This window comes from Oryctolagus cuniculus, chromosome 8 (assembly GCF_964237555.1).
Source record: "Oryctolagus cuniculus chromosome 8, mOryCun1.1, whole genome shotgun sequence".
In the NCBI taxonomy this organism is placed as follows: Eukaryota; Metazoa; Chordata; class Mammalia; order Lagomorpha; family Leporidae; genus Oryctolagus; species Oryctolagus cuniculus.
Genome location: NC_091439.1, coordinates 83,484,098 through 83,556,186, shown reverse-complemented (window position 1 = coordinate 83,556,186; position 72,089 = coordinate 83,484,098). Strand labels below are relative to the sequence as shown.

Here is a 72,089-nt window from a genome sequence, read left to right as displayed (position 1 = left end):
TTATTAATTCAAAGACTTTGCATATGGTATGTTTGTTGAAATACAATTTACTGAATCATGTCAATTCTTTCAACTACAAAGATAAAGTACTGAAACCTAGGAAAGTTAGGAAAATCCCTAAACTAACATCTCAAATTTAGTTGCAGATTTGAGCATCAAACCCGTTTTCACCAACACATAAATAATTATTTGCTGTCTTGTCAGTTGACTTCTCACTCAATTTTGTTGGTCTTTTCAAAGAAGCAATATCTAGTCTTGTTGATTTTCTCTGCTGTTTTCCTGTTGTTTTAATTATTTTCATCCTAATCATTTTTTTTCTTCCTGCTTATATTGGGTTTTAGCTTGTTAAATGGGAGACTATAGATTTTAGGTCTTCTTTTTTAACAAAGCCTTATTGAAATGCAGTTCACACACCATGCAATTCACCCATTTAAAGCACACGTGTTTCAGTGATGTTCACTACATTCACAGCTATGGTCAGCATATGATATGTCAATCACCACAGTCAATTCTGGAACATTTTTACCACCTAAAAAGGAACCTGTATCCTCTAGTCACAACTCCCCTATTCTCCTGGTCCTACTGCAGCCCTAAGCAACCACTTTTCTGCTTTCCAGCTCCATATATTTCTCTATCCTTGAATTTCACACGAATAGAGTCATATAATGTACAGATCTGATCAAGGTTCACCCAACATGTAGCATGACTCAATACTTCATTCCTTTTTGATGACTGAATAATATTCCATTGTCTGTGTATAGAACATTTTGCTTATCCACATGTCTGTTTATAGACATCTGTTTCAAATGTTGGCTATTGTGAATGGTGCAATAACAATTCACATACAGGATGGGCAATTCTCTAGCAGTTAAGATGCCACTTGGGATGCTCACACCCCACATAGGAGTCCCAGCCCTACCCCCAATTCTAGCTTCCAGATAAGCACACCCTAGGAGGCAGCAGGTGATGGCTGCTGAGAGAGTGGGGTCCTTGCACCCATATGGAAAAACTAGATTAAGTTCCCAACTCCAGTTTTGGCCCAACCCAGACCTGGCTCAGGCATTTGTGCAGTGAACCAGTGAATGGAAGATCTTTCTCTCTCTCTCTCTCCCTCTCTCCCTTTTTTTCTCAGTCTCCCTCTCTTCCTCTCCCCTTCTCCATTTCAAATAAATTGGAAAAAAAATAAAAAATTTTAAATAAAAATTTGCATACAAGGTTTTTCTTAAGATTTTATTTATTTATTTGAGAGGTAGTGTTACAGACAGTGAGAGAGACAGAGAGAAAGGCCTTTCTCTCATTGGTTCACCCCCTAAATGGCTGCAATGGCTGGAGCTGCACTGATCTAAAGCCAGAAGCCAGGTGCTTCTTCCTGGTCTCCCAAGTAGGTGCAAGGGCCCAAGCACTTGAGCCATCTTCTACTGCTCTCCCAGGCCATAGCAGAGAGCTGGACTGGAAGAGGAGCGACTGGGACTAGAACCAGCGCCCATATGGGATGCCAGCACCACAGGCAGAAGATTAACCAAATGCACCATGGCACCAGCCCCCTGCATACAAGTTTTTATGTGGCCATATTTCTCTTGAGTGTTCACAAAGAAGTGGAACTGCCAGATTATATGGTAACTATGTATAATCATTTGAGAAACTACAAAACTGTTTTCTAAAGCAACTAAACCATATTACATTCCTATCAGTGTGTAAGAGTTCTGATTTAGGGACTGACGCTGTGGTGTAGCAGGTAAAGCCACCACCTCCAGTGCCAGCATCCCATATGGGTGCTGGTTAGTTTCGACTGGTCCCCTTCCTATCCATCTCCCTGCTAATGTGTCTGGGAAAACAGTAAAAGATGGCAAAGTGCTTGGGCCCCTGTACCTGCATGGGAGACCTGGAAGAAGCTCCTGGCTCCTGCCTTCGAATTGACCCAGCTCCAGCCTTTGCAGCCATTTGGGGAGTGGACCAGTGGATATAAGACCTCTCTTTGCCTCTGCCTCTGCCTCTCTGTAACTGTGCCTTTCAAACAAATAAATAAATCCTTTTTTAAAAAGGAGAGGTGGAGGCCGGCGCCGCGGCTCACTAGGCTAATCCTCCGCCTAGCGGCGCCGGCACACCGGGTTCTAGTCCCGGTCGGGGCGCCGGATTCTGTCCCGGTTGCCCCTCTTCCAGGCCAGCCCTCTGCTGTGGCCAGGGAGTGCAGTGGAGGATGGCCCAGGTGCTTGGGCCCTGCACCCCATGGGAGACCAGGAAAAGCACCTGGCTCCTGGCTCCTGCCATCGGATCAGCGCGGTGCGCCGGCCGCAGTGCGCCAGCCGCGGCGGCCATTGGAGGGTGAACCAACGGCAAAGGAAGACCTTTCTCTCTGTCTCTCTCTCTCACTGTCCACTCTGCCTGTCAAAAAAAAAAAAAAAAGGAGAGGTGGAGATTCTAGGGGCTGGCACTGTGGCATAGCGGGTAAAACTACCACCTGCAGTGCCAGAATCCCATATGGGCACCGGTTTGAGTCCCAGCTGCTCCACTTCCAATCCAGCTCTCTGCTATGGCCCAGGAAGGCAGTAGAAGATGGCCCAAGTCCTTGGGCCCCTGCACCCACGTGGAAAACCTGGAAGAAGCTCCTGGCTTCAGATCGGCACAGCTCCAGCCATTGTGGCCATCTGAGGAGTGAACCAGTGGATGAAAGATCTCTCTCTCTCTCTCTCTCTCTCTCTCTCTGCCTCTGCCTCTCTGCAACTCTGCCTTTCAAATAAATAAAGTCTCTTTTAAAAAAATGGATCCTGATTTATCCCTCATCAACACTTGTCATTTTCTAACTTTATGATTCAACCACACTAGTGAAGTGGTATCTCACTGTGGTTTTGATTTGCATTGATCTGATGATGAATAATGTCAAGCAACTTATGTGTTTATTTGCACTAAGGTGCTCCAAAAATTTTGTGGGAAAATGGAATCTAAAAATAAGTTTATTTGGGTGCAAAAAAATTTTTTAGATCCATGCATTTTTTTTCATAATATGTACTTTACATGAACTTTTTCAAGACCCCTCATATATCTTCTTGGAGCAATGCCTATTCAGATATTTTGCCCAAGTTTTAATTGGGTAATTTGTCTTTTTATTGCTGAGTTGTAAGAGCGCTGCTATTTTTGGGTGGAGTGTTCTAGTTGTCTACTAGTCTTCATTGTTTTCTAAGTATTAATTGGCACTTTGTTTTTCCAGATGATAGTTTTCCTTCCGCTCTTAAAGACTTAGTTCCATGGGACTGTCCTGTAGGATCTAGGGAATTTGACGGCCTTCTGTCATTTTGTCCTGCTTTCTCTGACCCCTTTAGTTCAAACAGTCCATGTGTCTGTAAGAGTAATCCCACCTCTATTCCTGGCCTCCACTGAGACAGCTTATTAAGTCCACGTTCACATACACATCTTCACAACTCTCCTACCAAAAGATCTGCCACACCCTTAGCACCCTCTTCTGAACACATTTTCTCATTTTTTTTACAATGTGGATAGGCTGAGAATTCCCCAAATCCTTAACTTCTGGTTCCTTTTCACTTAACAATTCTGTCTTCAATTCACTTCTTTTACCTCACATTTACCATAAGCAGGCAGGAAGAACCAGGCCACTACTCCAACATTTTTCCTAGAAATATTCAATCTCATTGCCCAGTGTTCATCTTGCATAAGCAATATAATCAATGCCATTGCTTTTGAGTTCTACCCTCCACAAAACACAAGAACATAAACACAATTTAGCCAAGGTCTTTGCCACACTGTAGCAAGGACCACTTTTTCTCCATGGTCCAATAACATGCTCCTTGTTCCCACAGGAGACCTGAACAGAGTGACTTTTACCATCCACACTTCTACCAACATTCCATACATTATTTCCACATTCTCTAACAAGAGGCAGACGCTCTACAGCTCTCCTCTTTTATTTCTGCACCCTCACTAGAATTGCTTTTAAAAGACTCTTCGTGGAAATATTGTTCATTTTCTGCACACATGTCAAAAAACTCTTCCAGCCTCTGCCCATTACCCAGTCTCAAAGCAGCCACTTCATTTTCAGGTATTTGTTAGACTAGCACCCCATATCTCAGTGCCAATTGCTGCCTTAGTCATTTCTGCTAGAACAGAAAACCACAGACAGGTGGCTTTAAAAACAAGCATTTATCTCTCATAGTCTGGCTGCTGGGAAGTCCAAGATTAAGGTGGCAGCATGGTTGAGCCCTCCCCATGGGTGGGTGAGAGCCCCCTTCCTGGTCTGAAGACCATGGTGTACTCATTGTGCCCTCACTTGGCAGGGAGGGAGAATGGAAACAGCTCTCTTGTGTCTAAGTATCTCCCAACGGCCACTTCTCTAAATGCCGCCATATTGGAGACGAGAATGTCAACATAAGAGTTCTACTGGGTCACCTCACAGGTCCCTTTGATATTGCTTCTAGAGAAGATCCACCAGCCATGAACTCTCTGTCCTTGTTTATCTGGAAATGTGTTAATATCCCTCCCTTTCAAAGAATCACTTCCCTGGATACAGAATTCTTGGTTGGCATTTTTTTTTTCTTTCAGCACTTTCTGGTCACCATAGCTTCACTTTGGTTTGCTTGGGCTGGGGAGGGGTTAATTTTTAAAATTTATTTCTGGCCGGCGCCGCAGCTCACTAGGCTAATCCTCCGCCTTGCGGTGCCAGCACACCAGGTTCTAGTCCCGGTCAGGGTGCCGGATTCTGTCCCGGTTGCCCCTCTTCCAGGCCAGCTCTCTGCTGTGGCCAGGGAGTGCAGTGGAGGATGGCTCAAGTGCTTGGGCCCTGCACCCCATGGGAGACCAGGATAAATACCTGGCTCCTGCCATCGGATCAGTGCAGTGCGCTGGCCGCGGCGGCCATTGGAGGGTGAACCACCGGCAAAGGAAGACCTTTCTCTCTGTCTCTCTCTCTCACTGTCCACTCTGTCTGTCAAAAAAATAATAATAATACATTTATTTCTTTGAAACACAGACATAGAGAGAGCTCCCATCCATCAGTTCACTCCCCCAATACCTACAACAACTGGGTGGGGCTGCACCAATGCCAATGCCTGGAGCCCAGGAATCAATCCCAGTTTCCCAGATGGGAGTACAAACCCAACCACTTGAGTCATCACCACTACAGCTGGCATTAGGAACCAGAACTGGGCATGAGACCCAAGCACTCCAATATGAGATGCAGACATCCTAACCACTAGGCTAAATGCTCCTGCCTGGCCACCAGGGCTTTTGGTGTGAAATCAGCCATTGTGTTATTGAGAGGCTCCCATTTGTCATGAGTTGGTTTTGTCTTGCTATCTTCATAATTTACTCTCTCTCTTTTGACAGTTCATGCTATGTCTAGGTATGGATCTCTTTGAGTTTATCCTACATGGAGGTTTTTAAATGTCTTGGATATATACTGTTTTTCATCAAATTTGTGATGTTTTCAACCATTATTTCTGCCCTATTCTCTCTGCTCTTCTCTAGGACTCCCATTACACTTAGGCTGAGACCTATTCTGGTGTCCACTGGATTCAGAGGTTCCTTTCATTGTCCTTTATTTTCTTTCTGTTCCCGAGTAAGTAATATAAATACACTGTCTTCAAGTTCCTGGATTCTTTCTCTGCATGCTTCTCCAGTGATTTTTAATTTGTTTTTATGCTGTAAACTACAGAACTTTTGTTTGTTTTTCATAATTTCTATTGCTTTATGATAATCTATTTGGTGAAACATTATCTATCATATGTTAGTTCTTTAGGCATGGTTTACTTTAGCTCTATAACATATCTTAAATAACTGTTTTAAAGCCTTCATCTAAGGGCCAGCACCACAATGCAGCAGGTTAAGCCAACACCTGCAATGGTGACCTCCCATGTGAGTGCTGTTTTGAGTCCCAGATGCTCTATTTCTGATCCAGCTCTCTGATAATGCACTTGGGAAAGCAGCAGAAGATGGCCAAGTGTTTGGGCCCCTGCCACCCACATGGGAGATCTGGATGGAATTACAGGCTCCTGGCTTTGGCCATTGAGGCCATTTTGGGGAGTGAATCAGTGGATGGAAGATCTCTGTCTCTCCCTCTAACTTTGTTTTTCAAACAAACAAATAAACGCTTTTCTAAGAAAAGTTTTTTTTTTTTAAATCCTTCATTTATAAGGCCAATACCTGGGGTTTCGTATAAACAGTTTCTACTGATTTTTTTCTGTCCTTGAATGGCTCACATTTCCTATGTATGCCTCATAATGTTGGTTGAAAATTGGACATTTAAACAGCATAACACGTCTTGCAATCAGATCCCTACCCTCACGAGCAGGGTTGGTTTGTTTGCTGACTTTGTGAAGCAGTCCTGGAAAGTCTGTATTCTTTGTCACGTTCACATGTCTTCTTGGTTAGCCTATTGGCTAGATGGTGACTGGACAGATTTCCTTAAATGCCTAGAACTCATAAACCTCCCGGACTGTGATGAGTGGCTCTGGGTGGGTGTCCACGCATGCCTCAAACTCGGATCATCTGTGAGGCCAGGTCAGCCCTCACTTCCTGCGAGCACAGAATCTCAGGATAACCCAGAGGTGAGAGTTTAGGGCCTTCTCAGTTCTTTCCTGAGCTCGCTCACAGCTCTTCTGTGTGCCCGGCCTTCCAGGTTATCAGGAATGTGCCAGAGCTTCTCAAAGCCTCTAGGGACACCTCATTCACCGGCTGTTTCTTTAAAGCTTTCTGTTAATTCTGTTGTTTTCCCCGACTGTTAACCATCACCTCAGGCATCTACAAAGTTAAAACCTTGCCTTTAATTGTTTTTGACAATGCCTCCCTGGAGAAGACTGTGGCCTTGCCTGAGCTCTAACAGAACCTTGTGAGATCTGCCAGGGAACCTCCAGACGCAACAGATAAGGACAATTATTTGAGAATGAAGTTTTCAAAGAGTTAGAGATGCATTCTGCTCCCTCTGATGCTACTATGTTTTAAAACCATTGCATAGCTGGCATGTGGGAAATGGGACTAGAGCAAGTCAAAATTCTACGCAGCTCTCTGTTCATATTGAGATTCACCCATTTTTCTTGAATAAAAAATCCCGGATTACTGCAGACCTTTGGTTAGTTGGTTAGTTACTAGAGTTCTGCAGTACACAGAAAATATTTGTCAGGCTTTTTTTTTTATTATTCATTGCTCTTATGGAAGACAAAATTTAAAGCCCAAAATAATCTAAGTCAGAGTTACATATAAAAACACTCGCAGCTAGACACCAGCATCTTGGAAATGGGGAGCTGGGAGCTATGACTTAGGAAGACATCACAGAGTCCAGGCCTTCTGGAAACCGCCCCCTAAGGCCCATTCTGAGGCTACAATAGTTTCCAACACCTCTTCCTCCTCCTTTAACCAAACCTGCTCTTCCTTAAACACCAGCACCAGGATAAATGAGAATAAGCCAGTTCAGTCCTATTGATTCCCTGTTGTGTTTAATCACAAGAGCTACTGACTTGTTTAATTACTAGAGATTGTTTTCTACTATTTTGATTGCACATGTATCTTGACTCAGCTACAATATTTCTGCGGAGAAATGTGCTCTACATTCTAAACAATCAACTTATAAACTTTGAAACCCAACAAATTTGCTAACAAAAACTTGACTGAATGCAATTTATGGCTGAACCTGACAATGTAAAAAAGTAGGTGGTACAGGTTGAATTACTGGAGACTCCTGAAGACTTAAGCTGGAAACTAGAGGAATTAAAACATGGGAAACATTATGTAACCAGAAGTTTCTGACTTGGAACTGGCATAATATGACCTCAGGTGAGTTAGAAGACTCAGTTGGTGATGGTGGTGGTTAACATGGAGAATAGAGCTACAGTCAGGAGGCTGCTGGAGTTGGAAAAGACAGTGGAAAACCTGAAACGGGCAGCGAATGTTAGACTCAACTTGTAGGACTGTGGTTTACAATGGCTTTCCCTCCCCCAGTACACCTGAGTGATGCCATTATTCCCAAGTAACAGCAGCTGCTCACTATGTAGGAGACCCCCAAATAGTGGACAGAGGTAGTAAGAATGGCTTCAACATCGCCACGGAGGGAGGCAGACAGTGAGAGACAGGAGATTTCAACAGCCTCACCGCAGATTCTCAGGTGCCTGCCTTCAGCACCCACACTTCCCCCCACGTCCCCCTCAGTAGGAAGCTACGGAAAGCGGTAAGAAACACTGCCTTCTTGAGAGTGCTCCTGAATTGTAGTTCATGGATTAAGGACCTAATTTCCTAAACATTGAACAAACCTTTTTCAGCACTTTCAGAAACGTCATTCACAGAATATTTGACCTAGAAGCTGCCATCTATTAAAAAGATGCAGTACACAAAACTGTAGGAAACCCTACATCCTATATCCCCTTCTATCAGATCACATTAATTCACCTATTAAGGGATCTAAGAATTCTCACACTTGAGAAACCTCAATTTTTTAAACTTTCGACACACTTATATGATCACACAGTTTTTTTTAAAGATTTATTTATTTATTTATTTGAGTGGTAGAGTTACAGTGAGAGGGAGAGACAGAGAGAGAGGTCTTCCATCTGCTGGTTCACTCCCCAGTCGGTCGCAATGGCCGGAGCTGAGCAGATCCGAAGCCAGGAGCCAGGAGCTTCTTCTGGGTCTCCCACATGGGTGCAGGGGCCCAAGGACTTGGGCCATCTTCTACTGCTTTCCCAGGCCACAGCAGAGAGCTGGATCAGAAGTGGAGCAGCCAGGACGTGAACTGGCACCCATATGGGATGCCGGCACCTCAGGCAGAGGATTAACCTACTGTGCCACAACACCAGCCCCCACATTTTTTATTTATTATTTTGAAAAAGACAAAGACAGAAACAAACAGAAGCAGATCTCTCATCCACTGATTCACTCCCCAGATGCCACCAGGGCTCAGAAAAGCCAAAGCCAGGAACCTAGAACTCAATCTGGGTCTCCCAGATGAGTGCCAGTGACCCAAACACCTGAGCCAGCACCTGCTGCCCCCTCCCTGGATTCATAATAGCAGGAAACCGGAATCAGAAGTGGAGCTGAGGCCAGAACCCAGGCACTCCGATATGGAATCCAGGCATCCCAGGCGCCGCCTTAACTGCTGTGCCAAACACCACTCCCTTGATCGCAAGTCTTACTCTCACATAATACTGATCTACATGCTAGTATTCCGAGAAAATGTTGGGAAACACACTGGCTTCTGTGTTTGGGGACCTGTCGCGTGTGGTTCTGTGCCTGTTATAGAGCTGCCTTCAAGACAATGAGCAGGAAATGGCACCCCCTCTCCTGTCTAGAAACCCCACTCCTGATAATGCAGCTGCCTCTTTAGTTCCTCCTGCAGAGAAGAACCAACCTCAGCCCCACACACGCCTTCAGGCCCCCCAGCTGGCCTTATTCAGTGGAGATGGGTTCTTCGGTGGTTCTCTGGGCTCCTCACCAGCATCTATCGCGGGCATCTGAGCTCAGTAACTGAGCCGGCACTTGTGGGTCTTGCTGTGTAATCAACCAACGGAGAGCTAAGGGCTTGGAAAGCTGCAGAGTCAGGGACAAAGAAAAAGAGAAGCCCGGATGGGTTACAGAAATGAGCAAGGCAGCAGAGAATGAAGCGGCCCAGCGGCTTTCGGCCCAGATGGCACTTCCTTCCTCTGTGACAGCCCTGAGAGCCTGCTGCCGGCTTCCCCAGCCCAGCCACAGCCGCCTTTCCCCTTCAAAGCTGTGCTGTGTGCGCCCTCTGCTGACCCTGGCGCACAATCGGGTTTAAAGCTACGCTACCACTCCTGCATCTGGGTGGCTTTGGCAATGTTTGCCACAATTAAACTAAAAACGAACCACAATGAAGAAGAATATGGGAGAGAGACTAAGCGATGGGATGGGAGTTGGGGGTGGGAGAGTGAGTATGGGGGAAAGAACTACTATATTCCTAAAGTTGTACCTATGAAAAATGCATTCATTAAACAAAAGGTTTTTTTTTAAATGTGGCTACACTTCCTAGCAAATATGAAAATACGAGAATTTATGTAGAGTAGTAGGAAAGGTGATTAAATTATTCCATTTTATACTATGAGATGCAGTGCCCGAAGCTGTGTCCACCATCGTGTGATGTGCTGGGAACAAGAAGATTGGAAAGACTTGATCTCTGTGCTCAGGAAAGTTGTAAGCTAGAGAGGGGAGACTGACAGAGAACACAGTTCTCAAAGGAGAAATCTTAGAACATTTTTTTAACATGCTCCTTATACAATGACACAATTAAATTCAATGAATACACAGGCCAGGCCATGCTTTTGTAAATGTGCACCTTATTGGGTAGATTTGGTTACGTGACAATATGAAACCATAACGATCATAACAGTCATCCACTCTGGCACGCCTGTGGGGAGCTGACCACAAGATGTTTTATATACTTTAGCTCGTTTTATGAATTATGTTCAGGAATGAGCCTAAGGGAAACAGTGAAGAACAAGAGATGCGAAAACTACACAACTAGAAAGTGGCCAAGTCAGGACCCAAGTCCAGATCTGCCTGACTCCGAAGTCCCTGGAGTCAGCCCACTATGCTAGCCCGAGTCCCCGTCTACTTCCCACATCACTGCTGCTCACATTTCCCCACCACAATTGCAGAGACGGGCGGAGAAGCCTAGCAACACTATCCCGGAGCATCTGACCTGGCGGTCCAGCTCCTGGTTAGGACACTCCCATCCCACACCAGGGTGCCTGGATCTGAGTTCTGGCTCTGCTCCCGATTCCGAGAGCAGCAGGTGATGGCTCAGACAGTTGGGTCCCTGCACTCACACGGGAGACCTAGGCTGAGTTCCAAATCCCTGGTTTCCACCCAACCCAGTCCCAGCTGTTGCAGGCATTTGGAGGAATGAACCAATGGGTAATAGCTCATTCATTTTTTCTCTTCCTCTTTTCTCTGTTTCTGCCTTTCAAATAAATTAATTAAATTTTCAAAAAAAAAAAAAACTCACAATACCAGTACCCTAGGTCATGTTCACACACAGCAAAGCTCCATGGGCTGCTCTCCGGGAAGCCTGAGGGAAGGACACTCAACCAGAGCAGGGCTATTCCCACAATCCAATGTGCCAATCAGTTTCCTCCACGCCACAACTAGCCAGTCTGAAACATAACGGAGAGCAAACTGCACGGGCAAGAACAGCTGAACATCCCCCGGAATAAGCCTAAGAAATGTTTGTCGAGCCTTCTTGAAAACATTTATAGAGCTTTCAAGGAAGACCGTATAAAGAATAAAGAGGAAAACAACTCATGTTCTGAGGTGGGATGGCTCTCAGTATTGTAAATATACTCATTCTCTCCAATTCATTACATTTAAAGCAATTTGAGCTACATGTATCGCATTATTATGATGTTAGCCTAGAAATGGGCATATAAGTCAACTCTAATGTCCAATTAACAATGAGGGAAATTAGACTATGGTAACAGTGGCATTTTAAATTACTGTAAAAGAACTATTTAATAAGTAGTATGAAGCTGGTGCCGCAGCTCACTAGGCTAATCCTCCGCCTAGCGGCGCCGGCACACCGGGTTCTAGTCCCGGTTGGGGCGCTGGATTCTGTCCTGGTTGCCCCTCTTCCAGGCCTGATCTCTGCTGTGGCCAGGGAGTGCAGTGGAGGATGGCCCAAGTGCTTGGGCCCTGCACCCCATGGGAGACCAGGATAAGTACCTGGCTCCTGCCTTCGGCGGCCATTGGAGAGTGAACCAATGGCAAAGGAAGACCTTTCTCTCTGTCTCTCTCTCTCTCTCTCACTGTCCACTCTGCCTGTCAAAAAAAAAAAAAAAGTAGTATGAGATACCTGGCTGTCCATTTGGAAGACACAAATCCCGGGGCCGGCGCTGTGGTGCAGCGGGGTAACACCCTAGCCTAAGCGCCAGCATCCCATATGAGAGCCGGTTTGAGACCCGGATGCTCCTCTTCTGATCCAGCTCTCTGCTATGGCCTGGGAAGGCAGTGGAAGACGGCCCAAGTCCTTGGGCCCCTGCACCCATGTAGGGGACCCGGAAGAAGCTCCTGGCTCCTGGCTTCAAATCAGCGCAGCTCTGGCCGTTGCAGCCAGTTGGGGAGTGAACCAGCAGATGGAAGACCTCTCTCTCTCTCTCTCTTTCTCTCTGCCTCTCCTTTCTCTGTGTAACTCTGACTTTCAAATAAATGAATAAACCTTTGGAAAAAAAAAAAAGGACACAAATTTCTACCTCACAAGAGACCCAAAAACAAATGTCTAAGTGGATTAAAGACTCAGGTGTTAAAATAAGCAAATAAAAGTTACAGAAGAAAAATAAGGCATGCATTTTTTAATTTTTACTTATTTATTTTATTGATTTGACAGGGAGAGACAGGCAGAGAGGTTTCCTATCCACTGGTTCACTTGCAAATGCCCACACGAGCCGGAGCTGGCCAGGAGCTTGAAACTCAGTCCAGGGCTCCCACATGAAGGCGGGGTCCGATATCTGAGCCATCTCCTGCTGCCTCCCAGGGTTCACACTAGCAGGAAGCTGGATCGGAAGCAGTGTAGCCATGACTTAAGCCAGCACTCTGAAATGAGATGCAAATCATCACAAGAGTGTTTTAAGCACATGCCAAATGCCCACGGCAAGGGAAGAATTTTTATGCAGGGATAGGGAACGAAGCCTTGCCCAGTGTGACACTAAGGTCCAACAACATAAGGAAAAACACTGACATGTTTGACGGTCAGAAGCAAAATTGTCTGCAAAAGAGTAAACACCTGAAAGAAAAAGGGAACTCAAATGACAAATAAACTTCAGAGGAAATTACTTGAATTAAATATGACAAAGAAAACAGTACATTAACAATTTAAAAAAAAATTTAAAGCAGACAAGAAAAATATGGATATATCCATTAATGTCAAATGTCATTAAATCCTGGGCTGGGGCTGTGGTAAAGTGGGTAAAGCTGCTGCCTGCAACACTGGCTCCCATATGGGCACCAGTTCAAGTCCTGGCTGCTCCACCTCTGATCCAGCTCCCTGCTAATGCACCTGGGAAAGCAGCAGAACATGATCCAATTGCTTGGGCCCCTGCACTGACATGGGAGACCCAGATGAATCTCCTGGCTCCTGGCTCTGGCCTGGCCCAGTCCTGGCCATTGTAGCCATCTAGGGAGTAAGCAGGCAGATGGAAGACCTCTCTATCTCTCCCCCTCTCTGGAATTCTGCCTTTCAAACAAAATAAAATAAACATTTTTTAAAAAAATGTAATTAAATCCATAAAAAAGAAAGGACAAATATAAATTAGGTTATTACAATAGTTATGTTTATGGAATGGTAAAAACAGGCATTTGTCATTGCATTGTTTGAATTTAGACAGTGGTCACACACTATAAGGAAAAATCTATAAGAATATTTTCATTTTGAAGAATTCCAATAAGTCTAAAAGCAAGCATTTAGAGGAGAACTTCAACATTTAATAAGAAGCAGCATGCTGGGGGCAGGAGTTGGGCTTCGCTGTTGAAAACACTTGTGTCAGGGCCAGTGCTGTGGCACAGTAAGTTAAACCTCCGCCTGTGGTGCCAGCATCCCATATGGCCGACCGTTCTAGTCCCAGCTGCTCCACTTCCGATCCAGCTTTCTGTTAATGCAACTGGGAAAGCACTGCACCCGCATGGGAGACCTGGAAGAAGCTCCTGGCTCCTGGCTTCAGATCAGCCCAGCTCCAGCCATTGTGGCCATTTGGGGAGTGAGCCAGCAGATGAAACACCTCTCTTTCTCTCTCTCTCTCTCTCTCTCTCTCTCTGTAACTCTACCTCTCAAATCAATAAATTCTTTGAATAAAAAGCAAACAAACACACAGGTCCCCAGGAACAGTTGATGGCTCAAGTACTTGGGCCCCGGCCACCCAGGAGTTCCCAGCTCCTGGCCAGGCCTTACCTGTTAAGGGCATTTGAAGAGTGAATCAGCAGATGGAATAGTGAGCTCTGCATCTCTCTCTCTAAATAAGAATGAAAATAAATTTGTGAATTTTTTAAAGGCTTGGCAGTGACTGCAGTGCCAATAGTTGAGCAGGGAAAAGAAAAAGGGCTTAGAAGAAAGCCAGACTTCTGGTAGAAGCTCTTGCACTGCTGTAGCCTGAAGATGTGGATTGTGCCAAGTGAACCCAACACACCTGCTGCCCAGACTCATTTACTATCGCGTGCCCCAGACAGGGACGTCTCACACACACCTCTCCACCTAGTGGACGCTTGCGGTCATTGCTGCAGCCCGCGCGCCCTTCACCCAGGCACCGCAATGTGGCCACGTTGGTTTGGCTCGCTTTTACTGTAAGCAAGGATACGCCAAGCCTCACCTCCAAATTCCATTCTTTATTTTCCTACATAGAAGTAAAGTGACGAGTGCTTTGTCTTCTGTCACCGTGCCTGTGACAAACGCTAGCTCAGAACAGGTTAAGGCACACTGATTGGGGCTGGGGCTGGCGAGTAAAGCTAAAACCTGCAGTGCAGCATCCCATATGGGCACCGGTTCAAGTCCTGGCTGCTCCACTTCCTATCCAGCTCTCTGCTGTGGCCTGGGAAAGCAGTGGAAGATGGCCCAAGTCCTTGGGCCCCTGCGCCCACGTGGGAGACCTGAAGAAGTTCCTGGCTCCTGGCTTTGAATGGGCCCAGCTCCGGCCATTGTGGCCACTTGGGGAGTGACCCAGCAAATGGAAAACCTCTCTCTGCCTCTGCCTCTCAAATAAATAAATCTAAAAAAAAAAAAAAAAAAAAAAAGACACACACTGATTCAAAAGCCCCTTTAGGAGGGACAACAAGGCGTTTCTCCCAGGAGATAGCCCAGCCCAGTCATGCCGCTGGCTGGTCAAAGTAAACGGAACTGACCACCTGCCTGCACCTGCTGCTAGGCACCCCGGGCCCTCAGTGAGCTGTCCTTTAAGGTCATCCCACTGGGAGAAAGAAAGACATACTCATGAATACTACTACTCACAACAGAACTGCCTCGGAAAGTTTCAGTTACAGTGAAGGCCCGGAGTAAAAGGCGACGCCTAACCTTCCAGGTTTCTCCAGAGACCCCGCCCCCTGGCGTCAATCAGCCAGAGACGGCCCCGCCTCTCCCCTGCCAATCAACCGCTTCCCGCGCCTGCGCACACACCGCCTCCCCGGAGCCCCGCCCCGAGGCCTGGGCGGGCGGTTAGGTCCGGTACGCTTCTCCCCTCCACTGGCCATCCGCTATGACGATCACCTACAGCTGCATTGCTAATGGCCGAACGGTGCTAGCGGAGCTGGCCCTGACTGGCGGCTCCTATCAGGTACCTCCAGGCCGCGCCTCCGCCCCCGCAGGCTCCGCCCCTCGAGCCCGGCGCCCTCCGGGCCCAGCCCCCGAGACGCGGTGCTGTGGGGTGGCCCAGAACCTGAGGTGGGGACGCGAGGCCCCGCCCCGCGACAGGCCCCGCCCCCGCGACGGGCCTTAAGTCCCCGGCTGAAGCCGCACGAGCGCCACCCAGAGGTTAGGATTGGTGCCGCACGTGTCCTGTTTGGGTGTGAATTATAAGCACGTCCAACGTTTGAAGATTTTCCGCCTCCGCGCAGAAGTGGCCTGTAGCAGAAGTGGCCATGTTTAACAGTATACACCTGTTAAACATGTCTTAGTTGCAAAATGCTAGAGTATAGAATGTGAGGGATGCGGCAGTGAAGACGAGCCTGATGTTGTCTTTTCTGTCCTACAGTTGTCCTAGGGTGTAAAGAGTATTTCAGTGGCGGAAGACTGGTAAGGAGCCTGGCTATAAATTGTATAAGAAGTACTCCTCGCCTGGCCCGGGAAAGGAGAAATAGAACTTCTTACAAAGGCAACAGGATGGTGTGTTTGGGGATTGCCTCAGTGAGGCCAGAGCACAGAGGAGGCCAAAAAAGTGGGCAGGGAATAGTTGAAGCATCCTGTATACAGTTGTTTAACAGAGAAGCTAGGGACCGTTACAGATTCGTAAGTATGCAGAGGCTCGATCTGAAGGAACGTCTGGAAAATTAGGCCCAGTTACAAAATGGAAGGTGGATTCGAATGAAGACAGAGATGGGATGGCCATTAGAGCGTGTAGTAAAATCTCTAAGGGCCAGGCCTAAGGCAATGATGGTGCAGAAGCGAAGGAATGGGTCAGAACCTGAAGAGACTTGGTAAGAGGAGCCCTTAGGAGTTGGTCTCTGGCTGAAAATGTAGAATACTGGGCGAGGTCACGGGTAGGATGAGTCTCAAGATTCTCCTTAGGCAGCGTGAAGCAACACATAGGATATAGAAGCAGCACTGGGGCAGGGACTCGGGGTGCCGGTGAGAAGAGTGGTTTGGGACTTTCTGAATTTCATTGCATGTTGGAAATGGCCAATCGATTTGTGTGTTTATTTCCTACCTTATTTCCAAAAGGTTTTAAAATCAGAAGAACATGCGATAGGTAAGAAATATGTTGGTCTCACTTCACTTAGCGAGGTTCAGGATCATCTCTTCATAAGATCTAGAGGCATAAAGGTAGTGTCTGAGGCAGGGTTTAATTGGATATTTATAGGGGGCAGCTCTGGAATGAGGTTGGAGTGCTGCCCATTTCCTAGTCCTGTTTTAGAAATCTCAGATACTCATGGCATCAGGTGCATGATGGGAGTTGGAGTGTCAGGGTAATTTTATTATAATGACATTATGCTGAGCTAACGGTCATTGCCAGGAAGCAGCCAGCAGCCATGTTGTTTCATTTTTGGCTGGGCTCAGGTCTAAGCAGTGTTTCGGGAAAGCTGCAGTTTTCCACTGCACGTAGAGTACTACCTCCCTCCTTGCCTGTGCTGGAGTCAGAACTGATGATTGAGAATAGCAAAAAGGGGCTGGTGCTGTGGTGCAACGGGTTAACACCTGGCCTGAAGCGCCGGCATCCTCTATGGGTGCCGGTTCCGGTCCTGGCTGCTCCTCTTCTGATCCAGCTCTATGCTATGGCCTAGGATAGCAGTAGAGGATGGGCCAAGTCCTTGGGCCCCTACACCCACATGGGAGACCCAGAGGAAGCTCCTGGCTCCTGGCTTTGGATTGGCGCAGCTCCAGCTGTTGCGGCCATATGGGGAGTGAACCAGCAGATGGAAGACCTCTGTCTCTCTGCCTCTGCCTCTCTGTAACTCTGCCTTTCAAATACATAAATAAATCTTGAGAGAGAGAGAGAGAATAGCAGAAATGGGTAAGAGCACCTGTCGCTCCCCCTCTTCGTGGAGGAGCAACACAGGACCCTGCGCTGTTCTTTCGTCTGCTCGGCCCTCCCCGGGTTTGCTGCTGGTTCTTCCCGGGTTGGCTACTATCCCTTCCACCTCCGTGGAAGGGCAGTTCCCCCTGGCCGCATTCCCCACTTCCGCAGGGGAGCGGCACACCGCCGGCCGGCTTTCTCGGGGGCTGCACAGGTTCCCTTAGATGTTCCCCATAGATGTTCCTGGTGCGTGCCGTCTCTCTCCTCCTTTATAGTCCTCTTCCACCAATCCCAACTCGGCCGCCCACACGCCGAGTACGCTGCTCTCCTCCAATCAGGAGCAAGTCCTACAATTTATTAGTTGAACTGGAGGCAGCTGTGCGGAAGCTGTTTACTTCTCTCCCAGCGCCATATTGTGGGAGAGCAGATGCATAGAATAAGTCTTAATTCGAGTAACAGTCCAGTCCGGATTGCTCCCCACAAGCACCTAGGAAACAAACAGGGTGAAAAGCAGGAGGACCAAAAGGCAGAGAGAGAGGTGGGTCACCACATGGGAGCAGTGGTATCCTAAAAGCAGAGAGAAGAAGTTCCAAGAAGGTCTCAGGTCCCCGAGTAAGTTGGGCAAGAACTGAAGGGTGTTCACCGGACTCGGCAATGGAAAAAAGATGGGGGTGGGAACGTGAACAGTCTGGGAGAAGTGACAGAGGCAGAAGCCAGATTGCTTTCAGCCAAGGCAGTGGGAGATGAGGAAGTCTGGCGAGTGGGATGAGACAGTTCTTTCAAAATGTAGTAAGGGGCTGAGATGGGGTGAAACCAGAGAAACACGGTCCATCTTTTCACTATAGGAAAAACGTTCCCATGTTATGTTAGGCTAACGGGAAGAAGTTGGAGATGCAGGAGAGCAAGGGCTATTAGTGGATCAAGACCTGAGGGCGCACCACGGGCTGAGACAAAGTGAGGCAGCAGGGCGTGAGCCTGCCTGAAGAACGCCCTCTCTCTCTGGGACAGGAGGCAGTGTGGCTGTCCAGGTAACAGGGGGCCCTCTCCTTCCATAGCCCCTCACACGCTGTGTTCCCTGGGGTCTACTCACCATCCTCTCTTACCTTGGCACGATACTCACGCCCCAGGGCGCCTTCCCCCGATCACTGCCAAATCCGCTTCCCAAGTTCCCTGTCCCCAGAGCTAGGCTGCCTAGTAGGTCAGACACAGCGTGAACTAAATTACTTCTCTTTCCCTCTGTGCATTTCTCGTCTTGCCGAATCATTCTACAGAGCCCTTCAATCCAGGAGCCAGGAGCCACCCTCGACTTCGCCTGCTTCTTTATCTGAGCATCTGTCCATTCGTCACTCAGTTCTGTCTCCTCAGAGCACCTTGGATCTGTCTACCTGTTTCTAAACCATATGTCCATCCAGGCTCTCACTGATTACTTCTTATCAAGATCTACTGAAAATATCTCCCCACTAATCTCTTGGTGTTTGACGTGTCCTCGAAACCCGCCTCCACACCGCTGCTCAAGAGCAACTCCGATCGGATCACTCAGCTGATGACGATCAGGTGGTGACGCCTGCGCACATTCAGAATACAGCCCGAACTCCTTCACCAGGCATCCAAGGCTTCCCTCCCCTGGCCCCCCACCATCGCACCCTCCACCCCTGCAGGGGCTTTTCCATGATTATCTCCTTACCTTCCCCACACCGCCTGTCCTCTGGCTATGCTGAAGTCCACGCCACTCTCCAATCTCACCAAGGACTCCCTGCTGTTCCTTCTGCCAGGAAACCACTTTTCCCTGCTTTGGGGCAGTATAACTTCTGTACTCTGACCTCCCTCAGTTTCTTCTTGAAGGCTTCTCTATGCCCAGGCTACCTTACATCTCAGACCAACTACTTACTGAGCTGATGTGGAGTCTCCTTGTGCTTCCATATCTCCAGCACTGAACTTCAGAGCAGGGTCTTCTTCATCTGTCTTCCCAGTGCACAGTGCCTAGGACCTGGTAGTTGTCACTAAGCATTTGTTTAGCTGGTTAATTAAGGGAGAAGAGAGAGAGCTGAAGACTTGCATAAGCTTAAGTGGCCCCTCTTAATGGAAAGAGAGGTGGGGCTGGTGCTATGGTGTAGCGGGTAAAGCCGCCACCTGCAGTGCTGGCATCCCATGTGGGCACCGGTTTGAGTCCCGGCTGTTCCATTTCTGCTCCAGCTCTCTGCTATGGCCTGGGAAAGCAATGGAAAATGGCCCAAATCCTTGGGCCCTGCACCCACGTGGGGAACCCAGAAGAAGCTCCTGGCTTCAGATCAGCTCAGCTCCAGCCGTTGCGGCCAATTGGGGAGTGAACCATTAGATGGAAGACCTCTCTCACTCTCTCCCTTCCTCTCCCTCTCCCCCCGCCCCCTCTCTGCTTCTCCTCTCTGTAACTCTGGATTTCAAATAAATAAAAAAATCTTTAAAAGAAAAGAGGTAAGAAGCAGAGGAGGGTGGAGCAGTATACAGTTGGGGGGAAGGGGGAAAGGTGTGAAGTGCTTGAAATGACTGTTGTGCAGAAGGCTGGCCAGGGAGAAGATGGGTAAAAGAAGCTTAAAGGGGCAATTCAGATCGGAAGGAAAGAGTGAGCCACACCTTCCCTCCATGCTAAGGATTAGCACCTCAAAATTTGAATATTCACTTGAAGATACCAAAGCTTAATCATGAGGTTCCATCTGCTACTATGACAGGGTCTGGAGCTGGTCAGATCCTAGGGAGCACGCCCAGTCTCTTGGTCCTCCCCGCAAGGAAACAGACCAGACACGTCCCTGCTTTGGCTATGCAGCACATGAATTCCAGAGTGACTGTCCCTCATTCTGTTCCTCTTGTTGCCATTGGCTTTGTTTCACATTTTGCCATGACATCATCATTTACATGCCCTAAGGATGCTTGGGGCAAGCTACCACAAGGTGTTCCAGGAGCCTCTAGAGCAATTGAAAGTTTGTAGATCCCTTTAGTAGCTCAAGTTTCCTAGGAAATCCTTGCCTGGAAAATGTTCACACCACCTTGCTTTTTCATGCAAAACCGAGTTTCAGGCTTTCCTTTCTACCACTCATAGTAGGCGTTGCCCTTCCATAAAAGTTTTGGTATCGAGGGTCATTTTGTACTCTGTACGTGGTACTTTCTTAAAAGCTAGCTGCAATGTGAACCTGAAACCATGTCAGTGAACTGTTCACCTCTGTAACATTAAAATCCACTGGTCTGGGAGGCAGCAGCTGATGAGTTAGGTACTCGGGTCCTGCCCTCCATGGAAGACCCAGACTGAGCTGAGCTCCTCGCTTCCGCCTGGCCCAGCCCTGACTATTGCAACTGTCTGGGGAATGTACTGGCAGATGAAGTCTATCTTTCTATCTCTTTGTCTCTCTCTCTCTGTCTGCTTCAAGTAAAAAATGAAAATAAATTTTTAAAATTTAAATTAAAAAGAGATCACTTTTCAGCTAAATTCTGTTAAATATAAGAGTGGGAATAAGAGAGGGAGGAGAGGTACAATTTGGGACATGCTCAATCGGACTTGCCCCAAATGGTAAAGTTAGAAATGTGCCAGGGATTCCAATACAATCCCATCAAGGTGGCATGTACCAATGCCATCTCACTAGTCCAAGTGATCAATTTCAGTTCACAATTGATCACACTGATAGGTCTAAGAGTCAAAGAGATCACATAAACAAGACTTGTGTCTGCTAATACTAACTGATATAATTAAAAGGGAGAGAACGATCCAACATGGGAAGCGGGATCACAGCAGACTCATAGAATGGCAGATGTCCTAAACAACACTCTGGCCTCAGAATCAGCCCTTAAGGCAGTCAGATCTGGCTGAAGAGCCCATGACAGTATTTCAGGCATGGAAAGCCAAGACACTCTGGAAAAAAAAAAAAAAAAGAGGACCTAAATGAAAGATCTCTGCAAGTGAGACCCCAGTGGAAAGAACGGGCCATCAAAGAAGGAGGTACCTTTCTCTGAAGGGAGGAGAGAACTTCCACTTTGACTACGACCTTGCCTAAATAAGATCCAAGTTGGCGAACTCAAAAGGCTTCCATAGCCTTGGCAACTCATGACAACAGCCTAGGGTGATTACTGACGCTATAAACAAGAATGTCAATTTGTTAAGTCAACAACAGGAGTCACTGTGTACTTACTCCTCATGTAGGATCTCTGTCCTTAATGTGTTGTTCAATGTGAATTAATGCTATAACTAGTACTCAAACAGTATTTTACACTTTATGTTCTGTGTGGGTGCAAACTGTTGAAATCTTTACTTAATATATGCTAAATCAATCTTCTGTACATAAAGAGAATTGAAAATGAATCTTGATGTGAATGGAATGGGAGAGGGAGCGGGAGATGGGAGGGGTGCGAGTGGGAGGGAAGTTATGGGGGGGGCATTGTAATCCATAAACTGTGCTTTGGAAATTTATATTTATTAAATAAAAGTTAAAAATTTTTTAATTAAAAAAAGAAAAATCAATAATGAAAAGTTTTTAAAGTATCATTTTGTGAGGGAGGAAAACTGAATTAGAAGTGTGGCTATTCAGGGCTTCTTAGATAACTTTCAGATTCCTTTCATGCTTCTAGAGTAAATTAACGGGATTCCATACAGTTGACCATACTTCAGGTAACTGTGGTGTCTTCCAAATTTTCCCCAAAGAATGAGCCAGATAAGAAACAAATGTGGGGCCAGTACTGTGACACAGTAGATAAAACCACCACCTGCGGTTTCAGCATCCCATATGGACGCTGGTTCAAGTCCCAGCTGCTCCACTTCTGATCCAGCTGTCTGCTAATGCACCTGAGAAAGCAGCGGAAGATCACCCAAGTGCTTAGGCCTCTGCACCCACATGGGAGACTCAGAAGAAGCTCCTGGCTTCTGGCTTTGGCCTGGCCCAGACCTGACTATTGCAGCTATTTGGGGAGTGGACCAACAGATGGAAGATCTCTCTCTCTCTCTCTCTCTCTCTCTCTCTCTCTGCCTCTGTCTCTGCTTCTCTGTAACTCTGACTTTCAAATAAATATAAAAATAAAAAAGGACACAGATGTGAGAGAGCTTATGAGTTATTTGTTTTTAAAAGAGATCAGTGAACAATAGCATATACAAAATTTTCTCTTAAAGAAGATTGCTCAGGGTATTGGGAGAATAAGAGCTGAGTATCTTTAATTCCTTAACCTTTTATTTCTAGTTTCAGTGCTAATAGTCACTGAAAAGATGTTAGATTGGACAGTGCTTCCAGCCTTGAAACCATTTAAAGGTGCAACTGTAAAAATGAGATTGTCCAGCACAGCTTACATTTTTATACTGTTTATGTATGTAGTCTCTGTATGTTTATGTGGCTTTAATATTTTCTTCAGAGTCATCAGAGTATTTCATGATCACTTGCCTCTTACCATGTATTATGAGTCTCCACCCATTTTTGTCTCCGAGTAGAGTTTCTCCCTGATGAATTAATCAGAACGTTGGTAAACTCGGGAGGGGAATGGGAAGACACAACAACCTCCTACGAAGTAAACGCTGACCGTTTATTTTTAGGAAGCCACCGCGAAAGTGCTCAGGCTAGTGCTGCTTAGAGCTGAGCCGAGGACCATCATGCAGATGGGAAGGTAAGGTGTGTCCTGGCGCGAGTCTGTCTGTCTGGACAGCTATGGATAGTGATTCCAACGAGGGCGGGAGGGGGAAGTCCTAGTTGTACCTATTCTTGACTGAGCCCTCAGAAAGGAGAACTTCCATATGAAAAAGTAGAAAATCATGAATAGCACTATGATTAACACTAAACAGAGCGAAACAAAGGGAGAACATGTCGGGAACATTAACCGTAACCTTTTAACTGGGTCCTGGCTCTGAAAACGTTCTCTTATTCTCCATGCTTTTTTGATATACACAAAACATTTCATTAATACAAGGGAAAAGGGAAATCCTGCTTGAAAAGATGGCTGAACTAGTAGCCATCGCTCTTTAGCTTTCCTTGGAACATTACGTGCTCTGGACCAAACCACTCTAAAACTTCTGCTCATAAAGGAACAGATGGAGGAAGAGAGAGCATCTGCTATTTTTAGGTTCTTCATTGTTTTAAGGAATCTGTTTTAATCTACAAGTAACCGCAGTTACAAAAAAAAAAAAAAAAACACACACACACATTCATCAAATGGATGTCTAGCTTTGTCAAGTATTATCAGGAACATCCCCCAGCAGCAACCACCATCTAGGCCAAAAACTGCCGCCTTCCGGCCACCTCAAAACTTCCCCACCACGTGCTCTGTGCCACTCACTGCCTCCGTCACCCTCCCCACGATAAGCACCACGTCAGCTTCTATAGTAGTCACACTTCCCCGTTTCTTCGTTGTCTCAGCACCCAAATACACATCCTCAAATGACGGCCCAATCATGCTAAGTCTCTTTCCATCTATATTTTCTCCTTCTATCCCTTCCCTTAGAATTTATTATGAAGAATCCGTAAGGTTTCCCACACTTCTAGGTTTGTTGACTCATACTTGAAATGCAGTTTGCATATTGGATCCAGAGGCCCATTCCCTCTGGGAAAGTTATGGGGCATTTTCCATCAGCTGGTACATATTATTCCATCTCTTTTGGAGGTGGAATTACAAAATAGTGACTGTCTAGTTTTGTTTTCACTGAAACAATTTCACAAATAGACACTTTCTTCATTTGCTATTCGCTCACCCTAACTGTACGTTCCAATGCAAGTCTCTGAAGATCTCTTGCCTGAAATGCTGACTCATAACTACGCGGTCCACATCTCTGCTCGAATGTCTAATAAGTACCTCAGACTTATCTCCAAAGTCACCCACCTCCCACAGTCTCCCACACATCACCTGTCCAGGTCCTCAGGCCTAAAAACCTTTGTTTTGTGTCTGTTACATCCAAGTTCATTCCATCAGCAAATCTCACTGCCTTTCCCTTCCAATAGCAACCAAGCCACCATCATCTCCTGTCTTGGTTACTCATTACAAAGTCATTTTCCTCATTTTGTTTTTGATTGTTTTAACAGTTATTTGAAAGATAGAGTTATAGAAAGAGAGACAGGGAGAGGCAGAGACAGAGATCTTCCATCCACCGGTTCACTCCCCAAATGGCCAACACTTCACTCCCCAAATGGCCACAATGGCCAGAGCTGGGCAGATCCAAAGCTAGGAGCCACAAGCTTCATCTGGGTCTGCCACATGGGTGCAGGGTCCCAAAGACTTGGGCTATCCTCCACTACGTTCCCAGGCACATTAGCAGAGATCTGGATCAGAAGTGGAGCAGCCAGGACTCGAACCAGAGCCCACATGGGATGCCAGTGCCACTAGAGGCAGCTTTACCTGCTAAGCCACAGCACCAGTTCTTTTTAAAAGCTTGACTTAAGCCAGCGCCGTGGCTCAATAGGCTAATCCTCCGCCTTGCAGCGCCAGCACACTGGGTTCTAGTCCCGGTCGGGGTGCCGGATTCTGTCCCGGTTGCCCCTCTTCCAGGCCAGCTCTCTGCTATGGCCCTGGAGTACAGTGGAGGATGGCCCAGGTCCTTGGGCCCTGCACCGCATGGGAGACCAGGAGAAGTACCTGGCTCCTGGCTTCAGACCAGCGCGATGCGCCAGCCGCAGTGTGCCAGCCACCTCGGCCATTGGAGGGTGAACCAACGGCAAAAGGAAGACCTTTCTCTCTGTCTCTCTCTCTCACTGTCCACTCTGCCTGTCAAAAATAAAAATTAAAAAAAATTAAAAAAAAGCTTGACTTAATAACATCTTGCAATCATGCAAAAACATTTATATGGTTCCAAAGTCAAATCTACAAAATAAAAACCTTGAAAAGTCTAATTTAGATTCCTTTTCTCTCTACAATGCTCTATTTCTTCCCTTACAAGATAACTATTTTGAAAAAGGCTTTGATTTACCATTTTTTCCTTAAGAAACACATTCTAGGGATGGGCATTAGGCACAGTAGTTAAGATGCCATTTGGAGATATTTTCTTTTTCTGGTCCCAGGCACTTCAGCAACTGCAGGTTACAATGCAGACATGGCCAAACCCAAGAACCATATCACACATAACCAGTCCTGAAAATGACACAGAAATTGCATTAAGAAACCCACAATCACAAAAATATGAATCTCTTAAAGGGCTGCACCCCAATTTCCTGAGGAACATGTGTTTTGCCAAGAAGCACAACAAGAACCTGAAGAAGATACAGGCCAGTAGTAACACCAGGGCTCTGGGTGCACCTGCTGAAGCCATCAAGGCCCTTGTCAAGCCTAAGGAAGTTAAGCCCACAATCCCTAAGAGTGTCAGCAACAAATTCAATCAAGTCTCCTACATCACCTATCCCAAGCTTTGAAAGTGTGCTCACACCCACATTGCCAAGGGTCTTAGGCTGTCCCGGCCAAAAAACAAGGCAAAGGCCAAGACCAACCCTCAAATCAAGGGCAAGGCCAAGGCTCAAATAAAGGCCCAGGACCAGGGTCAAACCAAGCCCAAGGCCCAGCCCCAAACCAAGCCCAAGGCTCAGGCCCAAATCAAGCCCCAGGCCAAGGCTCAGGCCTAAGCTGCACCTGCACGTGCACCTGCAGCCACAGTTCTGGCATAGGCTCCTCCCAATGGTACCCAGCCTCCCATGAAGGCTCCATAGCAACAGCATTTGCCTTCCAATACAAGGACAGGAGGACTGGTGTAACCCCTGGTCTGCTGTCTGCATGGGGCTAGAGTCCTCCAGTGCTGGGTGCTGTTTGTACAAATAAAAAGAGACAAGGTCTCACACACACACACAACAATGCCACATGGGACACATCTCAGAGTGCATAGGTTTGAGTCCCAACTCCACTTCCAATTTCACCTTCCTGTTAATGCGCACCTGGGAGGCAGCAGGTGATAGTGCAAGTACTGGGCTCCCCACCACCCACATGGTAGACCCAGATGTGAGTTTCAGGTTCCTAGCTTTGGCCTGGTCCAGCCCTGGGTGTTTTGGACATTTGGGAAGTGAACCACCAGATGGAAGATAGCTATCCTCCTCTTTCTCTCCCTCACACCACTTATAAATGCATTTTAAAATAAATAAATATATTTACATTGAGTTTCAAATACTTAAAAAAGAAAAACCTGGGCTGGCGCCGTGGCTCACTTGGCTAATCCTCCGCCTGCAGCGCTGGCACCCCAGGTTCTAGTCCCGGTCAGGGCGCCGGATTCTGTCCCAATTGCTCCTCCAGTCCAGCTCTCTGCTGTGGCCCGGGAAGGCAGTGGAGGATGGCCCAAGTGCTTGGGCCCTGCACCTGCATGGGAGACCAGTAGGAAGCAACTGGCTTCTGGCTTCGGATCAGCGCAGCGCACTGGCCGTAGCGGCCATTAGGGGAGTGAACCAACGGAAGGAAGACCTTTCTCTCTGTCTCTCTCTCTCTCACTCACTTTCTAACTCTGCCTGGCAAAAAAAAAAAAAAAAAAAAAAAAAAAAAAAAAAAAAAAAAAAAGAGAGAGAGAGAGAGAGAAAAACCCATTATAGAAGAATACATACTAGAGTAGATCTATACATTCATACTTCCTTTTTGGTAGCATATGAGAATGATGACTAACTGATAGTATCTCATGGCTTTCTCTGCCTTGCTTTTGTCAGTTAACCATATACCTGGACACCAGGTATTCACACTTTTTTCAACATTAAGGATGGTTTCTGAATGTTACTCTAATAAACATAAATTTAAAATCTCTCCTTTTCACATCCGGATTCAAGTTACTCCAAAGCATACGTGTAACTTTCAGATGGATGGTAGAATTAGCAAGCTTTTTTTCAGTGAAGACTCCTCCAAATTTAGAAATAGAAATATTTGCCAGGTGGATATTATGTGTATTAATCAATATCATTAAAAATATTTGTAGTGTAAAATATTCATATGCTATGAAAGATTTATGTTAAATGTTCTGCCTCTGGGCTTATGTTTTGGTCCTTGTTCCTGAGATTCTAGTGTAGATCCAGTTGAGCATTTGACCAAATCTTTGCCTGGCAACCATTCAGAGACAGTGTGTTCAAAAAGGCCAAAGTCTAGGCACAAAGTAACTATGTTTATTGCCCTGTTCTGACATTCTCTGGATTGTTGGGCATCAAATGAGAGACACTTTCCAATGGTTTCCCAGCCTCCTAATATGAGACTCTAAGAGGACAGAAGAGATCTAGAAGTTAGAGTGGTCAGGATAACGTGCACTCGAGCTTAATCCCCCTCTCCCCAAGTCATCCTGTTCTCCAGAATATTTGGTATTGGCAGCTTACAACTTTTTTAGTTCTAGTTTATCATAATAGAAAACCAAGAAGTGTCAAAATTAAATATGATGGTACTTTTAAGAGTTCATGAAAAAGATTAAAAGTTTATTTTGGTGCAAAACATTTTGAAATTCAGACATAGTTTTTTCATAGGCATTTTCTACGGTCTCTTTGAAGACCCCTTGTGTATCTATGCAAAAATATAAGGGTAAGGGGCCGGCACCTGGCTCACTTGGTTAATCCTCCGCCTGCGGCGCCGGCATCCCATATGGGCGCCGGGTTCTAGTCCCGGTTGCTCCTCTTCCAGTCCAGCTCTCTGCTGTGGCCTGGGAAGGCAGTGGAGAATGGCCCAAGTGCTTGGGCCCTGCACCCACATAGGAGACCAGGAGAAGCACCTGGCTCCTGGCTTCAGATCAGCACAGCGCCAGCCATAGCAGCCATCTGGGGAGTGAACCAGCGGAAGGAAGAATTCTCTCTCTCTCTCTCACTCACTGTCTGTAACTCTTCAAATATATATATATATATATATATATATATATATAAAGGTAAGAAAAATCAGTGAATGCAGCATATTTGCTCATACTCTTAGCTCAATCTTGGAATGTGGCTGACTTGTCAAAGTCCTCAAAAATTGTATATGTGTATACATATTGTTTATTTTTATTGATGTAGTTTTTTTGTTTGTTTTTGTTTTTGTTTGTTTTTTGTTTGTTTGTTTGTTTTTTGGACAGGCAGAGTGGACAGTGAGAGAGAGAGAGACAGAGAGAAAGGTCTTCCTTTTGCCATTGGTTCACCCGCTAGTGGCCACCCCAGCTGGCGCACTGCGGCTGGCGTACCGTGCTGATCCTATGGCAGGAGCCAGGTACTTCTCCTGGTCTCCCATGCAGGTGCAGGGCCCAAGCACTTGGGCAATCCTCCACTGCACTCCCAGGCCACAGCAGAGAGCTGGCCTGGAAGAGGGGCAACTGGGACAGAATCCGGCGCCCTGACCGGGACTAGAACCCGGTGTGCTGGCGCCACAAGGCAGAGGATTAGCCTAGTGAGCTGTGGCGCAGGCCGATTGATGTAGTTTTAAATACACAAATTTTATAGACTTAATTTTTCAAATGTATTAAAGTTCTTCCAAGTATTCTGATTACAAACAGTTATCTATATAGTTTTTTAATATGACTAATGACAACTTGAAAACTGAAATTAAATTCTCTATGTGGGTATTTAATTTTTTCAATGTTATCATGTAAATAAATGTATTCTTTTCAAAGCTATATCTACCATACTCTCTTTATTGATGGAATCACTTACTTATGTGCTACAGATAATGCGTTGGATACTGTGGCACCATCTGCATTTCTTAAAAAAGTAAGTAAGTGTTTACACTGTTGTAAAGAATTTTTCAGTTACTGAAATTATGAGCTCTGTGCTTTTTAATTTATTAGTAATAGTGTCACTAACCAAAAGCAGGTCACTCATGCCCTGTTTATAAAGCAAAGCCATTAATGCCCTTTGGAGATATCTGACCCTCTTCCCTTACCTGTCTCCTGCTTCCATATTGCCTCCATTTCTAAAGCTAGGTCTGAAAAGACTCTGTATTTTGTTTTTAAAAGTAAGAAAAAAATGAAGCTATACTAACATTTAGTATAATCTTTCAATAACACATATATTTACTTTATAAATAATTACATACATGGGGAAGTAAGTGATTAAAACTTTTGCAAGCCTAGCATTGTGGAGCAGTGGGTTGAGCTACCACCTGCAACACCACCATCCCAGATAGAAGCACCGGTTCAAATCCCAGCTGCACCACTTCCTATCCAGCTTCCTGCTAATTCACCTGGGAAAGCAGTAGAAGATGGCCCAGGTTCTTAGACTCCTTCCACCCACATGGGAGACCTGGATGGAGTTCCTAGTTCCTGGCTTTGGCCTGACCCAGCCCTGACTATCTCATCCATCTGGGCAGTGAATCAGCAGATGGAAAATTTTTCTCTCTGTCTCTACCTTTCTCTCTGATGCTTTTTCAAATAAATATATTTGTAAATAATTTGCAGCCACTACTCTAAAGACATTTCCATTAGAGTTAAATAAAAAATATATTTTAAAAAAAATCAAGTCATACTATCCCTGGGTAAACTTTGACCAAAGAATTGCCAGCAAATATAAGCCATGGTAAAGAGAGTGTGCCTGGTGTGTATGTGTATGTACCAAGGTAGCTACATGAGATTGTATATATTCTTAAAAGGAAATTAACTTCAGTACATACCTCATGTTGCTCAAATCACCGCAAGTTTGATCTCTGCCTACAAGGAGACTTCCTGAAGAGAGTCTTAGAAGTAGACTAATTACTAATTGTTCTGGTAATTTTGTAATCCAGATAGTATGTTTGCTTCCTTAAAAAGTAAACAAGAAGTGACCATTTGGCCCGGCAGTTAAGACACTTGTGTCTCACATGGGAAGACCTGAGTTCAGCTGCCCCCCCTCTGCTTCCTGACTCCAGCTTCCTGCTAATGCAGACCCTGAGAGGCAGTGGCCATGGCTCCAGTACTGGACTCCTGTACCCTCAACTGAGTTCCCTGGCTCCAGGCTTTAGACGGTCCCCCACAGTTACAAGCATTTAGGGAATGAACCAGCAGATGGAGCACAGCCTCCCTCCCTGCCTCTCAAAGAAAGTAAATGGTACGGATCTTCAATTTTATTCACAGATATGTAATTGAAGTATTTTTAATAAAAATATATTAATAGAAAAGTCAGTCAGCAATACTATAATCACTAATAGCTATTCTCTAGTCACGGCAGCAGGTGATGGCTCAGACACTTGGGCCCCTGCCACTCACTTGAGAGACCTGGATTACGTTTCAGGCTGCTGGCTTCAGCCTGGCCCGGTCCTGGCTGTTGCAGGGAAGTGACCCAGCAGACGGAAGATCTCTCCCTCTCTCTCTTTCAAATAAAATGAAAATAAACAGTCAGCTTTAACACAGCTCAAACTGAACACACATACAGAGATTATAAAACCCAAATATTGTAATTTATTGTACAGTTATTCCTAGAAAATTGCTCCAGTCCAGAGGCTAAACACTGTTAACCATTTAACTAAAAACACCCTCATGTTTTTTTCTCTCTGCCCATTATGGCAAAACATTTCGAATTTACCACCTCCCCAAAATCAGGTGACACCAAATTCTTGGCCACTTCATGTCACCACTGTTTCTGAGAACTAGAACATGAAATACAAACAGGTTTCAAAATGTCCTGCAACCTGGGTTTGGCATTTAGTTAGCATCATTTTGTTATTGGATTTTGAAAGTAGGGACCAGAGGGGGAAATGAAAGTGCTGTTTAGAAAATGTCACGGATTCTTATCTTTCCTTGCCTTCCAGACATAAACATCCACCCTTCCCCTCGCATGCTCAGATGTAGTAAAGAACCAGGGTGGCCCTTGCACTTGGATGAGGCTCTAACTGGTACAGCAGCAGTAGATAAAACTGGGGCGACTGTACTTTGCATCAATACTGCATCTAAAACAGCAAGAATGACCAGCCACCAAAAACCCAACATGTTATGATTTCTTTTTATCTTCAGGTTTCTGCCAGACTTGGCTTCAAATGAATATTTGCTCTGCCGTTCTCCAGTTGAAATAATCCATATAGGCTAAATATTTCCATTAATTTCCCCAGGTTAGTGACACTTTAACAAGAAATCCTTTGATGTCACAAGAACAGTTTTCTCCTTCAAATGCAGTTACTGCAGATTTTCAACAAGTTTTAGGAAAGTATATGGTACGTACCTCAAATTGTCCTCTGAACTGTTAATGGTATTACGGCTGACAAATCAGTTAGGAATTATGAATGAAGAGCTGTGAATTCAGATAAATGAGAACTACCTATAGATAATGCTAAGGAATGATATCCACAGTATGTTGATAAGTTAATAAAGTATGCGTGGTATGCTACTATTTGCCATTCTTGTAAGCCACCATTTAAGAAAAAGGGAATAAGTACAAATATGTATATTTGTTTATAGCTTTAAAAACAGGGGGACACAAAGGGACAAATATCATATGTTCTCCCTGATCAGTGACAACTAACTGAGCACCTAAAAGGAAACCTGTTGAAGTGAAATGGACACTATGAGAAATAATGACTTGATCAGCCCTTGTCCTGACTGTCGAGGAACAACTTACTACTTTATTCCTTTTAGTATTTTTTTGTTCTACTTAATACCATTAGTTGAACTCTTTAATTTACACACAATTATTCTTAGGTATTTAAATTTAACTGAAAAGTGATCCCTGTTAAATATGAGTGGGAATAAGAGAGGGAGGAGATGTACAGTTTGGCACATGCTCACTCAAACTTATCCCTAATGGTAGAGCTAGAAACGTGCCGGGGATTCCAATTCAATCCCATTAAGATGGCATGTACCAATGCCATCTCACTAGTCAAAGTGACCAGTTTCAGTTCATAATTGATCATAAAGATAGAATTAAGAGTCAAAGGGACCACATAAACAAGACTAGTATCTGCTAATATTAATTGATACAATTTAAAAGGAGAGAACAATCTAACATGGGAAGCAGGATACACAGCAAACTCATAGAGTGGCAGATGTCCTAAACAGTACTTTGGCCTCAGAATCAGCCCTTAAGGCATTTGGACAGCACTCTGGCCTCAGAATCAGCCCTTAAGGCATTCGGATCTGGCTAAAAAGCCCATGAGAGTATTTCAGGCATGGAAAGCCTGTGGCAAAAAAAAAAAAAAAAAAAAAAAAACCTAAATGAAAGATCTCTGTGAGTGAGATCCCAGTGGAAAGAATGGGCCATCAAAGAAGGAGGTACCTTTCTCTCAAGGGAGGAGAGAACTTCCACTTTGACTATGGCCTTGTCTAAATAAGATCAGAGTTGGCGAACTCAAGAGGCTTCCATAGCTTTCACAGCTCATGGCAAGAGCCTCGGGTGATTACTGACATCATAAATAAGAGTGTCAATTGTTAAATCAACAGGAGTCACTGTGCACTTACTCCCCATGTAGGATCCCTGTCCTTAATGTGTTGTACTATGTGAATTAATGGTATAACTAGTACTCAAACAGTACTTTATACTTTGTGTTTCTGCGTGCATGCAAACTGTTGAAATCTTTACTTAGTATATACTAAACTGATCTTCTGTATATAAAGAGAATTGAGAATGAATCTTGATGTGACTGGGATGGGAGAGGGAGTGGGAGATGGGATGGTTGCGGGTGGGAGGGAGGTTATGGGGGGGAGCCACTATAATTCAAAAGTTGTACTTTGGAAATTTATATTTATTAAATAAATGTTAAAAAATAAAACCAGGGGGACAGGGAAGGATCAACTAAAAATATGTAAATGGTTACCTCTGTGGGGTTAGGGGGAGAAGGAAAGGTTGAGGTGACGGGAATAGAAACCAGGCCTCCATGGATGAAACTTGTTTGGAAAATTTGACTTTGGAACCATGCAAATGTCTTGCATAACTACACAATATTATTAAATCCAAAATTCAAGAAGTATTCCCTACTAAGTGAAATTCAGCAGTCACAAAAGCACAAATACTGATGGTTCCACGTCTGTGAGGGCCATAATGTGGTCGAATTCAAGGACAGAAAATAGAAGGTGAGAGCCCAGTGGGCAGGGGCTGGAGGATTGTAGTCAATGTTTAAAGGACACAGAGTTTCCGTTTGGGACGATGGAAAACATTCTTGACATGGGTAGTGCTGACTCTTGCATGACAGTGTAAATACACTAATGCTACTGAACTGTGCACTGAAAATTTTTCAAAGAGTGCATTTCATGATATTGCCATTAGAATTATTTTCAAATTTTAGAGTGATATCTAAAATTCAGAAGCAAAACAGGGGAAAATAAAAAATAAGAAGAACCTAACTGTGTAGTGAATTAAACGTTTGAAAGTGAAAATTTACTTCAGGTGACTCCAGCACACATTCCCAGTGAGGTTATACTCTGAGAAAAAGAAAACTAAAAATAAGTTCTTAATAATTTTTTTGACAGGCAGAGTGGACAGTGAGAGAGAGAGACAGAGAGAAAGGTCTTCCTTTGACGTTGGTTCACCCCACAATGGCCGCTGCGGCCGGCACACTGCGCTGATCCGAAGCCAGGAGCCAGGTGCTTCTCCTGGTTTCCCATGCAGGTGCAGGGCCCAAGGACTTGGGCCATCCTCCACTGCCTTCCCAGGCCACAGCAGAGAGCTGGACTGGAAGAGGGGCAATGGGGACAGAATCCGGCGCCCCGACCAGGACTAGAACCTGGGGTGCCAGCGCCGCAGGTGGAGGATTAGCCTATTGAGCCACAGCTAATGAGCCTGATAGAGCAGTGGAGGATGGCCCAAATACTTGGGCCCCTGCACCCATGTGGGAGACCTGGAAGAAGCACCTGACTCCTGGCTTCAGATTGGCTCAGCTCTGCCATTGCAGCCATTTGGCATGTGGATGGAAACCTCTCTCTGTAACTCTGTCTTTCAAATAAATAAAGTAAATCTTAAAAAAAAAATTTAAATCAAAGTAACAAAGTAAAACCTTCAAAGCCCAAGCTTTAACTGAAAATAAATACTAGGCCGGCGCCGCGGCTCACTAGGCTAATCCTCCGCCTAGCGGCGCCGGCACACCGGGTTCTAGTCCCGGTTGGGGCGCCGGATTCTGTCCCGGTTGCTCCTCTTCCAGGCCAGCCCTCTGCTGTGGCCAGGGAGTGCAGTGGAGGATGGCCCAGGTGCTTGGGCCCTGCACCCCATGGGAGACCAGGAGAAGCACCTGGCTCCTGGCTCCTGCCATCGGATCAGCGCGGTGCGCCGGCCGCAGCGCGCCAGCCGCGGCGGCCATTGGAGGGTGAACCAACGGCAAAGGAAGACCTTTCTCTCTGTCTCTCTCTCTCACTGTCCACTCTGCCTGTCAAAAAATAAAAAAAAATAAAAATAAAAAAAAAAAGCCACAAGAAAATAAATACTAGATAATGTCATTAAAAATATATCACATGATGTATTTTCTTTTTTAAAAATTCCAAGAAAAAGTTTAAATAATTTCCTAGCCCATCCACTGAAAAAGCCTGGAAACAATGACCAATGGCAGTGAGCCACCTTCATGTCTAGACCAGGGTCTCTAAACACCGATTCCCATTAGAGGGAATCGGGCTTGATTCCAGACGTGGGGCAGGAAACAGAAACCAGCAACATTTTGTCACACCAAGACCAAGGAAGGTGTCAAAGTCCACTATGCTCACGTCATGTTTTAGGAGACAACTTGAAGAGGCCGCCACTGGTGATGGAATAATGCATCTAGAAAAATGCAACTGTAGTGGGCTGTTCCCTATCCACTACAAGCTTACTTCAAAACATTCGTGAAAAATGGAATTAAACAGCACATTTATTTGTCACAAAAAAATTTGAAATTCATAGTTTTTTTATAATACTCATTGTCCATGAACTTTGCAAAGACCTCTCATTTTCAACACCACAAGTTCCTACAATGGGGACAAAATCCCACAGCAGGCAACTCTGAAGCACAGTGTGGATCTGCCTTGGCGCTCTGATAGTGGAAGGACAGGAAGGAGCGCTTACTCCGACTGCGCTTTCTGAACTGCACCTCACGAGAACCAGGCAGTGGATGAGGAAAGGCTGTGTGGCTGGTTTTTCTTGATGGAAGCATTCCAGCTCCTCAGTGATGGAGAGGTGATCAATATCACCATTTTGCCCTCCTGAATGAATTAATAGACCTGGACAGTTATCATCAATGATGGATAAAAATTCAGGTGAAAAGCTAACGAGGAACTTCATAATGGATGAAACAGGTTCAAAACAACCAAGTGCACTGGCGATCCCTAATCACAGAATAAGAGACAGTCACGTGCTTCCTGCCATCACACACCTGAAGTGTTCTTCCCCCAAAACAGCAAACCTGAATCCCATCAGGTCCCCAGGAAGGAGAGAAGCAAACACCCCCATGAAATGATTCCGCAGCGATGGAATCAGCAGACTCTAGAATATGAGAAACTCTACAAGACAGGTGACCCAATTTCTTCACAAATAAATTACAAGGAGGAAAACGATCAAGGCAAATCCATAGATTAAAAGAGACTTAGAGAAATATCCATCAAACGCAGTACGTACACATAGGGTCCTAGTTCAGCAAAACAACGGTTAAAAATACTATTGTGTCTTTTTGATAAGTCATTCACAAACTGGATATTTGATGATGGTAAGGAATTTGTTTCGGATGTGATAACATTGTGGTTTAATTTTTAAGAAAAAATAGATAATTTTTTTTGACAGGTAGAGTTAGACAGTGAGAGAGAGAGAGACAGAGAGAAAGGTCTTCCTTTTTCTGTTGGTTCACCCCTCAAAAAGTGGCCACTACAGCCAGTGCACCACGCTGATCCGAAGCCAGGAGCCAGGTGCTTCTCCTGGTCTCCCATGGGGTGCAGGGCCCAAGCACCTGGGCCATCCTCCACTGCACTCCCGGGCCACAGCAGAGAGCTGGACTGGAAGAGGAGCAACGGGGACAGAATCCGGCGCCCCAGCCAGGACTAGAACCTGGAGTACCGGCCCACAGGCGGAGAATTAGCCTAGTGAGCCGCGGCGCTGGCCAAAATTAGATAAATTCTTATAGCTGCAAACAGAGGCATTTACAGATTGAAAAAGTAAAAAATCTGGAATTTACTTTATAATATTATAGCAGGGGTGGGGGGCGATTCTGTGGCACAGTGGGTTAACACCCTGGCCTGAAGCACCTGCATCCCATATGGGTGCCGGTTTGAGACCCGGCTGCTCTACTTCCAATCCAGCTCTCTGCTATGGCCTGGGAAAACAGTAGAAGATGGCCCAAGTCCTTGGGCCTCTGCACCCATGTGGGAGACTGGGAAGAAGCTCCTGGCTCCTGGCTTCAAATCAGCGCAGTTCTGGTCGTTGTGGCCAATTGGGGAGTGAACCATCGGATGGAAGACCTCTTTCTCTCTCTGCCTCTCCTCTCTGTGTAACTCTGACTTTCAAATAAATAAATAAATCTTAAAAAAAAATTATAGAAGGGAAGGGGTGAACAAGTTTAGCTGTGTGCAAATAACTGCTGAAACCAGGTGATGGGAAACATTATATTAGTCACTCTACCTTTGTATATGCTTGAAGTTTTCCATGATAAACATATTTTAAGTACATCGATTTTAGCTTCCTATTCACATGGAACAAATTACTACAAAGTTAGCAGATTAAAACATTTATTATCTCACAGTTCCTGTGGTTCAGGAATGCAGGCATAGCTTAAACTACGTTCTCTCACAAGGAGCTCGCAGGCCAGCCAGGCCCTGTTCTCTGGAAGCTCTGGGGAAGAATCTGCTTCCAGGGCCATTCAGGATTGAGTATTTTGCAGGCTGGTGGCTGGAGGTCCTGGAGACTGACAGCAGCGCCTTGCCACATGCACTGCCTCAGTGTGACTGCTTCCTGCAGGCCAGCAGAGGGACTCACTCTCACTTCCGTGACACATTCTATCACCTTTGCTTCTGTTGGTTAGGAGCAAGTCATTCCAAAGAGTCAAGGATGCCACTCATTGGGTGTCATCGGCATGTCCACCACAATGTCTGACAAAATACCCATGCTTTCATACTAAACACATACATTTTCTTATGAAAAACTCTCCATATTCCACAGAACCAAAATATGTTAACATAAGAACTGAAAAGTAGTTACCATTTGAGAATAGCATATTTTAAGTAATTAACAACACATCTATTCCAAAGAAATTTTTTTTTTTTTTTTTTTTTTTTTTTAGCCAGGCAGAGTTAGAGAGAGAGAGTTATAGACAGTGAGAGAGAGACAGAGAGAAAGGTCTTCCTTCTGTTGGTTCACTCCCTTAATGGCCGCCACTGATCCAAAGCCAGGAGCCAGGTGCTTCCTCCTGGTCCTCCATGCGGGTGCAGGGACCCAAGCACTTGGGCCATCCTCCACTGCCTTCCTGGGCCACAGCAGAGAGCTGGACTGGAAGAGGAGCGACCGGGATTAGAATCCGGGGTGCTGGCACCACAGGCAGAGGATTAGCTAAGTGAGCCACAGCACCAGCAAAAAATTTCCATTTTACCTTATAAACTAACCTGGCAAGTTTTAAATCTGCAGGAAAGTTTATGAAAGTTATTAAAGTCTTTGAATTATAATTAACAAGTACCTAGTAAAATTTTGAAACTTTTTACATATGTATGCCATTGAATGGACTACCAATATATTGTTTTAACGAAATTTTGGTTCATGGGAGTGGCATGTGATGCTACAGCTAAGATGTGGTTGGGATGTCTGCTGCCTCACCTATCAGCCTGGGTTCAAGTCCTGGCTCCACTTCTGATTCCAGCTTCCTGCTAAAGGCACACCCTGAGAGGCAGCAGGGTATGGTTCAAAAACTTTGGACACCCACATGGGAGACATGGATGGATGGAGACTACTGGGTTTGGCCTGGCCCAGGGCAGGTGGTTGTAGATATTTGGGGAGTGAGCCAGCAGATGGACTCTCTCTCTCTCTCTTTGCCTTTGTCTCTCTTTCTCTCCACTTTTTAAATAAATGAACATAAATAAAAATTTAAATTTTTTTTTTAAAAAAAACAATAACTTCTAAAAGGAAAAAGGAACAAAAAGAAAAAATCAAATATTAACTGTTGATCTTGATTATATCTGCAAAGGCAGTTTTCCCAGATAAAATCACAGATATCCAGAGTCTGATCCTTAGCACGTGTTTTGGGGGACAGAGCACTCCTTTCTCCACATCTAAGTGGTGAGCTCATCACCAAACTCTGATGTTAGGTTGCATGGCCCAGTTACCAGCCAGAGCCGAGTTCTGTGTAAGGTGGATCAGATCACTTCCCAAAGTAATGTCCACTGAAAATGTTAATACAAAAGATAACAAAGGAAATAGGAGTGTAGTGTCTCTCTACAATCTGATCATGCCCTCCCAGGTAAGCACAGGTGTATAACTATGAGACTAAAGTGTGCATCTGTAATATCTTGTATGTGTGTGTGTGTATAAAACATAAAATTTATACTTTTAATATACAGAGAGATAGAGATCTTCTATCTGCTGGTTTACTCCCCAGATGGCTGCAGTGGCCTGAGTTGGACCAGGCTGAAGCCGGAAGCTTTTTCTGGGTCTCCCACATGGGTCCAAGGGGCCCAAGGATCTGGGCCATCTTCCGCTGTTTTCCCAGGTGCATTAGGAAGCTGGATCAGAGGTGGCAACCAGGAATCGAACTAGTGCACATATGGGGACGCCAGCATTGCAGGCGGTGGCTTAAGCCGCTGTGCTACAGCTCCAGCCCCAATTTATACATTTTAAATAAACAAAACTGGGATCACTAATTCGATGGGTACAGGCTTAATCTCTGAATCTTCATTTTAACTTTGAAATCTTAGACAAATTATCAACTTTTCTCATTTCACTTTTCATGTTTAGAAAATAAGAGATGATAAAAGTACTACTTTATACAGAGGTTGGAGAGTTAAATGAGCTGGTACATATAAAGTGCTTAAAAAGGATGCATGGCATATACTGAATGTTCAATAAGTTGCAATGTCATTTTGCAGCTTATCTTTTTTAAACATTTATTTATTTATTTATTTGAAAGGCAGAGTGAGAGAGTGAGAGAGAGAGAGAAACACTTCCATCTACTGTCTCACTCCCCAAATGGCCGGGGCTAGACCAGGCTGAGCCTGAGCTAGGAACTCCATCTGGGTCTCCACATGGGTGGGGAACCCCAGCATTAGCAGGGAGCTGTACTGGAAGTGGAGCAGCTGGGATTTGAATTAGCACTCATATTGGATGCTGGGGTCACAGGAGACAGCTTAACCCGCTGTGCCACAAGCCCCAAAGACCTTACATTTTTAAGGTAACTTCATATCATGGAAATCTTTTTTATTACTATGTGCTGTACCAATTTTGAGCCACTGCACAGTGCCATAATTTATTTAGCCATTTCTTTGTGGATTGATGTTGAAATTAATCCAATTTTTCAGTATTAAAATGGTGCAGTGAGCATCTTTGTATACACACACACATACAATTTGGTCACTTCCCAAACTGTAAGATCAATTCCTAAAAGTGAAATTTCTGACAAAAAAAAATATGAGGGTATTTTTATTTTAATCAACACTAATAATTCTTTAATTTCCATTCCTCTAGTTGGACATCTCAATTGTGTAATCAATCATGCTGCTTTTGAGAGTTGCCGTTTTAGAGTCTGCTTTTTTTTGAACTCGAAGTATTTTCTTATAGATATGCAAAGCTTTTTCTATATGGGATATCAACTTATGCTGCAAATATTTTCTTCCAGGTTTCATTTGTCTTCTATCTTTGACATTTTTCATGGTATAGAAATTTGAATTTTTTTTTACTAATCAAATCTTCACTTTTGCATTTTCTGGACATCGGGTCATGCTTTAATAAATCTCTAAACAAAAATATGCTAACAAAAATATGCTACCTTTTTACTAGTCAGCATTTTGTAATATTTTTCTTCCGGTTTACATCTGTAGTTTGACTTTTGTTGTTGTTGTTTAGAAAGACAAAGTTACAGAAAGAGGGAGGGAGGGAAAGAGAGAGATCTTCCATCTCCTAATTCCCTCCCCAAATGGCCACAACAGCCAGAGCTGGGCTGGTCTGAAGCCAGGAGCTTATTCTGGGTCTCCCATGTGAGTGCAGGGGTCCAAGCTCTTAGGCCATCCTCCTCTGCTTTCCCAGATGCATTAGTAGGGAGCTGGATCAGAAACGGAGCATCCAGGTCTCAAACCTGTGGCCATATGGGATGCCTGTGTCACAGGTGGAGGCTTTAACTTGCTACGTCACTGTGCTGGCCCCAGCATTTTTTCTTATTTTTAAAAACTATCTCTAATTTATTTGGCATTTTTTTCTGTATGGCATGATGTAGGTTCCAGCCCTTATTTTATCCCAAAAGGATATTTAATTGTCCTGATATTATTTACTAGTTCCCCTGATTTTTGTCATATATCAGATGTTTCTAGAGTCTCTATTGTGTCCCACCATTTTTTTTTTTTTTTTTTTTTTTGACAGGCAGAGTTGATAGTGAGACAGAGAGAAAGGTCTTCCTTTTGCCGTTGGTTCACCCTCCAATGGCCGCCATGGCTGGCATGCTTGCGGCCGGCGCACCGCGCTGATCTGAAGGCAGAACCAGGTGTTTCTCCTGGTCTCCCATGTGGGTGCAGGGGCCAAGCACTTGGGCCATCCTCCACTGCCTTCCCAGGCCACAGCAGAGAACTGGCCTGGAAGAGGGGCAATCGGGAAAGAATCCGGCGCCCCGACCGGGACTAGAACCTGGTGTGCCGGTGCAGCTAGGTGGAGGATTAGCCTATTGAGGCGTGGCGCCAGCCTATGTCTTTTCTTGTAACTACACTGTATCATCTTTTTAAAAGGTTTATTTATTTATCTGAAAGGCAGAATTACAGAGAACGAGAAGCAGAAAGGGAGAAAGAGGTCTTCCATCCACTGGTTCATTCCCAAGATGGCCGCAAAGGCCAGAGCTGCACTGATCTGAAGCCAGGAGTCAGTAGCCTCCTCTGGGTCTTCTACAGAAGTGCAAGGGCCCAAGGACTTGGGCCATCCTCTACTGCTTTCCTAGGCCATAGCAGAGAGCTGGATCAGAAGTGGAGCAGCCGGGACTCAAACTGGCACCCATATGGGATGCCGGTACTGCAGGCAGCAGCTTTACCCGCTAGGCCACAGCACCAGCCCCAACTATATTATCTTAATTATGACAACCAACTTTTTGTATAGTTTGACATGTGAGAAAACTAGTTTTTAAATTTTGTTTTGCTATTGTTGTATTACAGTGAACTTACTCACTTTTCAGTTCCAAACAAAACACTATCATGTTTTGATATTATTGAGAAAAATTTAAAGTTACTCTATTCAGATTATCTATTAATAAACGTTTCATAATTTCTTGGATACAGGTCTTATGCTTACATATTTGTCAAGCTTTTCCTAGGTGTTATTATAAATGTGTTCCATTTTGTCTTTTGCTATTGTGAACAGGATATTTATTATATCTTATGTCTGGTTCTTATAAGGAAAGCATTTTTAAATATGTGTCCAAGCCAGCACCATGGCTCACTTGGTTAATCCTCTGCCTGTGGCGCTGGCATCCCATATTGGCACCAGGTTCTAGTCCCAGTTGCTCTTCTTCCAGTCCAGCTCTCTGCTGTGGCCCGGGAAGGCAGTGGAGGATGGCCCAAGTGCTTGGGCCCCGCACCTGCATGGGAGACCAGGAGGAAGCACCTGGCTCCTGCCATCGGATTGGTGCAACGCACCGGCAGTAGCGGCCACTTGGGGGGTGAACCAATGGAAAAAGGAAGACCTTTCTCCGTCTCTAACTCTGTCCAAAAAAAAAAAAAGTGTCCAGTCTAGCAATGTAAGTAACTTGCAAGTCATTGCCCCATCCGAAAACAGGTAAAAAGCTGAACAAACTGAGAAATCAACAATTCTTAGATCTGTCAGAGAAGTGAAGTCACAGAGCAACCTGCTGCCATTCAGAGACACAAACAGGTGAACAGATTCACAGCTCCCTGGAACAGAACTCTTCATGTGAACTAGTGCCAGGGTGGGAAAGATTAAACCATAACTGGCAAAGGCGGGCACCTGTGGACAAGCCTCGGAACTGAAAAACTTTAAGGGGGTCGGCACTGTGGCGCAGGTTAATCCTCCTCCTGCGGCACAAGCATCCCATATGGGCACCAGTTCTAGTCCCAGCTGCTCCTCTTCCAATCCAGCTCTCTGCTGTGGCCTGGGGAAACAGTGGAAGATGGCTCAAGGGCTTGAGCCCCTAGCTCCTGGCTTTGGATAGGCTCACATACGGCCGTTGCGGCCATGCATGCAGGGAGTGAACCAGAGATGGAGGACCTCTCTCACTCTGTCTCCCCCTCTCACTGTCTGTAACTCTACTTCTAAAATTAAAAAAAAAATTTTTTTGCTGATAAGTCTTCACCTGTCAGGGTTCAGACATGTGAAGAATCCATGTTACTCTGAGATTTATTCTAATTTTGTGTTTGTAAGCAGTTCATGGAAATTACTATATTTTAAAAACATGACTTCATTATATGTGGTATTTCAGACAATTCATAAAAAATGTGATAGAGATCAACTTATTTTGGTGCAAATTTTTTTCATAATATGCATTTTCCATGAACTTTTTGACAACCTTTTATACAAGGGAATTCCAATATGGCACTCAGTGATTTTATTATTTAATTTCCCCCCAAAAGGAATATTTAAGGAATACAAACTTCATGCATTTCATAAGTACAACTTTAGGAATATAGTGATTCTTCCCACCATACCAACCCTCCCACCCACTCTCCCATCCCTCCTCCTCTTCCCTCTCCCATCCCAGTCCCATTCTCCACTAAGATCCATTTTTGATTAACTTTATACACAGAAGACCAATTCTATACTAAGAGTTCAACAATTTGCACAAAAAAGAAAAACTGTTCCTCAACAGTCGAGACAAGAGCTGTTCAAAGTCAATGTATCTTGCATTACACTTCACTTACACAAGTTAACGTGAAAGAAGCACCCGAGAATTTTACATCTTTTGTGAGCACTTAGACATAATTATTTGTATAAAGTTTTGACTGTTTTTTTAAAGGTTTATTTATTTATTTGAAAGTCAGAGTTACACAGAGAGAGAAGGAGAGGCAGAGAGAGAGAGGTCTTCCATCCGCTGGTTCACCCCCCAATTGGCTGCAACGGCCAGAGTTGTGCCAATCCGGAGCCAGGAGCCAGGAGCTTCTTCCAGGTCTCGCACGCAGATGCAGAGGCCCAAAGACTTGGGCCATCCTCCACTGCTTTCCCAGGCCACAGCAGAGAGCTGGATTGGAAGTCGAGCAGCCAGGACTCGAATCAGCGCCCATATGGGATGCTGGCACTGCAGGCAGCAGCTTCACCCGCTTTGCCACAGTGCCGGCCCCCTTAGTCATAATTATCATACAATTCTTTGAGGACAGAGGTCCTGCATGGGGAGTTAATGCACAGTGACTCCTAATGTTAACTTAACAATTAACACTCATATATATAACAATTAACACTCAGCGATCACCCAAGGCTCTTGACATGAGCTGCTTAGGCTATGGAAGACTTTTGACTCCACAAACACCATCAGTATTTAGACAGGGCCATAAGCAAAGTGGAAGTTCTCTCCACCCTTCAGAGAAAAGTACCTCCTTCTTTGATGACCACTTCTTTCCACTGGGGTCTCAACAACCGAGGTCCTTCATGTAGGACATTTTTTGCCACAGTGTCTTGGCTTTCCATGCCTGAAATACTCTCGTGGGCTTTTCAGCCAGACCAGAATGTCTTAAGGGCTGATTCTGAGGTCACAGTGCTATACAAAGTGACTGTCATTCTATGAGTCTGCTCTGTGGACTGCTTCCAATGTTGGAGCATGCACTCCTTTTTAATTCTATCTATTATTATTACCAGACACTTAATCTTATCCATATGATCACTTTAACACTTAAGATGGTATTTTTACCACCAGCTTCCATGGCAAGTTTTTAAACTGTACCCTTAGAAGTAAGTCTGTAGGAATGTATGCAGAACTATACATCTTACAGTTACAAACTTCATATACTTCGTAATTACAACTTTAGGAACATGGTGATTCTTCCCATCATGCCTCCTCCCACCCCTCTTCCTCCTCCCTCTCTTATTCCCATTCTTATATTTTACTGAGATCTATTTTCAACTGGCTTTGTACACATGTGTTTAACTCTTTAAGAGTTCAACAAATACTATTTAAAAAAAAAAAAAAAACTGTTCCACAATAGTCAAGACAGGGCTGTTCAAGTCATTGCTTCTCAAAGTGTCAACTTCACTTTTACAGATTGCCTTTTAGGTACTCTATTAATTATCACAGGTCAGGGAGAACATGTGGTATTTGTCCCTTTGGGACTTGCTTATTTCACTAAGTATGTGTTTTCCGGATTCACCCATTTTGTTGTAAATGACTGGATTTCATTTGTTTTTACCAGTGTGCAGTATTCCATAGTGTACATATCCCATAATTTCTTTATCCAGTCTTCAGTTGATGGGCATTTGGGTTGATTCCATATCTTATCTTTTTTTTTTTTTTTTTTTTTTTTTTTTTTTTTTACAGGCAGAGTGGACAGTGAGAGAGAGAGACAGAGAGAGAAAGGTCTTCCTTTGCCGTTGATTCACCCTCCAATGGCCGCCGCTGCAGCCGGCGCACCGTGCTGATCCTGGCAGGAGCCAGGAGCCAGGTGCTTTTCCTGGTCTCCCATGGGGTGCAGGGCCCAAGCACCTGGGCCATCCTCCACTGCATTCCCTGGCCATAGCAGAGAGCTGGCCTGGAAGAGGGGCAACCGGGACAGAATCCGGCGCCCCGACCGGGACTAGAACCCGGTGTGCCGGCGCCGCAAGGTGGAGGATTAGCCTATTGAGCCACGGCGCCGGCTTCCATATCTTATCTTTTAAAAAGAAGACTTTGGCCAGCGCCACGGCTCACTAGGCTAATCCTCCACCTAGCTGCACTGGCACACCAGGTTCTAGTCCCGGTCGGAGCGCCGGATTCTTTCCCGGTTGCCCCTCTTCCAGGCCAGCTCTCTGCTGTGGCCCAGGAAGGCAGTGGAGGATGGCCCAAGTGCTTGGGCCCTGCACCCACATGGGAGACCAGGAGAAGCACCTGGCTCCTGCCTTCGGGATCAGCGCGGTGCGCCAGCCACAAGCGCGCCAGCCGTGGCGGCCATTGGAGGGTGAACCAACGGCAAATGGAAGACCTTTCTCTGTCTCTCTCTCTCTCACTATCCACTCTGCCTGTCAAAAAAAAAAAAAAAAAAAAAGACTTTAGGAAGACATAGCCATGAGGTAGCAGGGGCCTGTGGTGGGAGTAGGGAGGCACACTTTTGTGAGTTTTTCCTCCAGGGACTCTGCCAGGTCCTCACAGTGAAGAACAGACAAAAACCCCCTTGTACCTTAGTGCGAGGGGAGAAACCATTTGGAAATACCCTTGAGCATTCTGTTCTTAGTAAGGTCAGCCCTCCAGAGAAACTCTTTTCTACCAGAATCTAACCTACTGGAGCTTTGTCAGAACCTGACCAACCTGAGGGAAGGAAAGTAAGTCATCCCTCGGTATTCATGGATACAAAAGGGCAACTGTACTCAACCCTAGCTGGCTCTACACTTCCACATGGGTGAAGGGAAATACCCAATTCCTGCTCCCTCCAGCCATCCTGTCCCACTTGGGTGAGGGGACTGAGAAGCACTTGTGAAGTTCACAGCTCAGGGGTGTGAGCTCACTAAACGACTGAGACCCAATCAGAGGGATACAAAATGCTTCTCCTCACCCCACACCTTACCCCAGCTGTTTATATTTGTGTTTATGATACTTCATGTCTAGCTATAAAGGAAATAATACACAGTTAGGTGACTGGCTCAGCAGTTAATACACCTGTGTCCCATAGGACCATCAGAGCACCTGCATTCAAATCCCTGCTCTGCTTCCCATCCAACTTCCTGCTAATGTACTCTGTGGGAGGCAGCAGGTGACGGTTCAAGTACCTGGGACCCTGCACCCGCATGGGAGATAAAATTGGAGTTCTAGGCATTGGCTTCAGGCTGACACAGTCCTGGCCTTGTGAGAATTTGGGAAGCAAAACAGTGGGTAGAAGATACCTGCCCCCTTCATGTGTGTGTGTGATTCTGCCTTTCAAATAAAAATAATTTTTAAAAAATTACAAGGCATATTAAAAGAACAGTTTAAAGAAACAAAGTAAGCTTCAGAACTAGACTCAGATATGGCAGGGATGTTGGAATTACTAGAATGAGAATTTAAAACAAGTATGGTTATTAGGCTAATGGCTCTAATAGAAAAAGTAGACAACATTCAAGAACATATGGATAACGTAAGCAAAAAGATGGAAATTCTAAGAAAAATGCTAAAGATCAAAAAGGCAAAGAGGAAAATTGCCTTTGAAGCACTTGGTAACAGACTGGATACTACTGAGTAAAGTTATGTCTGAGCTTAAGGACACACTGATAGAAATCTCAAAAACTGGGGCTGGTGCTGTGGCATAGTGGGTAAATCCACCATCTGCAGTGCCGGCATCCCATAGGGCGCCAGTTTGAGTCCTGGCTGCTCCACTTCTGATCCAGCTCTCTGCTATGGCCTAGGAAAGCGGAAGAAGATGGCCCAAGTCCTTGGGCCCTTGCACTTGTGTGACAGACCTGGAGGAGGCTCCTGGCTCCTGGCTTTGGATCAGCGCAGCTCCAGCCTTTGTGGCCATTTGGGGAGTGAACCAGCAGATGGAAGACCTTTCTCTCTCTCTCTCTCTCTCTCTCTCTCTCTCTCTTTGCCTCTCCTTCTGTATAACTTTGACTTTCAAATAAAAATAATAAATAAATCTTTTTTAAAAAAATCTCAAAAACTGAAAAGCAAAGTAAACAGAGACTGAAGAAAAAAAAACAAACCGGAGAATATCCAAGGTCTCTGAACAGCTACAAAAAGTATAATATACTTGTAATGAAAATTCCAGGAGATGAAATAGAGAAAGGGAGAGAAGCAACAACATCTGGAGCAATAATGACTGAGAACTTTCCCCCAAATTAATGCCATCCACAAAATCCAGATGCTCAGAGAACACCAAGCAGGATAAATGCCCAAAAAAGTATACCTCTTCATATCATATACAAATTTCAGAAAAAGCTGGGCCAGCACTGTGGCACAGATTAAGCTGCCACCTACAATGCTAGCATCCCATATGGGTGCCAGTTCAAGCTCAAGTCCTGGTTGCTCCACTTTCTATCCAACTCCCTAATGTGCCCGGGAAAGCAGTAGAAGATGGCCCAAGTACTTGGGCCCCTGCCATCCATGTCAGAGAGCCAGATGAAGCTCCTGCCTCCTGCCTTTGGCCTGGCCCAGTCCTAGCTGTTGTGCTCATTTAGGGAGTGAACCAGCAGAAGGAAGATTCTCTAACTTTGCCTTTCAAATAAATAAAATCAATCTTTAAAAAAAATAATAAAGTACCTAAATTCCTGACAGCAGGCTTTAGAGTGAGGAAAATTATCAGGGGTATTACATAACGATGAAAGATTCAATTTTCCAACATGACATAACAATCCTTAACGTGTGTATACCTAACAAGAGTGTCCAATAGGGGTCAGCGCTGTGGCATAGTAGAGTCTCCACCTGTGGCGCTAGCATCCCATTGGGTGCCACTTCCTTTCCCTGCTGCTCCTCTTCCAATCCAGCTGTCTGCTATGGCCTGGGAAAGCATTGGGCCTCTGTACTCACATGGGAGACCCAGAAGCAGCTCCTTGCTCGAGGCTTTGGATCAGCCCAGCTCCAGCCATTGTGACCATCTGGGGAGTGAACCAGCAGATGGAAGACTTTTCTCTCTGGCTCTCCCTCTCTATCTGTAACTCTGTTTGTCAAATAAGTAAATAAATAATCCTTTAAAAAAAGTGCCCAAAAACATGAGGCAAAAATTAATAAAACTGCAAGGAGAAATAGGTAAATCTACTACTATAGTTGGAGGCTTCAACACCTTTCTCTCATAAATGTACAGATCTAGCAGTTAGAAATTCAGTAAGGACATAAGTGAACATTACCACCAATCAACTGGAAACAGATAAATCTATAGAATACATATTTATGAAGCGCATATGTAACATTTACTAAAACACACCAGATTCTGAGTCATATAACACACCTTTGTGAAATGTAAAAAAAAAATTATATATGCTTTCAAATCACAATGGAATTAAACTAGAAATCGATAACAGAAAGATAGCGTGAAAATACTCAATACTTTAAGGTTAAACAACATACTTCTAAATTATACATTGAGGATAAGCATTTAGCACAGCAGTTAAGATCCTGCTTGGGCTGCCCATATCCCATACGGGTGTGCCTGGTTTGTGTCCTGGATCCTCCTCTCCCTGACTCAGCTTCCTGCCTTCCTGGTGGGAGGCAACCGGTAACAGCTCAAGTACTTGAGACCCCTTACCAACCATGTGGGAGACAGAGATGGAGTTTTGGGCTCCTGGCTTCAGACTGGTCCAGCCTGACTGGTACAAGCATTTTGGGGAGTGAACCAGCACACAGAAGATCTCTGTCTCTCTGCCTTTAAAATAAAATACTTTTAAAAATCTGAATAAGACATGGGTTGAAGAAAAAAATCTCAAGAAATTTAAAAATTATTTTGAACTAAATAAAAATAATAACAATCAAAATTGGTGCAATGTAGTAAAAGCAGTACCCAAAAGGGAAATTTGTAGCATTAAATATAGATGTCAGGAAAAGAAAAGATCTAAAATCAACAATCTAAGATTCTGCCTTAGGAAACTAGAAAAAGGAGGACAAATTAAATCCAAGTGACAGAGGAAAAAAAATAATAAAATTAGGGCAAAAGTCAATGCAAACAGGAAATCAATAAATAAAATCAACAAACCTTGGGCCGGAACTGTGGTGTAGCAAGTAAAGCCACCGCCTGCAGGGCCAGCATCCCATATGGGCGCCGGTTCAAGTCCCAGCTGCTCCTCTTCCGATCCAGCTCTCTGCTGTGGCTTAGGAAAGCAACAGAAGATGGCCCAACCCCTGGGCCCCTGCACCCACGTGGGAGACCCAGAAGAAGCTCCTGACTCCTGGCTTTGGATTGGCACAGCTCTGCCATTGCGGCCAAATGGGGAGTGAACCGGCAGATGGAACACACACACACACACTCTCTCTCTCTCTCTCTCTCTCTGCCTCTCCTCCCTCTGTGTAACTCTGACTTTCAAATGAATAAATAAATCTTTTAAAAAAAGAAATGAAAGTCAACAAACCCAAAAGCTGATTACCTGAAAATACTGATAAAATTAATAAGCTTCCAGAAAAGATAACTAAGAAAAAAAGAGACAGGAAACAAATTACTGGTATCAGGAATGAAAGAGGAAACATACTAATCCCAAAGACATTTTAAAGATAATCAAGGATCTTATAAATAATTCTATACTCACAAACTTGGTAACCTACATTAAATAATTTCTTTAAAGACAATTTCTAGAACTGAAAAGAATGTATCAGAAAGACAATCTAAATAGGATTATATCTATTGAAGAAGTGGAATCAATTATTAATAACCCTCTAAAACAAAAAAGCATTAAGCCCAGATGGCTTCACTGGTGAATTCTATCAACGTTTAAGGAAGAAACTATACTAATTCTGTACAATCTCTTTCAGAAGCATAAGCAGGAAGAATGCTTCCTAATTCATTCTCTGAATCCAACATTAATACCAACTAGACACCCATATTAAAAAAAATTAGACACAGACCTTACATCCTTCACAAAACTTAAAATGGATCATAGACATAAATGTAAAACTACAAAACTACGAGATTACATAGGAGAAACTGTAAATGCATTTGGTATGATGATGACTTTTTAAATACATTGCCAAAGGCACAATTGATAAAAAAAATTGATAAACTGGACTTTCAATGAAAAAGCTTAAAAATTATCTGTAGTAGCAGGCATTTGTCCTAGTAAAGACCTCAGTTAACAGATCCACATCCCACATCAGAGTACCTGGATTTAATACCTGACTCGAACTTCTGACTCAAGTTTCCTACTAATGTAGACCCTGGGAGGCAGCAGTGATGGCTCTGTCACCTGTGTGGGAGACCTGTATTGAGTTCCTGGTACTGTCTTGTTCCTGGTACAGCTTGTCTCAGTCCTGGATGTGTGGGTACTTGGGTAGTAAACCAGCAGATGGGAGTGCTGTTTCTTACTCTCTCCCTCCTTCTCAAATACAGAAGTTTTTTAACAAACTTTAATGATCTGTGATATATACTCTTGAGAAATTGGGAAGATAAGTGAGACTGGGAGAAAATATTTGCAAAAGATAAATCTGATAAGTTATTGTTATTAAAAATAAAGAACTCTTAAAACTCAAAAATAAGAAAACCAACCTGATTTTAAAATGGGCAAAAGACTTCAACAGATACCACACCAAAAAAGATAGGTTGCAAATAAACCTAAGACATCCACAGCATGTGTTATTGGGGGTTACAGTTTAAAACAATGAGGGGCCTGCATTGTGGCAGGCAGGTTCAGGCGCTGCCTGCAACACTGGAATCCCATATTGAAGCACCAGTTTGAGTCCCGGCTACTCTGCTTCTGAGTCAGCTGTTTTTATTTATTTTTTTAGATTTATTTGAAAGAGAGAGAGGTAGAGCCAGAGAGAGAGAGAGAGAGAGAGAGAGAGAGAGAGAGAGAGAGAGGGAGAGAGGGAGAGAGAGAGAGAGAGAGGGAGAGAGGGAAATCATCCATCCACTGGTTCACTACCCAAATGACTACAACAACCAAAGCTGAGCTGACTGAAGCCAGGAGCCAGGAATTTCTCCCGGAACTCCCATGTGGCTTGGGCCATCTTCTACTGACCTCCCAGGCTATAGCAGAGCTGGATCAGAAGTGGAGCAGCTGGGACTCAATTTGGTGCCCATATGGGATGCCGGCACTACAGGCTGGGGCTTTAATCCGCTGCTCCTGGGAAAGCAGCAGCAGACGATCCAAGAGATTGGATGGAGGTCCTGGCTCCTAGTTTCATTCTGGCCCAGACCTGGCTGTTGTGTCCATTTGGGGAGTAAACCAGCAGATAGAAGATTTTCTTTCTCTCTCTGCCTCTTTCTGTCATTCTGCCTTTCAAGTAAGTAAAATAAATCTCTAAAAATAAATAAACAATGAGGGGCCATCGTTGTGGCATAGCAGGTTAAAGCCCCGGCCTGCAGTGCTAGCCTCCCACATGAAGGCCAGTTCAAGTCCCAGCTGCTCCACTTTTGATACAGCTCCCTGCTAATGTGCCTGGGAAAGCAGCAGAGGATGGCCCAAATCCTTGAACTCCTGCACCCATGTGAGAGACCCGTAAGAATCTCCTGGGTTTGGATTAGCTCAGTTCCATCCATTGTAGCCATTTAGGGAGTAAACCAGTGGATGGAAGACCTCTCTCTCTCTCTCTCTAACTCTGCCTTTCCAATAAGTAAAAATAAATTTTTTTATAAAAAATTTAAAAAACAATGAAATATCATTAAACAACTATTAGAAATGAACAAACTCCAAAAGATTGGCAACATCAAATACTGACAAGGATGTGGAGCAACAGAATTCCCATTCATTGCTGTTGGGAATGCAAAACTAAACATACTCTTCCCACATGATCCAGCAACTATGCTCCCTAATATTTGCCTAAATGAGTTGAAAACATCTCCACATAAACCTGTGCATGGATGCTACAGCGGCTTTATTTGCAATCTCCAAACTTTGAAGCAACCAAGCTAACCTTTAGGAGATGAATGAATAAATTATGGTATTCCAAACAATGGAATGTTACCCAGTACTAAAAACAAATGAGCCATCAAGCCCTAAGTGGACCTGGGGCCAGGGAGGGAGGATTAAATGTGTATTACTAAGTGATAGAAGCCCATCTGAAAAGGCGTGTACTGGATGCTCTCAACTACGTGCCATTCTGGAGACAGAAAAAGATCAGTGATTGCTAGGGCTTAGATGGTAGAAAACAGATGATTTAAAGGGCAGTGAACTGTTCTATATGACACTATAATGAAGGAAGCAAACCCACACTAAGACTGAACCTACTGTAGACTGGTGACTCTGAGTGACAATATGTCAATGTGGGGTTATCACTTGTCACAGGTGCACCGCAGTGGTACAGGACACCAGCAGTGAGGATGTGCACTGTGGTGTCAAGAGAGCATCTGGGAAATCTCAGCTCAGTTTTTCTGTGAACCTAAAACTGCTCTAAAAAAAGTATTTTTTTTTTTTTTTTATTTTTTGCCAGGCAGAGTTAGAGAGTGAGAGAGAGACAGAGACAGAGTTACAGACAGTGAGAGAGACACAGAGAAAGGTCTTCCTTCCGTTGGTTCACTCCCTTAAAGGCTGCTACAGCCGGTGTGCCAGGTCAATCCGAAGCCAGGAGCCAGGTACTTCCTGCTGGTCTCCCATGCGGGTGCAGGGCCCAAGCACTTGGGCCATCCTTCACTGCCTTCCCGGGCCACAGGAGAGAGCTAGACTGGAAGAGGAGCAACCGGGAACAGAACTCAGGGTGCTGGCGCCACAGGCGGAGGATTAGCCAAGCGAGCCACAGTGCAGGCCTAAAAGTCTTTTTAACAATAAACTATCAGGAGGACCGGCGCTGTGGCGTAGTGGGTAAAGCCTCCATCTTCAGTGCCAGCATCCCATTTGGGTGCCAGTTCAAGTCCTCTGTAACTCCACCTCTCAAATAAACAAACCCTCTACCCACAAATTCTGGTAATTCTAAGGCTGTAATATTTTTGAGCCATTTTGTTAATTTTCGTACATGTTTAAGATTTATATGGCCGGCGCCGCGGCTCACTAGGCTAATCCTCCACCTAGAGGCGCCGGCACACCAGGTTCTAGTCCCGGTTGGGGCGCCGGATTCTGTCCCAGTTGCCCCTCTTCCAGGCCAGCTCTCTGCTGTGGCCCGGGAAGGCAGTGGAGGATGGCCCAAGTCCTTGGGCCCTGCACCCCATGGGAGACCAGAAGAAGCACCTGGCTCCTGGCTTCGGATCAGCGTGGTGCGCCGGCAGCAGCGCGCCAACCGTGGCGGCTATTGGAGGGTGAACCAATGGCAAAAGGAAGACCTTTCTCTCTGTCTCTCTCACTATCCACTTTGCTTGTCCAAAAAAATAAAATAAAATAATTATTTATTTGAAAGACAGAATTACAGAGGTAGAGACAGAGAGAGAGGTCTTCCATCCGCTGTTTTACTCCCCAGATGGCCACAATGGCCGGAGCTGCGCCAATCCGAAGGCAGGAGCCAGGAGCTTCTTCCTGGGTCTCCCAAGTGGGTGCATGGGCCCAAGGACTTGGGCCATCTTCTACTGCTTTCCCAGGCCATAGCAGAGAGCTGGATCAGAAGTGGAGCAGCCAGGACTCGAACTGGCACACATATAGGATGCCAGCACTTCAGGTCAGGGCTTTAACCCGCTGCGCCACAGTGCCGGCCCCAGGTTATAATATTTTTTTTTTAAGTTTTAACTATTTATTTGAAAGGCAGAGTTACAGACAGGCAGAGGCAGAAAGAGCGCGCGAGAGAGAAGTCTTCCATCTGCTGGTTCACTCCCCAGATGGCCGCAACGGCCGGAGATGTGCCAATCTGAAGCCATGAGCCTGGAGCTTCTTCCAGGTCTCCCATGTGTGTGCAGGGGCCCAAGGACTTGGGCCATCCTCTACTGCTTCCCCAGGCCATAGCAAAGCTGGACTGGAAGTGGAGCTGCCGAGACTTGAACTGGTGCCTATATGGGATGCTGGCACTGCAGGCGGTGGCTTTAACCACTATGCCACAATGCCAGCCCTGGTTATAATACTTTTAAAAATAAAATAAACTATTAAAATTAGGAAAAAACTTCCATTCCTAGATGAATACATTGATGTATCTCTCCCCACCTTATCCATTTTTGTGAGATTAAGATGTAACAATCTGAGGTTCAGCTGATTCCTTATACTGAAATCCAAGTGCGATATAACACTTTTGCACCAGTTTGTACAATAATTTATGATGGAATTTCTTTATTTCACTTCTATATAGATGAAGTACAATAAAAATCAAAGTGACTGCATGATTTCCACAATGAGGAGTCAAGTAACTGATGTAAAAACTGTTTTGACACAAAATATTGAAATAATTTTGGAAAAAGAAGAAAAATCGAATATCTACCTTGATAGTACAGATGATCTCCAAACACCTGTAAGTGATTCTCACCTGCATTGATGTCCAAACAGTGTTCTAAGTCAGCATTGATGACCTTAAGATAAATTGCCCAAACAAAAATATGCTAAGCATGCTCTAAGACAATCTTATGTCACCAACCTATGACTTTATCCAAAGATTCTTCAAATGCAACTCAAGTATTAAAAGATTATAAAACAGGCCGGCGCCGCGGCTCACTAGGTTAATCCTCCGCCTAGCGGCGCCAGCACACCAGGTTCTAGTCCCGGTCAGGGCGCTGGATTCTGTCCCAGTTGCCCCTCTTCCAGGCCAGCCCTCTGCTGTGGCCAGGGAGTGCAGTGGAGGATGGCCCAGGTGCTTGGGCCCTGCACCCCATGGGAGACCAGGAAAAGCACCTGGCTCCTGGCTCCTGCCATAGGATCAGCGCGGTGTGCCGGCCTCAGCGCGCCGGCCGCGGCGGCCATTGGAGGGTGAACCAACGGCAAAGGAAGACCTTTCTCTCTGTCTCTCTCTCTCACTGTCCACTCTGTCAAAAAAAAAAAAAATTTTTTTTTAAAAATTATAAAACAATCTAAATTTAAAAACCCATGAATTAAGAGGTGATCAATTGAATAGAAGAATTCCTTTCATTCAGAAACATACAGATTAATCAACAAATAAATTACAAAAGAAAGAAGAGAGGGAACTTAAAAAAATATAAGATTAATAACTTGCAATGTCTGGTCCTTATTTGAATTTATAACCGTGTAAAATAGTTAGATATTTGAACTCTGCCTAGTTATTACTTGGCATTTAGGAAAAATTAATTTGTAGGTATGATATTGGATTGTGGTCATGCTTTTAAGAGTCATTATTTATTAAAGATTTATACTAAAATTTTTATGACAAATTATGTAACATCTGGCATTTGCTTCAGAATTAATGAGTAGAGGGAAAATACAATGGGATATAAATGAAACAAAAATTGGCTAGGAATTGAAAATTATTGAAACCGGATGTTGAGTATATAGGAATCATTATATCATTTTGTCAACTTAATATGTGTTTGGAATTCTCCACTAGAAAATAGTTTGGGCCAGGCCGGCACCGCGGCTCACTAGGCTACTAATCCTCCACCTTGCGGCGCCAGCACACCGGGTTCTAGTCCCGGTCGGGGCGCCGGATTCTGTCCCGGTTGCCCCTCTTCCAGGCCAGCTCTCTGCTGTGGCCTGGGAGTGCAGTGGAGGATGGCCCAGGTCCTTGGGCCCTGCACCCCATGGGAGACCAGGAGAAGTACCTGGCTCCTGCCATCGGATTGGCGCGGTGCGCTGGTTGCAGCGCGCCGGCCGCGGCGGCCATTGGAGGGTGAACCAACGGCAAAGGAAGACCTTTCTCTCTGTCTCTCTCTCTCTCACTGTCCACTCCTGTCAAAAAAAAAAAAAAAATAGTTTGGGCCAGCGCCGCGGCTCAATAGGCTAATCCTCTGCCTTGCAGCGCCAGCACCCCAGGGTTCTAGTACCGGTTGGGACACTGGATTCTGTCCCGGTTGCCCCTCTTCCAGGCCAGCTCTCTGCTGTGGCCTGGGAGTGCAGTGGAGAATGGCCATAGTGCTTGGGCCCTGTACCCCATGGGAGACCAGAAGCACCTGGCTCCTGGCTTCAAATCAGCGTGGTGTGCCAGCACACTGGCCGCAGCAGCCATTGGAGGGTGAACCAACGGTAAAGGAAGACCTTTCTCTGTCTGTCTCACTGTCCACTCTGCCTGTCAAAAAAAAAAAAAAAAAAAAGTTTGAAAACTATTAAATTGTTCCCTTGGAGCATCTTCAATTTTGTCTTTATATATATCTTTTCTAAAAATAGCACCACTATGTAAAAGCAAAGTATGCATATACCAAGTTCCACTGATTCTACTTCCTAAATGCTTTTATTGAGGTACTACTGACATGTAATAGTCACTCACGTTAGCATTTGATGAATTTACATATTGTGTGTAACCACAATCAGTAAATGAAATGGTTGCTTCATCCTAGTGTTTCCCTCATGCCCTCTGAGGTTGGCTCAGCCCCCAACAGCCCTAGCCAACGCTGATCTGCTGTTTCTACAGTTTTGTCCTTTCTAGAATTCCATATAAATAGAATCATACAGTATTTAGTCTTTTGTGTTTGACTTCCTCATTTAGCATTGTTTCTTATAATCATGTATGCCAGCTCTTAACGTTTCATTGCTGAATAGTATTCCACAGAATGGCTGAGTCTTCTTTAAATTCCTCTTCTGCCCATACCCATGCTGCCCTCTGCCTCAATCCAAGCTCTGTCTCATCAGACTCTGGAAACCCCCGATTTCCTTGTCTGTAATTCCCAACACCAGTCATCCTTCACACTCAGTGAGCTTTGTAGGAAGAACAATCATCCTCTGTAGCCTCTAACAAAGCTTCAGCGGTGCCCTCTGTCTACTTGGTGTAGAGTCCCACCTCCCGAACATAACGAGCTTTCTTCCGACTGTATTGCCAGCCACATCACCCAGCTCAGAGACCAGTCTCACTGCTTACAAAATCTTACACTATCCCAAATTATTTGCAACTCTCTGAACTATGTTCACGTTAACACCCTGACACAGGCTGTTGTTCCCTCTCACTGTCCTTGCCGTGGAAAAATCTATGTATCCTCAAAACCCCACTCAAAGGTTATCTCCTAACTATCCATGCTTTTTGCCACTCTCTGCTCCTGTTATTTTTTGATTCATTCAGCAAGTATTTTTGGAGACTATTGTGTAATAGGCACTAAGAATACACTGACAAATGTAACAGCCACAACCTCAGCACTTAATTAGGATTTAATGTTCATTAAATGTCGCTCCCCCTCTTCGCGGAGGAACGACACAGGACCCTGTGCTGTTCTTTCGTCTGCTCGGCCCTCCCCGGGTTTGCTGCTGGTTCTTCCCGGGTTGGCTACTATCCCTTCCACCTCCGTGGAAGGGCGGTTCCCCCTGGCCGCTTTCCCCACTTCCGCAGGGGAGCGGCACACCGCCGGCCGGCTTTCTCGGGGGCTGCACGGGTGTTCCTTCAGCTAGATGTTCCCCTTAGATGTTCCTGGTGCATGCCGTCTCTCTCCTCCTTTATAGTCCTTCTCTGCCAATCCCAACTCGGCTGCCCACACGCCGAGTACACTGCTCTCCTCCAATCAGGAGCAAGTCCTACAGTTTATTGGTTGAACTGGAGGCAGCTGTGCAGAAGCTGTTTACTTCTCTCCCAGCGCCATATTGTGGGAGAGCAGATGCATAGAATAAGTCTTAATTCCAGTAACTCAGTCTAGTCCGGATTGCTCCCCACAATTAAATACTATTTATTTGAACGAACAAAGAAATCCTCTGCATTATTTTTATAGCAAGAAAAAGAGAAAGTCACATTAGTTTATATAATCTACAAATTATAAAATCAGTTTATATAATCTACAATTAATAAAGTAAATTACCTAGGGTTGCAATTGTACTTAACAAGATTTATGACATCAGAGTAAAGATAATACTGTTCAAACATTTAGATTCATTCTATATGCATTAACATTCTTTGTATGATATTATGCTGGTTATCTTCAGAAATAATAGAATAAGATACTTGCCACAATTTAAGATACTGCAAGAAAAATTTTGTATAAGTCTGTCATTTAAAGTGTATATCAAATGTCATTCAGATAAAGTGCAACAATGGCAAACAAAGTATTCTCAGAGCATTTTGAAATTGCAGTTATAAAATTCTACAATATTACTTCATTTTGTTAAGTTAGAAAGCAGGTATGATATTTAAATACTGTGTGTCTCAGAGGGAACAGGTAGGAATACTGAGAAAATTGAACTATCTTATTATGAAAGATTTATTTTAAGCATATGGAAAAGTTTTAATATATAATATACCCTTGAAATCATCACCCTGTTTTACAAGGCCCGACAGTCTGGTATGTGCCCTTCTCAAATCCATCTCACTCCTTCAACATAACTATTATGAATTTGATATTAATCATTTGTATGCATGTTTGATTCTTCTTCCATGTATCTGTGTGTTGACAAGTGATATGTAATATTGGTCTGCATTTTTTAAATTTTGGTTTATGTTATAATATACATATCCAGCCACAACCTGAGTTTTGAGTTCAACATTGTTGTTGAAATGTATTCACTTTGATACACTTAATATATCAACTTAAATTCTTATGGCATACCCTTAATAGTTAAGAAATACAATGGGAACACCCATTATAAACATATAATTTATACAACATAAACTAAAATAAGTAAAGATTAAATGGGACACCAGTGTCCTCTATCGCAGTGCCTAGGTTCAATACCTGGATCCAGCTCCTGAGTCTAGCTTCTTGTAGACCTTGGGAGGCAGCAGTTGGGTCCCTGCCAGCAATCCAGGTGGGTGACCTGGACTGTGTTGCTAAATCTGAGATTGGATGCGCAGACATCTGGGGAATGACCCAGCAGATGGGAGAAATGTGCTGCCACCCCCAACTCCATGTCATGTCTGATCTTTGCCTCCCAAATTTTAAAAATATTTTTTCTTTTACTAAACATTACATTTTGAACAGAACTGCATTGAACATCCTTTTCCATGTGTTATTGTGCACTTTGCAAAAGTGTTTCTAGGACAGTGATCTAAAGATTTTTTGATCACATATACTGTTTCTGGACTGGTGTTGTGGTGTAGCAGGTAAAGCCACTGCCTGTGATGCCAGCATCCCCTATGGGCACCAGTTTGTGTCCTGGCTGCTCCACTTCTGATCCAGTTCCCTGCTAATGCCCTGGGAAAAGCAGCAGAGGATGGCCCAAATGTCTGGGCCCCTGACACCCACATGGTAGACCAGATGAAGCTCCTGGCTTCAGCCTGGCCCAGCCCTAACCATTGTGAATTGGCAGATGGAAGATCTCTGCCTTCCCTATAACTCTTTGAAATAAAAAATAACTCTTTAAAAAATTATGACAACTATACTTATCTGTAAATTATATTCTATAAGAATGTTACATATTATAAAACATAAATTAAATAGGTAAAGATTAAATAGAATGTTAAATCCAATACAGTGCAAGAAATGCTCTACATGAAACCCAAATGATACAAGGAGTGTTCAGTAGTCACCCCTTCCCCAGAAACCCTCTAGCTCTCATGAAATGCCAACTTACAAACCAACCAAGAGGAGGTGTCAGTGAGACTGTTAAATATTAATACGTTTTCATTTCTTTCTTGCTTTGTAGATTAAAGTAAGCAAGTTTGATATTAATTTTTATGCTCTCTGATCATTATATACAACCCATAGAGGTGGGGTGCTTGTATTCTTTTTAAATTGTTTTTACGATTTATTGATTTGAAAAGCAGAGTTACAGAGAGAGAAGAGACAGAGGGATCCTCCATCTACTGGTTCACTCCTCAAATGGCTGCAATGACAAGAGCTGGGATGATACAAAGCTAGGAGCTTCTTCTGGGTCTCCCGCACAAGTGCAGGGGCCCAAGCACTTGGGCCATCTTCTGCTTTCCCAGGCACATTAGCAGGGAACTGGATTGGAAGTGGAACAGCCGGCACTTAAGCCAGTGCCCATATGGGATGCTTGCTCTGCAAGCAGCGGCTTTACTCACCACAATCACAGCACCAGCCCCTGTGCTGTTTTAGTGACCCTCACTCTATAGACTATCCATAGAAATAGAACTGCCGAAGCTTAAAATATGTGTATATTTTGTTTCACCAAATATTTCAAAATTTCTCTCCAAATTTGTACTTTCACCGATATGTATAAAATTTCCATTCTCCACATTCTCTCCAGGACTTGAGATTATCAGATTTTTAACAATCTAGTGGGAGAAAAATTGCTTTTTGTCTTAACGTATATTTCTCTAACATTAAATAACAAGGAAATTTTATTTATCAACTGTTAGTGTTTCTGCTGTGAATTGCCTGTCCATATCTTTTGCCCATTTTGCTAAAGGATTCTATTAGATATCTTCAAAAAGCTCATGGAAAATAAATACTATAAAAATTCTGCATTATTTCAAAAAATTTTACACCAAGATAAACCTTTTAAATTCACTTTTCTATGAATTTTTTTTAAAAATTTTGTTCCTTTTCATTCATTGTGAAAGACAGAGAGATAGAAAGAGACAAAGATATTCAATCAGCTGGTTCACTCTCCAAACGCCTGCAATAGCCAGGGCTGGGCCAAGGCAAAGCCAGGAACCCAGAACTCAATTTATGTCTCCCTTGCAGGCAGAAGGGACCCAAAGACTTGAGCCATCATCTGCTGCCTCCCAAGGGCATAGGCATCAGCAGGAGGCTGGATCAGAAGTGGAGAAACGGGAACTGGAACCAGACACTCAAAATAGGATGAATTCCCAATTAGCATCCCAACTGCTGTACCAAACACCCACTCTTCCATGAACTTTTTTAAAGTACTCTCATATAAAAAGTCTTAGCACCTTGCATGGCAACTTCACCTACTTTATACTTTGTAAAATTTTGGTTGGCAGTTAGTTCTTTCTTTGAATTACAAGCTGCATCTCAAGTTGTACACACACATACTCAACAAATATTAATGTTAATTCAAATTACATTAATATGAGAATTGACCTTTCTTTCAATTGTACTTATTTTTTGAAAGGCAGGGTGGGGGGAAGTGAGACAGAGAGGGAGAAAGACAGAGGATCTTATATCTGCTGTTTCACTCCCTAGATGCCCACAACAGCTGGGGCTGGGCCAGGCATTGGAGGTTGGTTTGTTAGCTATGCAACATCATAAAGCAGGTTTTCAGCAAGCAGACTTCCACTTCTTGATTTGCCTTTTACTTTCAGCCTCAGTTTTAGTTTCAGATAGCATCTGCTCAAACAAGGAACAGAGAAAGTATACTTGCATATTAGCCTCTTCAGCCCAAAAGTGATACCCACTACTTCTATTCATGTTCTATAGGAGCAACAGTAAGGCAAAGTGTGGCCAGCATAGGATGGAAGGGACTGAGAATTGTAGACTGGTTGGAAGTCACTTGCCAGCAACAACTCTGCATGATGGAGGGGAACTCGTGTCATTGGTAGAGAGATGGCTGTCTTTAGCACATCTGCACCAAGGGGAATTCTAAAGGAAGCATTTCAGGTAGATGGAAAATAGTCTCAGATAAAGTCAGAGTTTCAGCAAAAAAAAAAAGCTAAAATGGAAACAGTATAAGTAATTCTCAATGAACACTGACTGAAGTATGGTGGTGAGAAGTCTCTGGATTCTGGATATATTGTGAAAGTGGAGTGAACTAGAATTGCTGACAGGTGGGACGTAGAGTAAGAAGTCAAGGAAGAACCCTAGGGCTCTGAGCCTGGTAAACAGGAAGGATGGAGTTCAGGGTAGTTCCACTGCACTCCTGTGCCCCAGGACTGAACTTCCTGCCCCCTATGAGCACCAAAATCCCAGGCTGTGGATGACAGGGACCAACAGCGCCATCACTCTCCCAAGTGCAAAGCAGTTACAGTGTGTCAGTGTGAAGTTTCACTGCACCTGGCCTTTTTCTTATTTTCTTCCAAATTCACCATGCATTTAAGTTTGCTTTTTTAAAAAAAATATTTTTTCAGTTACTTATTTGAGAGAGAGAGAGAGTTACAAAGAGAGGGAGAGACAGAGAGAGAGGTCTTCCATACACTGGTTCACATGGCCACAATGGCCAAAGCTGGGCCAATCCAAAGCCAGGAGCTAGGAGTTTCCCACACAGGTGCAGGGGCCCAAGCGCTTGGGCCATCTTCTACTGCTTTCTCAGGCCATAGCAGAGAGCTGGATCTTAAGAGGAGCAGCCTGGATATGAACTGGCGCATATTTGGGAGGCCTGTGCAGCAGGCAGAGGCCTAGCCCACTACACCACAGCTCCAGCCCCTTTAGTTTGCTTCTTACGTTTTATCTAGCATTTCTGGGCAGCAGTGATGGCAGGGTTATAGAGACATTATAACCCACCATGTGAATGGATCTATTGTTTTTTTTTATTAGATATATTTTTTGTCATTCTCATAGAAAAGAGGCAACATATAAATCCCAGAAAAATAAATGACTTTATTTCACCTTACAGCCTTACCTGCCAATCCTAATTTTATGTATATGCTTTCATAAAGAAAATATGACTTCCTCTTTGAAACTAGCTGAGAAGCAGTTCAATAGGAGATGGTATTTGACTACTGTTTATAGTTTTTCTAATGTAATTTTCACATAACACAATCATTCTCTATACTATTTTTGCTTATCAAATTAGTTTATATTTCTTATTTTGTAAAATATTCTATTAAACGTTCTTAAAAAGCAGATTCAATCTTTTAACAGAAAGTAGTCTGCCTACAGATAAATATCTCATGAGTTCTAGGTTAAACTAGGCAGTTTAAATGTGTACATTTACCTTGATCTCCTCTCAAAACTCCAATAAAATGACCGAGCAATAATGAAAAAATTTATATGAAAGCCACAAGATTAAGAAAACAAAAGATACGAGGCAGGAAAGGCCAATAGTTTTGAACCTAGGAGATGGATTAGTAATTATGCACCTCACTAGAGCTGAAAAGGGCAAGACATAAGCTTCTGCAGAAGACAATGAGACACAAACTGATCCCGGCCACAGAACCTTGAAAAGGATGAGATTGGAGAAACACGGTATTTCTAAAAGCAGAAATAAGAAAGTGGGTGCTAAGTTTTTCAGAGAACATGTTGGCCACAGAGCTCTTTCCCTATTGTTTATAGCCACAGTGCTTCCCCACCCTAGCCCTGACAAGAAGAAATTTTGTTCTCCAGGGTCAACAGATCCTGAACTGAGACATCAAATCTAGTGGAGGCCAGTATGACCAGCATGCAAACATCAGACAGGGCGTGGGGGCCTGACATTTGACATGACAGGCAAGAAACCAGCTGAAATGCCTGACTCCCAAATCAGAGTGCCTGGATTCAAGTCCCAGATTCTGCTGAGTTACATACTGGGAGGACACAGGTGATGGCTCAAGTACTTGGGTCACTGCCACTCACATGGGAGTCCTAGATTGAGTTTCAGGCCAAACAGCAACTCTTGTGGGCATATGGGAGTGAAACAACAGATGGAAGCTGTCTCTGCCTTTCAAATAAATAAAATCAAAGTGGGTAAATGAATGTCCGTACCCTGAATGTGTCCACTCCCCATCTCTGTCTCACTCAGTTCCATCCCAACAGATTAGGGGATTCTTCTCTTAGAAAACTAAGCAGGCCAAGGGAAAACCTACAGCTACATTTCAGCTACGAACCTGGATGAGATGGTGAAGTTCACACCAGGCAAGAATTATAGTGAAGCCGACCAAATGACAGTCAAAAAATTTTCAAGAACAGAAAGCTATTCAAAAGTCATCCATAAAGCTTTTTGAAAAGATCTTTTGGATGCCAGTGTTGTGGCACACAAGTTAAGTTGCTGCCTGCAGACATCAGCATCCCATATTAGCTAGATGTGTCCTAGATTTGTGTTTGTGTCCCAGATGTTCCACTTCCAATCCAGCTCCCAGCTAATGTGATTGGGAAAGTAGTGGAAGATGGCGCGAGTGCTTGGGCCCCAGCCAATCATGTGGGAGACCCGATAGAGTTCCTGGCTCCTGGCACAGCCTGGCTGTTGTAGCTCTCTGGGGAGTGAACAGGCAGATGGAAGATCATCTCTCCTTCTAACTCTATCAAATAAACAAGTCAATATTAAAAAATAAATCTTTTGGAAATAACAATTTTAAATCCAATATAGAAATATTGTGATATAAGGTTGAGATATTCTCAGAAGAGCTACAGGAGGAGGAGAAAGATGAGAAGATAGAAAATTGATTGAGAAGATCAAACATTTATGAATAGTTTCTGGAAAAGAAAATGTCAAAATCAGAGGACATAAAAAATTCTTAGAACTAAATGAGTATCTAAATTCAATGTCAGTGGTGGCTATCTGGCCAACAGTTAAGATGCTCAAAGCATCCTGGTTTCAATCCCTGACACTAACTCCCAGTTCCAGCCTCCTGGGGAGCAGTGGTGATGGCTCAAATACTTGGGTCCCTACCACTCATGTTGAAAACCTCAAATGAGTTCCTAGTTCCGGCTCAGTCCAGCCATTGCAGGCATTTGGCAAATGAATCAGCAGACAGGAGTTTCTCTCTGTGTTGGTCTCCTGAAAAGTAAATAAACAAATGTCAAGGATTTTTTTGGTAAACATTTTATTTGAAAGACAGAATTACAGAGGGAGAAACTGAAAAAAGAAATCTTGGGGCCACTGCTATGGCGAGGTGGGTTAAAGCCCTAGCCTGAAGTACGGGCATCCAATATGGGCGCCAGTTCAAGTCCCTGCTGCTCCTCTTCTGATACAGCTCTCTGCTAAGGCCTGGGAAAGAGGAGATGGCCCAAGTCCTTGGGACCCTGCACCCACATGGAGACCAGGAAGAAACTCCTCGCTTTGGATCAGCTCAGCTCTAGCTATTGCGGTCATTTTGGAAGTGAACCAGCAGATGGAGAACCTTTTTTTCTGTCTCTTTGTAACTCTATCCCTCATATATAAATAAAATATTTATTAAAGAAAGAAAAAAGAAATCTTCCAGGGGTCGGCACTGTGGCACAGGTTAATCCTATGCCTGTGGTGCCAGCATCCCATGTGGGCGCCGGTTCTATCCAGCTCTCTGCTATGGCCTGGGAAAGAAGTAGAAATTGGTCCAACTCCTTGTGCCCCTGTACCCACGTGGGAGACCCAGAAGAAGCTCCTGGCTCCTGCCTTCGGATCAGCTCAGCTCCAGCCATTGCAGCCATCTGGGAAGTGAACCAGCAGATGGAAGACCTTTCTGTCTCTCCCTCTCACTGTTCGTAACTCTACCTCTCAATAAATAAATAAAATCTTTAAAAAAAAAATCTTCCATTCACTAGCTCACTCCCCAAAAGGTCCCCAACAGTCAAGGCTGGGCAAGGCTGAACCAGGAGCCAGAAATCTGGAACCCCATCCAGGTCTCTGACATGCATGTCAGGACCCAAGTACTTGGGCCATCTTCCAATGCTTTCCCGGTACATTGGCAGAGAGATCAATGAGAAGCAGGATAGCCAAGACTCAAATCAGTGCTCCAGTATGGGATGCTGGTCTCACAAGTGATAGTTTACCACATGGAGCCACAGCACCAGCCTCAGTGTCAAAGTTTTGATTAAACAGACAGGAGGGCCAGCACTGTGACACAGTGAGTAAAGCCATCACCTGCAGTGCTGGTAGCACCCATATGGGCACTGGTACAAGTCCTGACTATTCCTCTTCCCATCCAGCTCTCTGCTATGGTCTGGGAAAGCAGTGGAAGATGGCCCAAGTGCTTGAGCCCCTGCACCCGCTCCTGGCTTCCTGGAAGAAGCTCCTGGCTCCTGGCTTCAGATCAGCCCAGCTCCAACTATTGTGGCCATTTGGGGAGTAAACCAAAAGACCTCTCCCTCTCTCCCCTCTCTATTACCCTCTCTCACCCTCTCTCCCTCTCCCTCCCTCACTCTCCCTCCCTCTCTCCCTCTCTCCCTCTCTTTCTCTGTAACTCTGCCTTTCAAATTAATTGATTGAAAAAACCAGAAAGGATAAAAAAGAAGGGAAATGTATATTTTTGGAGGAAAGGCTTAGGGAAGTATTATAAAATGAAATTATCTTTTTCATAGCTGGAAACAGAAAATTAAATTCATATATACTTTCTAGCAATGCAGTAAACAAACTTCAGAAAATAATAAACAGCTAAATGAGGTACATTCAACAAACGTTTCAGTGCACATTAAATGTCAGACAATTATGGGTCAGCATTTTTAGACCTCAGAACTTTTTTGGACTGTCTGTTGGGCTGTCCCAACATTACGTGTAGCAGCATCCTGGGCTTCTATCCACTAGATGTTAGTAGCACTCCCTTGTTTTGGGACAGTCAAAAATGTCTCCAGACACTGACAGATATCTCCTGGAGGGCAAAATCACCTCCCACTCCAATTGAGAATCTCTGTTCTAATAGAGATATAGCAACAAAGAAAACAAAGGGTTTAGCGCTGGGGTAAAGCAGGTTAAGCCACGCTGGCATCCCGTATCAGATGTCAGTTCAAGTCCTGGCTGCTCCAATTCCAATCCAGCTCCATACTAATACAGCTGGGAAGGCAACAAAAATGGCCCAAGTACTTAGGCCCCTGCCACCCCTATAGGAGACCCTGATGGAGTTCCTGGCTCTTGGCTTTGTCCTGGCCCAGATCTGTCTGTTGGGCCCACTGGGGAGTAAACCAACAGATGGAATATCTCTATCTCCTTCTCGCTGCCTTCCAAAATATAAAGAATTGTGAGGCCTTTCTGAGTGGCATCCCAGAAGCCATGTCACTTACTGCATGTACATAACATTGTACATAAAGTCACCTTAAACTGAGGGTAAAGCTGATGGGATACATGAATAAAGTTCATAGAAATGTTTTACTTCTTATCCATATATCAGAGAGCAGAAAGCAGAAAGTCCATAAGCAGAAATTTATTTGTATCATGACCATATAAGAAGCAGTTATACAAATATATCCACACACATTTTAAAGAATTCATAATTTGAGTCACTTTTCCTTACTTCTCCCAATACTCACTGAATAATTTTAATATTTTTTACACATCAACGAAAGTGAGATCTTTTAGGTTTAAGTAGCTGATATGAAACTTTTTTCTCATGAAGCAATTAAAATTCATAATAATAGTAATGGCATAATTTTTGTATGGTAGCCTAGATGTACCACATTCACTATCCCAGTTAATCCTCACTCTGGAGATGTACTTAATTCATTAATTGGCCAGCGCCGCGGCTCAATAGGCTAATCCTCCACCTAGCGGTACCAGCACACCAGGTTCTAGTCCCAGTCGGGGCGTCAGATTCTTTTCCGGTTGCCCCTCTTCCAGGCCAGCTCTCTGCTGTGGCCAGGGAAGGCAGTGGAGGATGGCCCAGGTGCTTGGACCCTGCACCCCATGGGAGACCAGGAGGAAGCAATTGGCTCCTGCCATTGGATCAGTGCGGTGCGCCGGCTGCAGCGCACTGGCTGTGGCGGCCATTGGAGGGTGAACCAACGGCAAAGGAAGACCTTTCTCTCTCACTATCCACTGTCAAAAAAAAAAAAAAAAAAAAAAAGAAAATTCATTAATCACTGAACACCTGCAGGATGCCATGCACTACTGCATGCTGGGATTATGGCAGTGAATGAAACACAGAAATCCCTGCTTCTATGGTGCCTTTTTCCATAACACTTATCTCTTATCTAACATGATATAAATTTTACTTATGTGTGGTTTATGTAGAATGTAAAATACTAAAGGAGAATAGGGCCACTGGAATGTAGATTTTAAACAGGATTATAATGGGATGATGGCATAAGTAAAATAAAAAAAATCACTTGTTCAAGATCACCATGTCATCAAAATCAAAAAATAAAATTAGAGCTGAACACAAGGCAGGAACCTGGAACCGTAGAACATCATTTTAGAAAAGCTCCGAGTCCAGTGAAGACTTTGTGGGACTGCTCAAAACCAAGTTGAATCTGTACTTTCAGATAGTTCTGGTAAGTATTAGAATGTGCCCATCAGTCCAGAAGTAGAAAGAAAACATTAACTTTGTGTTGATTTTAACTTCAGGTTGAAGAATTCCCAAAAACAAGGAAGATTTCTAGAAGGATATCATGGAAACACTTCAAAAAGATCCTAATTATCACTGTGGCAATTCTCCTTTCGATCCTTATCATTCTTTTAAGTACAAATGTAATACCAACTTGACCCCGCTTATCCCCATCCTCAACAGGTGTCAATAAATGGTTATGTAATTATCAAGTTCTGCAACTGACAATTATGCAATCATTCTGTAGTGGTAGAATTAAAGGGAGGATGGAAATCTCTTTTATGTCCCTTTACTCTCGTCTCTGCAACTCTTCCATTCCCAGTATATCATCTGTCCTTTTCCACTATTTCCCCCCACCCTCTTCCTTTTTTTTAAGATAAAGAGCACAGGGGCCAGTGCTGTGGCATAGTGAGTAAAACTGCTGCCTGCAGTGCCAGCATCCCACACAGGTGCCGGTTTGAGTCCCCACTGCTTCACTTCTGATTCAGCTCCCTGCTATGGCCTGGGAAAGCAGTAGATGGCCCATCTTCTTGGGCCTCTCTACTAGTGAGGGAGACCCGGAAGATGGTCCTGGCTCCTGGCTTCAGATTGGCACAGCTCTGGCCACTGCAGTAAATTGAGGAGTTAACCAGTGGATGGAAGACCTCTCTCCCTCTCCCTCCCTCCCTCTCTCTGCCTCTCTCCCTCTCTCTCTGCCTCTCTTTCTCTAACTCTTTCAAATAAATAAATAAATAAATAAATAAATAAATAAATAAATAAAGCACAAACCATGGAATCACAATGCCAATGTTTACCTCTCAGCTCTAACACAAACTATATGATTTCTGACAAATATCCTATGCCCCTGTTTCCTCATCTATTGGGTTAATTCTACTTACGGAATAGAACTACTGGCATGTCTCCAACATTGCAAATGCTACTTACGTGTTAGCTATTAATAGGAAGAGATTCTCGCATTTATGGCATTAAGTAATCTTCATTCAGAAATGATCCAGACCTTAAAATACTTTAAGATGGTGCAGGTATTTGTCATTGCTTGGGGCACCCCACATCTCCTAATAGATCGTCTAGAGTCCTGGCTACTCCATTTCACATCCAGCTTTGTCTTGACTTAGTCCTAGCTGTTGCAGGCATTTGGGGAGTGAACCAGCAGATGGAAGATCTTTGTCATTCATTGTCCTCTCTCTGCCTTTCAAATAAAATGAAAACAAAAAATTTTAAAAGAACAAAATAGGGGCCGAGTTCATGCCCTGGCGGCTCCTCTTCTGATCCAGCTCTCTGCTATGGCCTGGGAAAGCAGAGGATAGCCCAAGAGCTTGAGCCCCTGTACCCACGTGGGAGACCCAGAAGCTCCTGGCTCCCAGCTTTGGATCAGCCCAGCTCTGGCCACTGGGGCCATTTGGGGAGTGAACCAGGAAGACCTGTCTGTCTCTCCCTCTGTCTATAACTCTACCTCTCAAGTAAATATTTTTTTTTTTTTTTTTTTAAAGAGCTACACAGAGAAACAACAGAGGCAGAGAGAAAGAGAGGTCTTCCATCTGCTGGTTCACTCCTCAATTGGCTGCAACAGCCAGAGGTGCGCCAATCCAAAGCCAGGAGCCAGGAGCTTCCTCTGGGTCTCCCATGCAGGTGCAGGGGCCCAAGCTCTTGGGCCATCTTCTGCTGACCTCCCAGGCCATAGCAGAGAGCTGGATCGGAAGTGGAGCAGCCAAGACTCGAACTGGTACCCATATGGAATGTTGGCACTGCAGATGGTGGCTTTACCCACTATGCCACAGCACCAGCCTCATAAATAATTTTTTAAAAAAGAACAAAATATCCTTAGAAATACAGAATTTTTAACACAAACACAGTCTAGAAGTACTCATTTATCTAGATGTTGTTTCTTTGAAATGAACACTCAAAGCATCATGTTATATATAAAGCATTTGCTTATGGAAGGATTAAAACATTAGCAAGCTGTTATCATTTCTCACAATTCTCAGGTCCCAGGGTCAGGCATCTGGCTAAGTGGTTATTAAGATGCCATGGACTCATCCCATCCCATAGCACGTTACCTGTGTTCATGTCCTGGCTCCAGTCCAGTTGCCAGCTTCCTGCTCCTGAACCCTGGGAGGCAGCAGGCGATGGGTCACGTAGTTGAGTCCCTGCTACCACATAGCAGACCTGGATTGAAGTTCCCAGCTCCTAGTTTAGGTTGGGCACTGCCTTAGCTGTTGCTGTCATTTGAGGTATAAAACCAGATGAAAGCTCTCCCTCTGCCTCTCAAATACATAAAAATCCAAATAACTAAACCACAAGTCCTCTCCTCCTTACAACCATGAACAGTCACTTTTGAAAAATGACACTTCAAACCAGTAACCTCAAATTCATTAAGATTTCTAGTAACTCCAGCATCCAACTGTACTTTGCAGTTATTAACAAGGTGTCATGAGTTCCATTTCTCAAGTAGGAACCTGAGGTCTATTCATTTTAAAATAATTTAGTGATACATGGAACAGGGGTTCCTGACCCCTAGACAGCTCATTTTAACTGTGAAGATGATGAAATACTAACATTTTAAATACAAAGTATCACCTCTCCATTCACAAAATATTTTTAAAGGATTTCTAATGTTGTGGAGTTTCTGTAGTTTATACTAAAGGAAAAATAAGTGGCTGAATGCTCAGTGTGCCAAGTGCCTTCCCTAAGAGGGGTCTCATTTTACAACACTAGGTTAAGATCTATTGTGGTGGTACAGTGCAAAGCACATAGAAGGTGTCTGGCATGTAAGAGCTAATATAAGTTAATATCTCTACTTGGCAGATGAGAAATTAGCAAAGTGACATATTCAAGGTGACACAGCTAGAGCTGAGATTTTACTGACAAAAACTGACCCTTAGTTTAACTCCAACAATACTGTCAGACCCCTTATTTTTGGGTCAGACAAAACATATTAGTACTCTTCTATCTGTTGCCACTTTGGCAGCCTGCTTTGGAGGAGGAGACAGAAATGTATAGTGTGGGAGGAGAAAGTGTCATGTATTTTGCTGACATTATTTTCAAAGCCCTACCAAAGCTGTCTCTTAATAACTCTAATTTATAATTATATATAATATATATTTGTATCCTGAATGCCAGTGTATACTAATGTAATTATTTTACCACAAAATCATGAATATAAAAACTACCTAATGTAACTCCCTCATTTTACATATTAGGCTGTCAAGAATCAGAGTTTAAATGGATACTGTGCCACTCCCAAGTTCTCCAACAGCATGCTTACACCACAGGCTATCTCCCCTAGCTCCAGGCAGGAAGTCCCATTCAGGACTTGTTTTCCTAGACAGCCATAATCTGCACTTATGAGCTGTTGAAAGCTGCCTGAAGGAAGTAGTATTATTTGTATTACTTAGTATTATTTGTACCAGAGCTATAAGAATACAATTGAAAAGAAAGGAACAAATACTAAGGCAATTTAGATTGTTAATTCATTTATATTCAAATATTGTCACGCTCTTACTATTGTTACTCAAGAGTTTTTAAACATTAAGGTTTACTCTAAGTTATCACAAAGACAACTTTGAAAAACAGAGTGACATTTTTAATATAAAAATGTTAGACATGGTCCTAAGCCTAAGCAAAATTTACATTCCAATTAAGGAAGCAAGTCCAACAAAAATCATAAACATGTTAATACAACAGCATCTACTTTAAATGGCATATTGCAGGGCAGAGAATAAATTCAATGAAAATGATGATCAATACATTACTGTGAAATACTTTATGGGTTTTAAGTGGAATTGGACTTGGATATTAGAAACTGAATTTACATCAATGAATAAACACATTCCAGTTAACAGTAACAAACAACTTGAGTATTTAATTCTGTCCCAGGAATTGTCCTAAGTATATTCTTATTTAATCCTCACAACCCTGAGACAGGTACTTTGATTATTTACACATGAGAAAACTGAGGAACAAGTTGTCACTTGCCTGAGGTCACTGGGCACTAGGAAAGGGGATATACAAATGAAGACATTGCTTGCTGTGGAGACAGGCAAGGTGGCCTAGGCCTTGGAGTTCAATCATGCCATTCATTCAAATGATGTGCAATGGAGATCAGCCTGTTCTCTTGGTTTCTCTCTCCAGTTCCAACCTCTTCTGAATTCCAAGCTATTTTTCAACTCTCTGTAGGATATACCCACTTAGAGATCATACAAACACATTAGATTTTAGGTCCCAAAACTCAACTATATAGTCTTCTTCTTTTCCTCGCAAAACCTTATTTGACCTTATTTCTAATTCAATACATGGGATCACAGCTATCCTGTCTAGAACCATGTTAGCTTACCTTGACTC

General features: G+C 44.1%; 1 protein-coding gene across 2 annotated transcripts; it reads left to right on the top strand.

Annotated features, from left to right (window-relative positions):
• The first annotated feature begins 15,115 nt into the window (after positions 1-15,115).
• On the top strand, positions 15,116-68,040 carry LOC103350768 (vesicle-associated membrane protein 8). 2 transcript variants are annotated; one of them, XM_008267682.4, is made up of 6 exons: positions 15,116-15,260; positions 22,696-22,766; positions 28,663-28,759; positions 31,068-31,169; positions 54,015-54,173; positions 67,769-68,038. In XM_008267682.4, exons 1-6 carry the CDS (start codon positions 15,183-15,185, stop codon positions 67,904-67,906), a joined length of 645 nt encoding a protein of 214 aa, XP_008265904.1. In that variant the 5' UTR covers positions 15,116-15,182; the 3' UTR covers positions 67,907-68,038. The 2 variants fall into 2 exon arrangements, with proteins under 2 accessions (XP_008265904.1, XP_069904075.1); XM_070047974.1 differs by lacking the exon at positions 31,068-31,169 and having other exon boundaries at positions 67,769-68,040.
• The last annotated feature ends 4,049 nt before the right edge of the window (positions 68,041-72,089 follow it).

Bases quoted from the DNA above. Each gene is read 5' to 3' on its own strand.
- LOC103350768 (XM_008267682.4), top strand. From the start codon at position 15,183: ATGACGATCACCTACAGCTGCATTGCTAATGGCCGAACGGTGCTAGCG. The intron at 31,170-54,014 runs GTACGTACCTCA...ACTTCTATATAG, and splicing joins AAGTTTTAGGAAAGTATATG to ATGAAGTACAATAAAAATCA. The intron at 54,174-67,768 runs GTAAGTGATTCT...TTTTAACTTCAG, and splicing joins CAGATGATCTCCAAACACCT to GTTGAAGAATTCCCAAAAAC.